Source organism: Ambystoma mexicanum, chromosome 1q (assembly GCF_040938575.1).
Source record: "Ambystoma mexicanum isolate Mex_15411 chromosome 1q, UKY_AmexF1_1, whole genome shotgun sequence".
Classification (NCBI taxonomy): Eukaryota; Metazoa; Chordata; class Amphibia; order Caudata; family Ambystomatidae; genus Ambystoma; species Ambystoma mexicanum.
In genome coordinates, this window is record NC_090922.1 from 1,141,341,226 (window position 1) to 1,141,413,314 (window position 72,089).

Below are 72,089 nucleotides of genomic sequence, written 5' to 3' on the forward strand. Positions count from 1 at the left end.
GGAGCATGGTTGTGCCGGCACCGTTGTTAACGGTGATGGCGCAATTACGAGTTATGCTCGCTGGTGCCACACCGGTCGGGAACCTGCGAGCAGAACTCATAATGCGGCGGGACAGTATGAACGGTGCCGGTGCCCTACCACCACCGTTCATACCGTCACCGCCAGGGTCCTAATGAGGCCAAATGAATTTTTGAAGCATTATGGCTCCCCTCAACCCATGACGTGTGCATGTGAGTGTATGGTGAAAGAGTGCACACAAATGTATGGGTGGCTGGTTATGCGTGTGTGTGTGTGTGTGTGTGTGTGTGTGTGTGTACAGTGAAAGTATGTACACTTAAATGTATGGGTGGCTGCCTGGGTGTGCCTGTATGCTAAAAAAGGGAAGAAAAAAAAACTGAAATCTAAAAAACACTAATCCGAGTCAATACTTCACATAAGTGACTGGACGTTAAATTTCTGAACTCTGGACGAGTGTAATTAAGGTTGAGAGTTCAATGAAACCCCCCGACGATGCCACTGATTGATACAAGGCTGGTGTCACATTAACAACACTTTAAACAAGACCTACTTTCCACATGGAGAAAAGTAATCAACCACACCCTTCACAAAAGAACCTACAACACAAGTACATGGAATACCCAGACCATTTACACTTAACACAAACCTAAGCACATGGGAAACATAAGTGTACAGCTGCTGTTATTCGTGGAGACATGTTGACGAGCTTGAAATATGCATAATATCTGCTTATCTTGCTTCAGCATCATTGTAGATACACCACCTGTATCCACAATGGCCAATTCACTGACACCGATTCGAATCAGGCCACCATTTGCTTGAATGAGGTATCACACCAGGTTAAATTGATCCTCGCATACATTCTTTGTTAAATGAATGGGTGCATTGCCATGTTATCCAATGTAAAATAATAGTTAAAACGTACTTGTAGGTTCATTTTTACTTGTTTGTGATTTTCACTGATGTGCACATTTTGGCTGTGTTTTCCTGACTTTCGTTTTTTGACATAATGTTATATTGTTAGTCGGGGTTTGGTAGACGATTTTCGTGGCTCTAACTTGCAATGCACACAGCCACGTGTTGTAGTGGTGTCCTTGAGTTGTTAGAGTTATTGAAAGAGGTTCCGCAGAGCACATTTTGAAATGGGGCAGAGGAGAGCCAGAGCTGTCAGAAGGGAGTGTCAAAGTCAGCTCCTTGAAAGAGCACACGCCTGTTCATGCCAAGGTCGCAGTGCGGACGACAGTTAGACTCGGATGAGTATTTTGGGTAACACTGCTGAGTGACCTTCACTTGCTAGTTCTTCTCTGGTACTTTTACCTCCTTCTTTCCTCTCCTCTCCAGGCTTACCTGCCCTCCTCTCTTCTGGATCCTTCCCATGCCCCCACAGTCTATTTTCTAAAGCCAACAGTAAAATGTACCAACTTGGTCCAGTGAAACTAGGGCACGTGGGTGCAACTGGCCATGGGGGTGTGGTGTCCGTGTATTCCTGAAGTCTGTGTATATCACCAGTCATATCATATGCACTTACTAAGTGTGTTTCCAAAATGCACATTTTGCAAATTATATGGGAGTTGTGTATTTCCACTGTGTGCATGGTGCAAATCACGGGAGGCGCGCCCCCTGCGTGTATATTTTGCAATGCATGCGTTGGGATCACATAACTAAGTAATGGGAGGGCATTAGCATTACACAGTGTCCCAAAGACTGTTTATTACGCAATGGGAATGATTCATCACAAAACGTTTTTTAATGGGTACAGGCCCAAATTCTTCTTGGCCCTTGAACATAGTATGTATGCAGTGGATGCACTTTACACATTTGGTTACGTTTCCTGTACCAATGACCTACTCAGTGTCCCTATATCTTTCTTTCCACAGTGTGATCTCTTTGAGCAATCCTTGCACAGTGAGGATTGCATAATTGCACTTTAGTTTCCCTCCCATGCACTTTGCATTGCGTGCCCTGAGGCAGGCCTTTGTGCACATTGTCTGCCTGTTCTTTGCACACTGCTCTGTCACACAAACTTTGCCTGCTGTGTTTCAAATCCAGGGACCTGTCTAATGCACATGCCCAGTGCCCTGCCTCTGCAGCACATCCACAAAGCCTGGTGGGAATTAATAGCACAGAAGCTCCCCCCAAACACCCTCAGTAGCTGGCTGGGGCACCAAGCCTAAATCACGTCATGTGTGTTTCATACCAGTTTCCTGCATGTTGTGCACTATGGATTGTGGGCAAACAGGCGTGGCACTGGCCCTTGGCCTGCCTGCCTCTAGGGTACAATGTGTTGAAGCAGCTGTCCTACTGTGTACATAGCACCTACTGCCATGCATACCCCACAACACAGAGTTATTAGTGGCCTGTGCATATGACTCCTACAAGCGTGCACACACAGGGTCACTAGGAACACCCCAGGACTCTGTTTACATCCCTTCATACCCAGACCCCATGCAAGCAGTCCCACACCTCTATGCATGTCTACTACCTCCCTTCACCCACAAGAGCACTTACATGTGTGCATGGCTCCTACATTCATACAGATCACTTGAGAGCTCTCTCTCATGCCTGTGAACATAGCACCTACCTCTATAAAGACACACGGCCATTGAGAGCGTTCTCAGGGGAGCACACATAGCGCTTACCTCCCTACTAACCCAGGGCTATTGAGAGTGCTCTCAGACGCCTACGCATAGCCCCCATCACCCTGTACACATGGTACTGTTGTATGAGTGCTCTCAGGGGCCTGTACACACAGCCTCTACCTCTGTGCAAACCCTGTGCTATTGATAGCACTCTCGGAAGCCTTTACACATAGCTCCTATCCCCTGCACACGTTAACCCATTGAGGGGACCCTCCGAATCATGTTCACATAGTTCCTATCTGTTTCCACACATTGGGGCACAGAAAGCATGTGCAGGGACAAGTGTACAGAGTTTTCATCTTCCCTCACAAAGCCAGTTAGAGTGAGAGCAAATAGCAGATTCAATGAAAATCTTCACAGAATGTGACTAGTGACTACCACACACCATGGGGGCCTACATCTGCCAGAGCCCAGGGCTAGGCTTGGAGAGGGGATCTGGGACAACCGTGCCATGGTCAGGGGCCCCAGAAGCACTAAGCAGTTGGCATTGATTTCACGGTGCCCATTTTCCCTAACAGCCTCAGCTCGTATTTGCCTACCTGTGCTTTGGCCCAACAAAGGACCCAAGCTACGAGTCAGTTAACACAGAACCAGAGGAAGGTCCGCGGGAAGACAACACCGGACTCATTCATGGCCTGGGGATTGACCCTAGCCCTTTTAAAGTGCCTAGAAATACCCGTCAGTTGGCACCATCTTGGAAGCAGGGGAGGGCAGGTGTTCCTTCTTCCTGTTAATTTCAATCTCCTACTCTTAATAATAGCAGGTTTCCTAACACCCTTTTGGTGCGGGACCGGGTGTCTCGTGGCCTGTCTAATGCACAGTGTGTTGGGCTCACGCGCTATGCTCGCTCTTTCAGCAAAACATTGGGCCAATTTGACAACATTTTCCAGGGCCTCTTTTGGTTCCCAGTCCGGCCCTGCTTGAAACTTCTTTTGTTTCACTAAATGACTGTATTGGCTGTTTTGTTTCAACTTGTCTTTACAAATTCTGCTAGAGATGGATGCTTATGTTGGACACTTTTATTTTCATTTGCTCTACTTCTGCGTTGTTTTCTACAGACTTGATTTTTGGTAGGCATTCTTTAGGGTCTGTTGAAAAAAATAAAGAAGGTATGGTTTGGGGTGTTCAGCAATTTATGTGTGCATGAGTGTTTGAGTAAGATGATAAAGATGTATGTAATGGTGTGTGATTGTGCATTGGGCAACTACAACTAGTAGGGATGGGTATTAATGTGTTACTAAACTGGGGTTCAGATGACAGAGTAAGCTAGTGGTGTTGAGAAGTACAAATAGTAAATCTAATGCTATATAATTAAAACAGTTGTTTGTTATATAACATCAAAATTCTAGCGGCTGAGTTGGGTAATTTGTGTGTCGAAAAATAGGTATTTGTGGGCCATTCGGGCTGTAAATCTGGCTGTAAATCGCTGTTTAAGAAATGGGGATTTTTGGACAGAAGGGTGAACAATCTCTATTTTTAGGCACAGAAATAGCATGAATTAACCTTACAGTGTGTTTCAGTAATAATACAAATATTATGGTGGCATTCAACTTACTTTCTTTCTAAAATGAGCAGGTTGCTTCTTAGTTGACCTTTGTACTTCAAATTCGGCTGCTTTTTTCAGGAGAATGGTCTTCATTGCAATTGTAAAAGAAACAAATTAGTAATTTTGTTTGTATATAACACTGTTTTTAATTTAGACATTGACTATATGCAGCCTATATATTTCATTTAAAAAATGTTACTTCAACATGATTTGAATATGTGTGTGTAAAAAGAAATATAATAGTATAAAGGTTTGTAAGTGACAGATGATTTTAGGAGATGGAAAAAAGACAGTAAGTTCATTTAACAGATTATACAAGCTATACATTATTTCTTGTAGAAGGTGCTTTCCAATGAAATGACACTTGTACTCAGAGAGATTCATAGTACATTTGCAGTGCTGATCTATGATGATGCAGTTAGATGTAGAGGTCTTCTATGTGATTGGTAGATGGTCATGTGACTTCTTAGCTACATCCAATGAGGGAATGGCACAGAGAGTGAAGTGGAAATGGTAGAAGGGCTGTCCATGTTACGATATGTCCGCGGATATGGCGGTAGTTCGCAGACATTGGGTGTTACATCCAGGGATTTTTGGGTTGGGAAGCCATGCAAATTAGAATGAGCATAGAAAGGGATTGGTCAGGAAAGTTTAGTGGATGTGTTGTGCCAGGAGAGAGTTTTTCAGATACTCTTTTTGCTGAGAGAAGAACAGCTATTGCTGTGTGTTTCAGAAAACAGATTGTTTGGATTTTGGGAGACTCGTGGATAAATTGGTTGAAGGTGCATGCAGAAAGCTGTGGAGTAGCTTGCTACCTCTCTATGCTACTTTGAAGACAGAGCAACATCCAGATATAATTATAATTAATTGTGGAGGGAACAGTTTAGGACATGTGTCTGGAATTTCTTTGCAATTTGCAATGAAAGAAGGACTTGGGAAGGTCATGGACATGTTTCCAAATTCTCAAGTAATTTTTTCACGGATTGCGCAGAGACAAATGTGGCTTTGTTCTTCTTCATTTGGCCCACAAATGGGGAAAGCAAGGCGCAATGTCAATAGGGCTTTTTGTGCCTTTCTAAGAGATTTTGGCTTGTCTGTCCTCTTTTCACATTGAAAACATTATGTTTCGTAGTACATACACTTTTCGCAAAGATTGAGTCCATCTAACTTATGCTGGCAATCAGATTTTTCTGAGAAATGTACAAAATGCATTGCAACCTTTTTTAGAATTACAGCATCCATTTTGTAGTAGGTATTGAGTATTTATAGTTTTTCAAACACAAACACCACCAAAAGGCTCTTTTCAGAGCCACCACTTCCTCCCAGAGAAAATTGCAATGGTTATTACAGGGCAGCACCCCAAAATTTTAGATGTCCGCGGACTTCTAAAAAATACAAAGGGCCCTGCTTCATTTATTTTCACTTCTATTTTTTAACTGTGAAAGGTGGCTCTGAAAAGAGCCTTATTTTTTTTTTTTTGTTGTTTTATATTTTTTTGTTTTTTTTATACAAGACACACTAGGAGAGGAGGGGGAAGTAGGGTAACGGGGGGACACCAACCACGGGGATAAGAAACGGCGCGCTGAGAGAGGAAGATGTAGAGTGGGTTTTATTTGGGTAGTGAACAGATCTTCTCATGCTCTGAGACAATAGTCTCAAAAGCACTTTGAAGTCGCTCCCCCCTGCAGTGAACTGTGTGGCAGTACATACCCACAACTGTGACCCTCGAAAGGTAAGGGTCATCAGCATTGTGTATGGCCTGAAAGGCAGCTTGAGGAATGCGCTACCCCACAGGAGTGTTCCTTGTGGTGACAGGATCAGAAACGGAGGATAAAGTAGAGGAAGTCAACCTGCTACGCTCCTCGCAAGGTACAACCCTGCGAATGGCCCCAGTGTGTAATTACCTTAGGTCTCGCTTCATTCTAGTGGTCCCAAAGCTGTACGAACCAAGCCTCCCGCGACTGAGTTCCATTGTGCACTCGTTGCAGGTGACTTGGTTCGCAACGAGCCTTAGGACCATTCCCACGAATGGTAAATAACCGCCTCACCCAAGACTCACGCCGAGTGCGGGTAGTAGGGAGTTCAACTACCTCATCCTCGTCATCCTCTTCTTCGTCCTCTGCATCCTCACTCCTGTTCCCCTCTTCAGGCCCTTGGGGAGGTGGTGGTGGTGGAGGGGGTGGGGGTGGTGTTGAGGCAGATGCAGCACCAGGTGGCAGCAGTGCAGTCATGTATGCCATCAGGTTCAAGATGGAAATCTGCAGGTGGCAGTAAAATTAGCTGTGCTCCGTAGAATAGCCAGAAATACAATGAGAATAAGCTCTAGGGCGTGGTGTTTTATAGGAGTGCTTGTAAACGGTTGGCGGATATGCGCGCTGTCCGCGGACAGATCGAACACAAAAAAAGGTTGAAAAAGTTTCAAAAAGTATGGAGAAACTCAGGATTAGTATGTGGGACTTGTTGTATGGTGAGTTGTTATTGAAAAATATTGTGGATTACTTGAAAATGTACTTTAAATTGTTCGGGGACACGAACAGTGTCCGCATTCAGAACACACAATCTGCATTGGCGCGGTCACATGATCGCTTCGCGAACATGTCCGCGAAGGGAGCGGCTGTCCGCAGGACACCAAATGCAGGAAATTGGTTTGCGCATGCATGTTGATGTTCTACGGACACTGTTCGGGTCCTGAAGTAATTAAAAGTTCATCACACGTCAAACGAACAGTTACGGACAGGCGTTTGTTCTTAGAACAGTTTCACCTTGCTTGAGAACAATACGGACAGACATAGCGTTCTCAGGACACCTACATTTTGTTTATTTACGAACATTTCAGGACACCGCATGCGTTCTTAGAACAGTTTCAACTTGCATGCAAATATTACAGAGAGGTATAGTGTTCTAAGGACACCTCTATTTCGTTTATTTACAAACATTATAGGGTACATGATGTGTTCTTAGAACAGTTTCAACCTGCCTACGAACAAAACGGACAGGCATACCGTTCTCAGGACACCCCTATTTTGTTTATTTACGAACATTTCAGGACACCGCATGTGTTCTTAGAACAGTTTCAACTTGCTAGCGAACAGTACGGACAGGTATAGTGTTCTTCAGGACCCCTCGATTTTTGTTTCCTTACAGACATTCCGGACACCCGCGCTGTCCGCGGACACCTAAATTGCTTTTTAATAAAAAAACATGAAATGAATTAGAACGCAATATAAAAATTGAACTTTATTTAACATGTATGATTAATTTATGACAGAGAAGGTGAGGCAGAAACAAAAACAGGAGAATTAGGGGTTTCAACAGGATTTGTATGAGGTGAAGAAGGGATGGAACTCATCAAAACGTTTTGGTTCATGGAGAGGGTTTGGGGATAATTGACTGGGATATGGTGAGGGGGGACAGGCACATGTGGGACAATAGTACGTGGTTTTATGTTTAAAATGATCTTCCACAAATGTTTTTAAATTATTAAAATTAGCCAACAATAGATCCATTTTTTCTTGTATGCTGTGAAGAGTCTTATCCATAACAGCTTTTTATGTAGTACTTTCTATTTTGGTATGCTCTGCACAAAAAATATATAAATGTTAAATGTATATAAGTGTGTACCATTAGATTCACTATCTTCTGACATTTCCTCATGTGGGAAATGCTCCTCTAGCCACTCCAGAGTACTAGACATTTCTGTGAGAAAAAAAACATAATATCATTTTTTTTTAAATCTAATACGGTTATAAATAAATGAGTAATATGCAGTACACTTATAATTTCATGTAAGGTATGTTCTAAGTGGTCTGTAGATCTGCTATTGTTCTTGGTTGTGGAGTGTCTGTGAGGTAATTATGTTGGAAGCCTATTTTTCTTCTTTTGGTATATTCCATTTTAGAACATATTGGGCCTCATTACGACCCAGGCGGTAAGTTACCGCCTGGGCCGTGACTTTACCACCATGGCGTAAACTACGTTTACGCCATGGTGGTTGGCGGACTTACCGCCCCATTCCGAGGTCGGCGGGGCGGTAAGTCCCCAATCCCCATTTACCCTTCCCCATTCCCATTTTTGCCCCATAGGGCATAATGGGAGTGGGGAAGGCGTTAATTACGCCACCGTAAATTACGGTGGCGTAATTAACTCCATGGTCCCTTAGCGCCATGGATTTTAACACCTGCTAAAAGCAGGTGTTAAAAGCGCCATGGCGCTAAGGGACCTCGTAATTGGCGGTAAGGGGTCGGCGCAGCTAACGCTGGCGTTAACCCCTTACCGCCAGGGTCGTAATGAGGCCCATTGTATTTAAATGAATGGTTAGTGTGTTACATATATGGGTTACACTTCTTCTGTATTACTACATATAATGTGTATGTGTGCTGGTTTGTGAATTTGTAAAATGATAATATGTTATGATATAACAATTAAACATACCTCCCCAGAGTTTTTGGGTAGTGGTGCTGTTGTCCGAACATGTCCGCGGACATTAAAAGAGTTCGTGGACATCAAACTCAGTAGAGGACGTTCAGTATGTTCAATTTGACATGTATTGTTGTTTGTATTGTTTATTTATTTATAGAGTGCACCTGGCTGTTAAGCAACTGGGCACTTGCAAAGAAATAAAAACTTAGGTTACAGGTACAAGAATATTATACAATTTCTTATATTACAGGATCATATATCGCGCATTTCTTATGGTACAAAGTCCAAGAATATTTACAATTTCTTATGTTACACGTTCATATGTCAGGCAGAACTTATATTACTATATATAGTACTATATATACTGATGACACATGGATTGCAATGTCACATGGCTCACAGGTAGGATATGTTTCATATATTTACACAATATTTGATGCAGTTGAGGCATTTAGCAGTCGTTAGTATGAAGCCATAATTTGACGTTAGCTTTGAACACATGAAAGGAAGGGGTAGCTCTAAGTGAGTCTGGGATAGAGTTCCAAAGATGAGCTGCTAGTACTGGAAAGCTGGACCCTCCAGTTCTTTTCAGTTTGAAGTTGGGGATTTTGATACTATTTGTGTGGGCCTTTCTGATGGGGCGTTCTGAGGTTTGCTTGGTGAATCTCTCTGTGAGATAAGCAGGTGCTTTGCTGTTCAGACAGTTATGTGTAATATTCAGAGTTTTGAGTTTAATACGGTCGTTGATGGCCAGCCAGTTGACAGCTCGTCTTTGGTCAGATATGCGCTGCCCTTTAGGGATTCCTAGTGCTGTTCTGAGGGCATTGTTCTGCAGGGTTTGGAGTTTGTTGGTGTTGTGTTTACTGGTGCCTAGGTACAGTGCATTACAGTAGTCTAATTTGGAGAGGATGAGGGCTCTTGCAATGGTGGTACAGCTGTCTGTGGATAGGTATGGTTTGCAAGCGTGGATAAGTTTGCAGGTGTAGCTGGTAGCAGAGGCTGTAACGTTAACTTGCTTGTCAAGGGTAAGAGCTGAATCTAGGTGGAATCCCAGGGATTTACTTCCTTGGCTACCTTGATTTTGATACCGTCAATAGTAATGAAGTTGTATGAGTCAGATAATTTGTTAAGCTTACTGGTAGACCCGATGATTAAGAGCTTGGTCTGTTCGTCGTTGAGACAAAGGCCATGTGTGGCCATCCAGGTTTGGATAATTTGGTAGATTTTATTTATGTGGCTAGTGTTATTGTCCTAGTCTCCCTTGATTGGGATAAGAATTTGGGAATCATCAGCGTAGTTGGTATATGAGACCCCTAGTTTGTCCAATATGTCAAAGACAGGCTTTGTAAAAATATTTTACAAATTGGGGGAAACACATGACCCTTGGGGGACGCCACAGGTGATGGGGACTGGATCTGCTGCTGATGTGGGTGAGAAGACTCTAATTGTTCTCTTATCCAGGAATGAGTTTATCCAGGCCGAGGCTTTTGTGGAGAAGTTGGCCGTTGATTTAAGGTGGTTACAAAGTAACTTATTATCTACCAGGTCGAAGGTGGCTGGTAGGTCTAAGAGTAGGAGAATAGAAATGTCTCCTCTGTCTTTACGTTCATCTAGTTGGTTTTTAAGATCAAGGAGAGCCGTTTCGGTTCCATGTCTCGGTCTAAATCCTGATTGTCTAGTCCCTAGTAAATTGTTAGTCTCCAGGTAAGATTGGATCTGTAAGTAAGCCGCTTTATCTAAGATTTTGAGGAGGAACGGGACAGTTGTTATGGGCCTATAGTTCATTGGGACATTAGGGTCCAGATTTGCTTTTTTTCTGGAGAGGTAGTATCCAGGCATCTTTGAGGTTGGTTGGCACAGAACATGATTTGAATGATGCATTGATACATGATGTGATGAAAGGGGCTAGTTCATGTACAGCCTCTTTAATAATTGGGGCGGGACAAGTCTCACCAAGGCATCGAGACGGTTTAAGAGACGTGATGATGTTCTTAGTTTTCGCAATGGAGATGGCTCTAAAACTGAATTGGTTAAGAGGTTTAGTTTGGTTGGCGGCATGTTCCCGAAGGATGGCTTCTTGCGTGGAGAGAGCAATGTTGTGGAGGAAGGATTTTTTGGCTGATATTTTGTCTTGTAACATTGTGATTTTGTTGCATAGGGCCTTTTGAATGTCTGTGCACCAGGCTTTGTCTTTGGTGCAAGAGTCTATGGGTGCAATTGGGGATTCTAATTCTCTCAGGATAGAGAAGATTTCCTTAGTGTTTGAATTCGCTTTTTTGATTCTGTCATTAAAGGTATCTTTTTTTGCCTGGTTGATTTGTTTTTTGTAGTTGTTGGTGAGGGTAGTGAGGAGGTTTTTGTTATGGGTAGAAGGGTTTTTTCTCCAGCGTGCTTCAGCATGTCGTTTCTCCTTGCGTAGGGCTTTTAGCGTAGGAGTGAACCAAGTATTAAGATGGGCAAAAGGTTTAGATTTGGTGAGCTTCAGCGGCGCAATGGCATCAATTGCTGAGTTAATGGTGTTGTACAGGTCAGCTAGGTCATTAGGGTTAGTGTTTGGTTGGATCAGTGGGAGGAGGTTTGGGAGTGTTATATTTTTTGCAGCGGGTGAGGGCAGGAGGAGCAAATAGTTTGGTGGATTTAGATTGGGGAGTGTCTGAGATGGTCAATGAGATCAAGTAGTGATCAGTCCATATGCATGGTTCGATGGCCGTTATGAGAGAAGCGCAGTTGATGTCTGCAACCCAGTCCAATGTGCGGCCTTTAGAATGCGTGGGGCTGTTATTCCGTATGGTGAGGCCTGCTTCCAAGATGGTGTTGGCTATGGTGGAGGCATTGGTGTCTTTGGGGTCATTGTAGCCTAAGTTGAAGTCGCCTAGTAGAATGATTTGTGTTCCCGGTTTGGCATTGGTGTTTAAGAGGGTGGTTACATCTTCTTCAAAGGTACCTAGTGGACCAGGGGGTCTGTAGATGAGGTGTACCATGATAGTACGTGAAGCGGACATTTCTAGTTTTAGGCAGAGTAGTTAAGCTGAAGGCATAGTGATTTTGTCTATTTCTTTTATGGTGAGGTTGGCTCTGCAGATCAGAGCTATGCCACCTCCTTTGGAGATTTCTCTATCTTTTCTGAAGATGGTGAATCTCGGGGGAACGGCTAGCTGAAGGGCAGGGCCAGCAGCTTTGTGTAGCCATGTTTCAGTGACTGCTAGGAAGTCGAGTTCGTTGCAGGTGATGATGTCTGCAATTTCAGAGGCGTGGGCTATTAGAGATCTAGCGTTGATGAGACCTCCCTTGAGGTTGTGTATTGTTTTAGAGTTGATGTTGCTGTGTACCTTGTTGTGCAAGTTTTTGGGAGATTTGGTACAGGGTGTTTGATTGTGACTGGGTTTCCTTAAGTGCGTGTTATGCCTGGTGTGTATTGGCTCCGTTTTAGGGAGGCCGTGAGGTGGGTGGGTGCATGGTGGTTTGGGTAGTCTAGTGCCTAGTCTGAGGTTTCTTAATTCTATAGGGCAGGCCTGATTAGGTTGGGCCTGGGTAAAGAGGGCAGGCTGTTGTTGTGGTAGATGTGTTTGCATCTTTCTGGTCAGATCCCTTTCTGTAGGAAGTTTATGCTATGGGGTTACCATGATAACTAAGGTGGTAAGTGTAGAGAGTATGGCTAAGTAGCATATTGGTGTGTTAGACATGGGGGATGTCATAGCGGTGTTAGTAGGTAGAGTGAGGTGGCAAGCGACCAAGGGGTCTATCGGGATACACTGGCACACGATCAGGGGGTCTCAAAATAGGTAGCAATATGCAGTGGCAAGCGACTAAGGGGTCTCAAATAGGTAGCAAATTGCAGTGGCAGGCAACCAAAGGGTCTCAAATAGGTAGCAATATGCAGTGGCAAGCGACCAAGGGGTCTCAAAATAGGTAGCAATATGCAGTTGCAAGCGACCAAGGGGTCTCGAATAGGTAGCAAAATGCAGTGGCAGGCAACCAAAGGGTCTCAGATAGGTAGTAATATGCAGTGGCAAGCGACCAAGGGGTCTCGAATAGGTAGCAAAATGCAGTGGCAGGCAACCAAAGGGTCTCAAATAGGTAGTAATATGCAGTGGAAAGTGACCAAGGGGTCTCGAATAGGTAGCAAAATGCAGTGGCAGGCAACCAAAGGGTCTCAAATAGGTAGCAAAATGCAGTGGCAGGCAACCAAAGGGTCTCAAATAGGTAGCAATATGCAGTGGCAAGCGACCAAGGGGTCTCAAAATAGGTAGCAATATGCAGTGGCAAGCGACTAAGGGGTCTCGAATAGGTAGCAAAATGCAGTGGCAGGCAACCAAAGGGTCTCAAATAGGTAGCAAGATGCAGTGACAAGCGACCAAGGGGTCTCAAAATAAGTAGCAATATGCAGTGGCAAGCGACCAAGGGGTCTCGAATAGGTAGCAAAATGCAGTGGCAGGCAACCAAAGGGTCTCAGATAGGTAGTAATATGCAGTGGCAAGCGACCAATGGGTCTTGAATAGGTAGCAAAATGCAGTGGCAGGGAACCAAAGGGTCTCGAATAGGTAGCAAAATGCAGTGGCAGGCAACCAAAGGGTCTCAAATAGGTAGCAAAATGCAGTGGCAGGCGACCAGAGGGTCTCAAATAGGTAGCAATATACAGTGGCAAGCGACCAAGGGGTCTCAAAATAGGTAGCAATATGCAGTGGCAAGCGACCAAGGGGTCTCGAATAGGTAGCAAAATGCAGTGGCAGGCAACCAAAGGGTCTCAAATAGGTAGCAATATGCAGTGGCAAGCGACCAAGGGGTCTCAAAATAGGTAGCAATATGCAGTGGCAAGCGACTAAGGGGTCTCCAATAGGTAGCAAAATGCAGTGGCAGGCAACCAAAGGGTCTCAAATAGGTAGCAAGATGCAGTGACAAGCGACCAAGGGGTCTCAAAATAAGTAGCAATATGCAGTGGCAAGCGACCAAGGGGTCTCGAATAGGTAGCAAAATGCAGTGGCAGGCAACCAAAGGGTCTCAAATAGGTAGCATATGCAGTGGCAAGCGACCAAGGGGTCTCAAAATAGGTAGCAATATGCAGTGGCAAGCGATCAAGGGGTCTCGAATAGGTAGCAAAATCCAGTGGCAGGCAACCAAAGGGTCTCAGATAGGTAGTAATATGCAGTGGCAAGCGACCAAGGGGTCTCAAATAGGTAGCAAAATGCAGTGGCAGGCAACCAAAGGGTCTCAATTAGGTAGCAAAATGCAGTGGCAGGCGACCAGAGGGTCTCACATAGGTAGCAATATACAGTGGCAAGCGACCAAGGGGTCTCAAAATAGGTAGCAATATGCAGTGGCAAGCGACCAAGGGGTCTCGAATAGGTAGCAAAATGCAGTGGCAGGCAACCAAAGGGTCTCAAATAGGTAGCAATATGCAGTGGCAGGCAACCAAAGGGTCTCAAATAGGTAGCAAAATGCAGTGGCAGGCGACCAGAGGGTCTCAAATAGGTAGCAATATACAGTGGCAAGCGACCAAGGGGTCTCAAAATAGGTAGCAATATGCAGTGGCAAGCGACCAAGGGGTCTCAAAAAGGTAGCAAAATGCAGTGGCAGGCAACCAAAGGGTCTCAAATAGGTAGCATATGCAGTGGCAAGCGACCAAGGGGTCTCAAAATAGGTAGCAATATGCAGTGGCAAGCGACCAAGGGGTCTCGAATAGGTTGCAAAATGCAGTGGCAGGCAACCAAAGGGTCTCAAATAGGTAGCAAATGCAGTGGCAAGCGACCAAGGGGTCTCAAAATAGGTAGCAATATGCAGTGGCAAGCGACCAAGGGGTCTCGAATAGGTAGCAAAATGCAGTGGCAGGCAACCAAAGGTTCTCAGATAGGTAGTAATATGCAGTGGCAAGCGACCAAGGGGTCTCGAATAGGTAGCAAAATGCAGTGGCAGGCAACCAAAGGGTCTCAAATAGGTAGTAATATGCAGTGGCAAGCGACCAAGGGGTCTCGAATAGGTAGCAAAATGCAGTGGAAGGCAACCAAAGGGTCTCAAATAGGTAGCAAAATGCAGTGGCAGGCAACCAAAAGGTCTCAAATAGGTAGCAATATGCAGTGGCAAGCGACCAAGGGGCCTCAAAATAGGTAGCAATATGCAGTGGCAAGCGACTAAGGGGTCTAGAATAGGTAGCAAAATGCAGAGGCAGGCAACCAAAGGGTCTCAAATAGGTAGCAATATGCAGTGGAAAGCGACCAAGGGGTCTCAAAATAGGTAGCAATATGCAGTGGCAAGCGACCAAGGGGTCTCGAATAGGTAGCAAAATGCAGTGGCCGGCAACCAAAGGGTCTCAGATAGGTAGTAATATGCAGTGGCAAGCGACCAAGGGGTCTCGAATAGGTAGCAAAATGCAGTGGCAGGCAACCAAAGGGTCTCAAATAGGTAGCAAAATGCAGTGGCAGGCAACCAAAGGGTCTCAAATAGGTAGCAAAATGCAGTGGCAGGCGACCAGAGGGTCTCAAATAGGTAGCAATATACAGTGGCAAGCGACCAGGGGGTCTCAAAATAGGTAGCAATATGCAGTGGCAAGCGACCAAGGGGTCTCAAATAGGTAGCAAAATGCAGTGGCAGGCAACCAAAGGGTCTCAAATAGGTAGCAATATGCAGTGGCAGGCAACCAAAGGGTCTCAAATAGGTAGCAAAATGCAGTGGCAGGCGACCAGAGGTTCTCAAATAGGTAGCAATATACAGTGGCAAGCGACTAAGGGGTCTCGAATAGGTAGCAAAATGCAGTGGCAGGCAACCAAAGGGTCTCAAATAGGTAGCATATGCAGTGGCAAGCGACCAAGGGGTCTCAAAATAGGTAGCAATATGCAGTGGCAAGCGATCAAGGGGTCTCGAATAGGTAGCAAAATCCAGTGGCAGGCAACCAAAGGGTCTCAGATAGGTAGTAATATGCAGTGGCAAGCGACCAAGGGGTCTCAAATAGGTAGCAAAATGCAGTGGCAGGCAACCAAAGGGTCTCAAATAGGTCGCAATATGCAGTGGCAAGCGACCAAGGGGTCTCGACTAGGTAGCAAAATGCAGTGGCAGGCAACCAAAGGGTCTCAAATAGGTAGCAAAATGCAGTGGCAGGCGACCAGAGGGTCTCGAATAGGTAGCAAAATGCAGTGGCAGGCGACCAGAGGGTCTCAAATAGGTAGCAAAATGCAGTGGCAGGAGACCAGAGGGTCTCAAGTAGGTAACAATATACGTATCTAAGAACAGTTTAACCTCAATGGATCAGCTAGAGTCTGATTTGGCAGACAAGGCCAGATATAGTGTTCAAACAAACATTAATGGGTCATTTATAATCAGGTAGGTATAGGCTACTAAAAACCTATGAAATTCAGTGAAAAAACTTTGTTAAAGGGACGTTATGGTTAAGTTGCGCTACTAAAAACCTATGAAATTCAGTGAAAAAACTTTGTTAAAGGGACGTTATGGTTAAATTGCGCTACTAAAAACCTATGAAATTCAGTGAAAAAACTGTGTTAAAGGGACGTAATGGTTAAGTTGTGCTACTAAAAACCTATGAAATTCAGTGAAAAAACTTAAAAACCTATGAAATTAAGTGAAAACACTTTGTTAAAGGGATGTTATGGTTCCAAGTAAAACCAAAAAAAACCTGAAATTCGCCAGTTATGGTAAGCTAAGCAACCATAACTCGCGCCACCACCGTGCACTGCTAAGACTAACACCAACGACATCAAAAATGACATCACAAATGTCATTGATGACATCACTGATGACATCACATGTGTATTTACTTTTCATAAAATATGTGTACAAGGGATTCTTATTATAATGTTGAGAAAAAAGTGTCAAGGATCATTGCAATAAATATCATACCCTAATTATTGCATTGAACAATGCATTGATATGCATTTTTTGCCAGTATAATATATAGCACTTATTGGTAGCATGCAAAGTACAGGATTTATAACAGAGCTATGCCTAGTTTGAAAATGCAGATATTCAGAATACACATAGAAAACTTAGTGTGCTGCCAGGTTCAAATAATGAAGTGCACCATGTATTTTGGATGCTTCATGAATGGAGACTACATTAGAATCCGACTAACATTATTAACATTGCTAAAATACTAATTCTAACTTCTCTAACATTAAAATCAGTCTTCTATGCAAAATGAGGTGAAATCCATGTTTTGGTGGCACTGCTGAGATTAATTTTTAAATGCACACAGGGGTTTTCTTCAGCTTGTGGAGAACAGAAAAAATGTAAACTGCAGGAAGCAAAGTGAAGCAGTAACTCTGGGCCTGACACTTTCATTGTTCTGAATATGAGGGATGGTACAGATCACATTCTTTTTAACCTGATTGAGAGAAAATGTTGGCAGACAAGCCACATCAATAAAGGGACAGGTAAAGGTTTTTTTGGAAAGTAGAAATGAAGAGAGCAGTTAGTTCATGCTTGGCTGAGGAGACAAACAGAGGTTCCAAGGGGTAGAGCGCTGGCTTTGGGATATAATTAGCTGGCGCTCCCCACACAAGCTTATGGAAGAGTTTCGCGCTGACACTGGGTCTACATGTGCGAACATAATGAGGTTGTGCGGGGGACATCAAAGAAATAACGACCTTGGTAAGATAAGTGTTAAGTGAGGACCAGATAAAATGCTGTATGTGTGACTAAGATTTATTGCAGTGTAGGGAAGTTAGGAAATCATTGCATGTTTATTTTTCTCTATATACTTTCAAAGCATTTGAAAATTGATTCATGTTTTCAAAAATACCTGCTTGTTCTGTTTTGTTCTCTTGTATAATAACATGGTAAGGTGACTTGTAAATGAGATACAATACAGAGAGTATACATAAAAACAAATGGGATTGTTGTGTCATTCACGCATCTGTGAAGTGTAAAGGGGGGCTCATAGTGCAGTAGTGAATTTACCAATTTGCTACTGTAAGTAAAATAGCTAGTAATTAACAGCTATAAAGCAGAGGTTTGTGTGCACTGTGATGAATGTTTCCTTCTTTGCATTCTGATGAGAAGGTGTCAAATCTGATTCATAGATTACTGGATGTACATAAGCCAGTAATGCTTAATGGCACATAGATTACTGGATGTACATAATTCAGTAACACCAGCCACAAACTGTATGTGGTGCTATGAATAAAATCATTGGGTTCTACTAAAGTGTATAAGTCTGGGGCTCTCTACAGACAACTAGAAGGTATTCTAATAGAAAGTAAAGGTTTGTTTTATGATGGGTTATAGTATAAAAAAGAAACCGTGCTCACCACTATACCACAGGAATAAAAGAATGCAGAACAAGATACCACTAACATTACCATAAATACAAGCTAAAAAGGTATGATCACTAAAATAGTGTGATACCAAACCCATTCTAAATGTAAGACTTATTTACCGCCAATATTTTTATGGTAAGAAAATACTGGCAAATCCCAAATACACCCCAAAAAGACGAAATCTCCTACAAATAATGGTGCGTTGGCCGGGAAAGTGACTGTAGAGCATCTATTGGGCGTGGTAAGTGTATTCTACACTACCATACGTGCATTAAAGGGAACCCATTTTATGAGAGCAGTGTGACACTGGAAGTGACTCTCAGAATGTCTCAAATGGAGGCCGCACTCCCAGAGCTGGTACAATATCTGGAGACAACATTATATGCACATGGGACATGATCCTCAAATAACGCCACAGAGTGGCATGACCGTATCTACGGGGAAGTGCAGAAAAAACCATTGGACAACATTTTTGCAGAAGGTAGCATAATTCAGGTCTGTCTTTTGAGATTATCAAATGCTGCTTGTAAACATGCAGAGAAAGATTGTCTGATACGGGTATGTGCCAAGACATGATTCATTTTAAATAGGTCTCTGCGAACGCAAGAAAATGATGCCGAGCTGATTAGCAGATTAAAAATTGAACTAGATGGTGCTAGTGAACAGGAGGAAAAATTAAGAGCAGAACTGGAAGTTTGTCAAAAGGACATGCAGTCAAAGTGAAAAGATCTCACCACTCAATTGTCCCAAAGAAAGAAACAGTTTGAGAATAGTGAGCAAGAATTAAAACACTTGTAAGGATTGGTCGATCATATTAGTTAGACAAGATAAAGATGAGGTTATTTTGGAAATGCAAATTTTACAAAAAGAACATTTTGAGAAAGAAAGTGATCTTCAAAATGCTGCACAAGAGATAGTTAACATGTTTCAAGAAAGAGAAAACGAGACAAAGAGTTCAATGAATGCCAAATGAAAATGAGTGATATGCAAAATGGGATTAATAAGATGGGTGATGAAAACAATTATTTGGGTAAGGAGGTGGATCAGCTCCTTAAAAAGTGCAAGGATTTGGAACAGCAAATATGCACTTCCAAGTCCCAGGACAAACGACAGGGCACCACATTCAATGGAATTGAGGTGAATTCTATTTCTACATGGAGAGATAGCGCCCCCGTGGCTGTGCCGGTGTCTGAACTTGGTTGTAGCGCCCTTGGGGGATTTGACACACCCATTGGGTGCCGCCACCAATCCCATATGCCTGAAACAAGGGATGAATCGCAAAGTAGTGCAATCCCAAGCATAGCAACAAGAAGCCCTATCCAAATTATGAAATGAATCAAGGCCCTGATCAAACCATTAAAAAAGGAGGGGAGTGCTGTATAGAGGACCACTTAGAGGCAGTGCACAATATATTTAAAGCACTCCAGATACCTAAGGAACAATACAGGCAATACTTTCACTTAACTCTGGACGCTCCCACAGCCAGTATTATTAGAGAATTAAAAGAATAGCAGAACAAGACATGGGCAGAGTTTGAAAAAGAGATTAGATGTCATTTTTCTCCATTCCAGCCATTACAGAAGGCAAAGAAAGTTGCATACACGATTACGGCTCGGCCAAATATGTCCCCTCGCCAGTTTTTGCAAGACTTAAAAAGAGCTTTTTCTCGCTTTGATGTATCTTTTGATCCCAATTCCAATTAATTTAAAACTGCCTATTTCTATGGGTTGCAGAAAGACATTATATCACAGTTAGTCCGCAAATTTGATGGTGACAAGTCCCTTGAGTGGATTGTGCACCAAAGTACAAAGCTATATGAAGTGCTATACTGTCAGGGTAGAGAGAGTGATAAAATGAAAGATACTAGACCAAAATCTAAATAATCCTCGGCAACAGTAATGGACATCATGTCAGCTAAAATGTCACTCGATTCCGCTCAAAGTCCAGGCAACAATATAAACCGAGATTGCCGCTCTCTGCACCGATGTTTCAGTCACATGATCCTAGTAATAGGGAGAGCTACATTAGCCCTAGGTACTTAGGAGATAGGCCCTAGGCAGGATATTGGCCTGATATGTCAGGTATGAACAATAATCAGAGGCAAAGCCAGGATCAAAGAAGTAATGGTCCCTACCAGGCATTGGGGACCCAGAGCAGATTTGACCCCAACACCATGATATATGATAATCAGGACAGATCCCCCGGTATGTGGATCGATTTACTGAAAATGGGAATCAGCATAGGGGACAATACTCACAAAATGAGAGACAGAACATGAGGCAGAGTAAAAATTATACCCCACGTCAATACAATCAATCACTGCCACCGGGGGACTACAACCAAAGGATAGGTGCACATAAATCAAGAGTTCAGAAACAACCCCAATAAAAATCACTCTCCTGAGAGATATCAGAATTGATTCAACCAGGGGGAAAACAACCAATATCGACTTAGTCCGCAGAGAGAAGATTCTAGAGAGATGGAAAGATTCCAGTGTCTCGAGGCCCAAGTGAAAATGTTGGCTGAACAAATAGGAAAACTCTGTACGGTTCAAAAACAGTCATCAAAGGAGGGGGCAGAAGGCCATAGTAGTGACCAGGTGGCTTCCGATAATAAGTGACTTAGGGCCTCATTACAGGGATGTCGGTGGACCAAGGTGCTTTTAGCACCTTGGTCCATGCCGGTAAAATACCGGCACCACCTTGGTGGAAAGGGGAATTACCGCCCTATTCCAAGGTTGGCAGGGCGGTAATTCCCCTTTCCCCCATTGCCCTTCCCCATTCCCATTTTTGCCCCATAGAACTCTATGGGAATGGGGAAGGCGCTAATTACGGTGCCGCAAATTGCGGTACCGTAATTAGCTCCCTGGTCCCTTTGCGGGTTGGTTTTTAACGCCGGCAAAAAGCAGGCATTAATTTCACCAACCCGCAAAGGGACCTCATAGTAAGGCGGTAAGGGTTTACCGGTACCGGTAAAATACTGGTACCGGTAAACCCTTACTGCCTACCGTGTAATGAAGCCCTAAATCTTCATGTTACCTGCAATGATAAAAAGACAAATTGCCCTGATCTGGTTTTTGCATGATGACTCTGAGCTGTTTAATGATTTAAAAACTGCAAATTGCAAATACATCCACAAAAGAGGTTTGGTTTAACCTGGAGTTAAATCAAACGATGGAAATGAATGAAAAAGGAAAATGAGAAAAACATGAAATTCCAAAAGAACAAAGAGACAGATTTAAGAAAGACAACTCCTGCACGGGTAACATAATTGATGAGGGAGTAGATGTGAATGTTAGAACGCTCTCCCTAGACAATCAAGACGCTAATAAAATACAGACAGGAAGAATAAGTATTCAAAAGGAGGGTACAGGTACACGTCAGTCACCTGAAGAATTTGTTGAGCCAAAGATTTTTGAGGAAGTTAAAAAGACTGGTACCATTCCAAATACCCACAAGGGCCCAGAATTAGAAAAGACAAATTATCAGGTGATGTTTATACGCATATCCAGTTGGAGAATTGTAGTGTGAACTCTGATGATCCCCGGATGGAAGGGCAAACAGTGGTCACACTCCAAAGGACCTCTGAATATGGGGAAATGAGTAAGATTTCTCAAAAGGAAATGGACAGAAAGGAGGGAAAAATATCCTTTCATTTACCAATGTGCTTAGCCAAAAGTCTGAGAAAAGTGAATCCTGAAACCAGTAAGAATTCACGCTATTTGTGTGTGTTAGAGGAAGTTGAAGACACATATTATGCTCCCATTACTGTAGAAGAGAAATGCAATGTTCCTCATGGACAAACTGACAGCCATGGTAAACAATGAATCGAGCACTACCAGGCAAATTGGTATGGGGTTTACCAGGCATGGGGGTGGGAGGCTCACTGACATTACGTGGACAACACGGGGTGGGGGGGGCGATGGAGCCCAGAGAGAACCACTCAAGAACAATGGGGTAGCCCATGGCCCGGGAGACAGCGGATCTGTCTAAGCCAGCATTTAAGGGAACACACAGCATGGCTCCAAAGCACTGAACTTCGAGTATGGATGACGACTCCTGCAATTGGTTTTAAGATGGGACTCTGATCTAGGGGAAGGGGTGGAGTTAGAGAGGGGGGTGAGGGGGGAGGGGGGAAGGAGACTACGGGGGTTTGATGGTGATGTTAATGTGATATTCATACTGGTCCCAGTGTTGTCATTGTTTCTTTTTCTGAAAAATTACCAATAAAACCAAAGTTTAAAAAAAAAAAAAAAGAAGAGAAATGCAATACATTTGCAAAGATTGACACAGGCGCACAGGCCGCATATCAATGAAGGGAGGTCTCCACAGAATCAGACCACACTGAGGCAGAGTGAAGGTCCAGTATATAACTTTAACGGTGATGAGGTGCATATTGTGGGTGTTACGAAGGTTGACATAAAGATAGGAAAACACAGAATGAAACCCAAAGTGTTGATCACATCAGTTTGTGAAATTCCATTTTTGATGGGGACAGATTGCCTGAAAAGATTGTCTCCTCTCATAGATGGGTAAGTGGGGTACTGTGGTCTGTAACCAAAAACACATTAGGACCTAAGAAAATAAAGTCACACAACAGCAGTATACATGAATGCCATACTGTTGCCAAATCAAATGATGCTGTGGAGGTGTACCTACAGAACAGCTGTGTGCCTAGTGTCACTGTTATTTTGATATGTCAGGATAAAATGCAAAGTGAACAAGAAAAACAATCTGTGCAGATTTATTTGGATCCTAGGAAGAAATGGCAAACTGAAATAGAGGAGCACACATTGTGCTTCTGTGCTTCTATTTAAAAGAGAAGAAATGCAAAGAGAACACTATTCCTAAAGCAGACGTGGAAAAACACATCACTACCCTTGCTGAAACACACATGGAAGATGAGCAGTCATGGATTCACATTGGTATGAATGACCATTCTAAAATGATAAAACCACTTTGGTGCTTGAACAGGAAAGGTGTTTTATTAATGCAAAATTACTGCAGAAAATAATAGAAAGGGAGGAGATCCCAAAATTTAGAATTAAAAACCAATATATCTCTGGTTTGGACAATCCAGACTTTGAAAATCGAATTGCAGAAAGGTGCATGCTAAAGATTAACATTGGACAAAAAACCATCTACCACAATGTGTGGATACTAAGTGGAACACAAAATGATTTTTATCTGGGCAATGATATCATGCCCAGAATGTGCATGGTATTAGATTTTCTTAACCAAAAAATATGGTCCTGACTTGGTGGGACTGTGCCCGAATTTGAAGACAAGAAAAAGGCTTATTATTGTGCACAATTGGTCACATATGCAATTGAATTACAGGTGCATTAACCAAGCAGGTTGCTATAACACTAAAGTGCAAGAATGGACATTAAATGAAAGATTCTGATGCATGTGTGCTTGAATGAATCCATGAAACAGCAAGCAGGGCATGTGTCACCCCGGTGCAGCACCCTATCAGATTCTGAAGATTCCACCCTGCAGAAATCCTGGAGATGTGACAAAAAAGAAAGTGGAGAGGGGCGCACTCCAGTTCCCTGCACAGTAAACCTTCTTAGCCACTGGTGTTCTCCTCCTACCAGTTTCTGTGCTCTTCACATCGTCAGGGAGGCAGTCTTAACTTGCAGCTCACAGCAAGTGCAGGTGTTGACAATCAATGATGATTCTGCTGCAAGGACATCTGGTAGCTGTAGTCATCATGTTTGCAAGGAACAAGCTCACACCCAATCCCATAGTGGGGAAAGCACGGTAGTCGCCTACAGTGAGGCACTCCAAAGCAGGGCATGTGTCACCCCACGCAGCACCCTATCAGATTTTGAAGATTCATTGGGCCTCATAACACGGATGGCAGAGAACCATGGCGCCAAGGTTGGCGGGCGGTAATTCCCCCTTCCACCTTTGCCCTTCCCCATTCCCATTTTTGCCCCATAGGGCATAATGGGAATGGGGAAGGCGCTAATTGCGGTACCGCAAATTGCGGTACCGTAATTAGCTACCTGGGTCCCTTTGCGGGTTGGTTTTTAACACCTGCAAAAAGCAGGCTTTAAATCCCCCAACCCGCAAAGGGACCTCGTAGTAAGGCGGTAAGGGTTTACCGGTACCGGTATTTTATAGGTACCGGTAAATCCTTACTGCCATCCGTGTAATGAGGCCCATTATCTTTTTAACCATGGATTGTGTTATTATTTCTAATGTTTGAAGAACATTTTCATTGATTTAACCTTAACTCTTTTGTAAAAATAGTTTTCACATAGTATTCTTAAGTAGTGAATGTAGGTGCATGCAACAAATGATTAGCTTGTAATAAAGGACCAAAATCAGACTCACTCTAAAACAGAATGCTCACAAATTGCAAAAAATATATGGCTTCCTTACAAGTAGGGAGGTAAATCTGATTGTAATTCTGCCTGACGGAATTGCTGTTTCTGCAGTGATGTTCGGTGGAATTCGACCCTAACAGGAGTGGAGGGGTGTGCTCACCAACCATCAGGCTGGTAATTCCTGTCAAACTAGGGTCCACACCCGCATAGCCAACAACAGTAGGGAGACAGCATCCACTGGAGGAGAGACATTGGAGGCGCTCCAACTCACACCTTGGGAGGAGACAGTAGTCAGCATTTTGCACATGGTGAGCCTGGAGAGTGTAGGATCAGCAGAGGTTGTTGCCAGCAGCCAGGAAGACCCTGGTGAATACATGTGTAAGCCATGGTCTCATTTCTCACCAACCCCAATGGAATGTCTACTGATACACTTGCAATCACCCTCCATTGGAATGTACATCTGGAAGCATGGCAGATGTTAACCCCCAAAAACACCCGCCACAGGGAATGAGAAGGCCCTTCATGTAGGGCACGTATCAGAAACATACAACAGCAAGTATCATGGTTTGACAATAAATCACATAGTACATCACCAACCACTGTTGGCAGTATGCACTGCACCCATGCATACATACACAACACATGTCGGCCACAGAGCTGCCACCCACACAATTTTTTGCACATATAAAACAGCTACTGGTGGCCTGGCTCCACATAGAAGGGAAACAGATGAGTAGCAGCAAATCCTTTATGCACAGCTTGTTCCACCAGCTTTTTTGCACTCCCGCTATGATGGGTCGAAGTGCCCCCTCAGGTTTAGGATGATTAATTTCAAATTCAAAATGTACTCAGGTCTGCATGGACACTGATGAGCTTGCACAACCGTGAAGTCCATAAGACCACTTACTAGCAAAGGAAGACATTACTAACAGTTAATAATTACAACCAATTATCACGCCAGTTACCTGTGACACCACCTGTGATTTTAACAAGGCCCTTTTGGGACAGGTACAGCTTGCTCAACGAGTATACATCATACCTGATTGCTAGACTGCATGAAATCACACCAAAATCATTTCTCGACGGACAATCATGATGCGATCTATGTCTCCAAACAGGCACATTAGACAGCCAAGTGGCTTTGGAAGAGTGAAGCACATCTACCAATCCTGCTCCTGTAACTCCAGCAACTGACAATATGATCCCAGAACATGCTGCAAGGCCCAGTGTTCCAGGCACCAGGAAGCCAAATACCTACAAAGATGTCTCCAAGACCTCACAGTTTGAGGCCCCTCTGGGGTCACAAGCACACCTGCAACAGTTATTTCTCCAACATCAGCCATAGGAGAGCCTGCAGGAACACCTCTCACCTATCCACCTCTCACCACTGTTGCCATTGAGTCTGTGGTGCAAGCCAGCTACCCGGCCTCCAACACCAGCAAGGCTGTTGGGCTGGCCCCTGCACAAACACCTTAAATGACCACATTGCAGCACCTGTGTCACTACCACTGCATCTCCCTCCGTGAGCCACATGTCCATAAACTCCTCTGTCCTTCCCAGCATCTTGTCTGTTCACACCAATCCCTCTTCTTATCATCTCACTGAGCCCCACACTTGCACCATACAGAAGACACTGACTTCCCTCCAGAGGATGAATATACAGATTGAACACAGGCTTCTGATAGTGTACATCTTAGTCTGCATTGTTTTATTTTTATAATGGTATGTTTATTGTTTAGTAAATTATATGAATTTACAATACTGACATGTCGCTTGTATTTGTTAATTGATATTATTGTACATGTAAACTATACGACTTGAATGCTTATGTGTATTTTGTTATTGTAGATGTATGTTTGAAAATATTCTTTGTTTTTTAGTCCGATTTGTGTAGGAATTAAATTTGTTATTATGTAATGATTTTGTATTACAAACATATTTTACACTTTCTTAAACATTTATTATAACTGTACATTCAATGTACATTTGAATGATTTGACATTTTATATAATTACATGTTTTTATGTATGGTAATATTGTATGCTTTTAATTGTGTTGGTAAGTTAAGGTTACCATGATATTTGATTTAAATATTTTGTTATTTCATTAATACAGTTTATTATAGTGGTACCTTAACTTTATTATTTCTAATGTTTCTAGACTTTAATTTTTGTTGGTATAACCTTAACTGTTTGCAAAAAAAGGTTTAAAATTATTTGAACTTTTATTTTATGGTTACATAATTATTGAATGAATACTACAGTGTACTGTATAAATGTGTGTTTGGCATTGAATCATGTTACATAACAGCATGTGGTGTAAGCATATATGTAGTAAGTGCATGTGTTTTATGTTTCTGTGTTGTAAGACTGAGTGTCATGTGTGGTGTACCAGCATGTCTTTTAGGAGTGTGTGTCATAGCAGCATGTGTCATATGAGTGTGTCATTATATTGTGTGTCATAAGAGTGTGTGCGATAAGAGCGTGTGTGGTAGGAGCTTGTGTCCTAAGTGCATGGACCTTGGTGCATATATCCTAGGTGAAAGTGAGAGAACGTGTTGCATGTCGATATGTTATGTGCAATAGACACTTATGTAGTAGGTGTGAGTGGTGTAGGAAGCATGTATCATAGCAATCTGTGTTGTAGGAGTGCCTTTTATAGCAGCGTTTTTCATAGGAGCACATGTTCTTGGAGCATGTGTCATAGGAGTGTGTGTCATAAGTGTGTGTGTGTTAGCCGTGTGTGTCATAGAAGCATATTTCATAGGAGCATGTGTCATAGGAGCATGTGTTGAAGGAGAATGTGTAGTAGGTGCTTGCGCCCTTGGTGCATGTGAGAGCATGTGTCATACATCCACATGGTATGTGTAGTATGCACACATGTAGTAGGTGTATGTGTTGTAAGAGTGTGTTTTAGTAGCATGGTTTGCAGGATCGAATGTCATAAAAGTGCATGTCATAGGAGCATGTGTCATAGGAGCATGTATGTGTAGAAGAAGCATGTGTAGTAGCTGCACGTGTCATGTGAGCACATGTTGTAGGAGTGTGTGTCATAAGAATGTGTTTTAAGAGTGTGTTCTGAGTGTGTGTCATAAAAGTGTGCGGTTGTAGCATGTGTGATTAGAGCATATGTCATATGTCCACACATTATTTGAAGTAGATGGGTATGCAGTAGCGTAGTATACAAATATGTTTTATATAGTATGTTGTTAGGGAGAAGTCTCCAGAATGGCTAATGTCCCTTACCTACTTAGTCCCTCAGCAGCTTTGCTGGATTTCTAGGATTTTTTTTTCACCTGGTAAGAGTGTGAGCCTTTTTTCCCATGCTAACATGTCTTTTGCTTTGTGTGTTTAACCTTTTTGTGTTCATAGACTGTGGAGCTTCACCTAATCCATAGGCATCATCTTTTTCTGTGTGTTACACAGCACCTTTAGTGCAGTGACACAGAGTTGTCTTTTTCAGACTTCCCACTTTTAAATTCAATTTTCTGGGACTGACAATTGTCTCCCAGGACATGTAAAGTTGCCATTGACTTTATTACTCTTTTTAAAAGCACAGACCCAGTACAAACTATCTTACATAGAGTACTGGAAAGGGTCAATAGTTATCCATTTTTGTCTGTCTCTCGTGGAACAATATTTCATTCCCCTTTCTTTGAGATTTGACTACCCTATTTTTTCTTCTGTGGTCTATGTAAATAGCCTTGGTACTGTTTTAGGCTATGTTAGTTGCCTCAAACTTAAATCCGGTGGACCCCATTTACTTTTATTTGGTTCCGGCTGGATTTATTCACCATTTCTTTTGTAAAGGTCTTTCTCGTCTTTTACTCTGCGCACCAAACCATGTTTGGTTCCTATGCTTACCGTCCTTTGGCGAGCTTCTGCACAGAAGCCCTCCTTAGGCACCTGAATGTCTGAGGGGGACAGAATGTGAGGGAGGGGTTTGAGACTTCCTGCACAGGGTCTCCTTGGAGACCCATGTTGCATTCTGTATGGTTGGCTGTGGTGACTGTCCAGCCAGGACAGCCACCCGGCTGTGTGATTGACAGCCAGGCTGTGTGAATGGGAGAAAACTGCAAAAAACGCCGGTCTCTGTGACTTGGAAGGCAGAGTTGCCACTGGATCGAGAGAACCGGAGAAAAACGGAAAGAAGAGGACCCCTACCATGACTGACCCTCCCGGAGAAGCCCTGCTGCGGGTCCGAATCTCCAGACTTCGACGACAGAGTAGATATGCAAGGAATCTTCTTCCCTCGAGCTGGTGGGACCAACTAGTTTGTCATACACCAAGCAAGGCCTCCCTCCCCTGGTCAAATTTTCTGTGCACAGCTGCAGTGAACCAGATAGCCAGGGGGACCGGAGCCTGTTTGTGTTTTAAGGAGTGCACCTTTTATGCATTGCTTTGCTCTGATGCTCATTTCTTCTCTGGGCAGTGCAGGACCCTCCAGTCTTCCTATTTTATGTCAGTCTGACAGTCGCTTCAGGAACCGTGAGCCTGTGGGATCTGCCAGGGACTTCTGCCTCAGCTACAGCCTTCTTCTTCATTTAAGGTACTGTTCTAACCCGGTTGTTTGTTCCGTCCAAGAGTGGTGAAAGTGTTTGTCCTTCTCTACTCTTTTAAATAACTTTTCCTTCAACCAACTTCATTTCAAACTCTTGGCAAAGACTTAACTGCAAACTACTCTGAACTGTGTGATCCTCTGCAAGAACTCTGAACCATTAACATTGGCCAGGCCTATTGATTTGAATCCTCATTGTAGCAAGCCTTTTCTAGATTGCTCTGCCTTCTTACGTGTTGATGATGTTTAATTGTGTATAACTTTGCCTTCCCTCCCTATGAAATTGATGGAGTGCCATTTTGCTCACACTTCATTTTGACCCTAACTTGTCCAGAATTGATGGGTGTTGTGTAGTATGTGATTTTCTGCTGCTTTATTTAGTGAGCTGTTTTACAAATGAATGTGTAATTAAATGTATATTCTGTTACTCAGAAACCTTGAGTCAGTGTTTGTTGGAACCATAGTCATTGCTGTCCTTTGTGTAACTATTGATACTGCTCACTTTACTCTTGAGATAAGTCTGGCTGCTCAGCTATCACTGTCACTTTACTGTGTAGTACAGGCTTGTACCGAAGGTGAATAAGCATTGTTACTTGTAGTCTTAATTGTGTGTGGTGTTTCCAAGGGTACTGCATATGATTCTGCCTAACACTGTTGTACAGCGGTGAGAATCAATATTAGTGATTACACTTAGAGTGCTGCTATTACCTTGGATCAACTAACCACAAGGCTAAACATCACTAAAAAGCAAATTTTAATCATGTCCGTTATGGAAAGCTACAGTCAGGAGACCCTCCTTGGTTACACTGTGGATTATCTGAAAAATCTGTGTAGAGAAAGGAATCTTTCAGTTAAAGGCAACAAGTCAGAATTAATTAAAAGGTTGTTAGAGAAACAAAGTCTGGAGAGTGGGTCTGAAATACCTGACCCTCCAGCCAATGTGGAAAATTATGGGAATGATAATGTGTCTGTTATTATGGATGAGTAAGAAGAGGCAGACATGTCCCACAATGTCGGCCTTACTGCTCCTCTACCTGCTCAGCAACCACAACCTTTTGCACTGGGACACCATCAAATCCTACACTCAGTCATGAATTCATTTTTCTAAAAAAGATGAGGCTTGAATTGGAATTCAAACGTATTAATGCTCAAACTGAATAAAAGTATCAAGAACTAAAGCTCAGAGAAATGGAGTTGTGTCATGCCTTAGAAATGAAAAAGTTGTCTATTGAAAATACTTCTTCTCACCAGAGTCTTCTAGGTCTTCCAGTCCTAAGAAACTCTGTATGCCTAAAGAAATTGTGGTAATGTATGAGGCTAAGGTTGATATTTTGGATTGGTTGGCAATGTTTGAGTATAACTATGGGATTCAAGACATTACAGGGAATCAGTTGTTTCCTTGGCTCTTCTCTAGGCTACCCACTGTTGCATCTGATGGTGTGATGGAGTTGGGAGAGGTGGATAGGGTGGATTATGAGTGTGTGAAGCTAGCTTTAATTTCTGGATTTGGGAAGACCCCTTCCCAGTTCCTTAAGAGGTTTAGGACCCTGAAAAAGCATGATGGTACCCCTTGGGCTACCTGGGTGTGTGAATGTTTGAAAAACTTTGATGGTTTGGTTAAGGGTTACAGAGTTAGCACTTATGAAGGTATGAGAAATCTTGTTATGTTGGAGTCAATTTATGATGCCAGCAATCCTGAGCTCAGATAGCACTTGGCTGATTCTAAGGAGATAGATCTGAATAAGTTAGCTAATGCTGCTGACTTGTGGTTTGCCAACAGTGCTACTCACAGGATTCTGGGGCAACTTAGAAGAAGGATGAGGAAAAACATGCACAGATAAATAACAAGGATAATTCTAATACCTCCAATCCAGAAGAGGCCCCCAAACATATCCAAGGTAAGCCACATGGGAAACGAAATAGGGCTAGTGAATCCTCTGGTGCCCAACCAGTGGGAGGTGAGAAGAAACCCCCATTCCAGAGAGCATTTGGTAAATGCTATGTTTGTGGGTCAACTGACCATGTGAAAGGAGATCCCAAGTGCAAGGGTAAACCTGCAGGGATCAGTACTGCCTCCTTAGCTTTCTCCCCAGAGGAAGAAGTGCAAATGGCTAGTGCCCACTTTCTACTATTTGCTGACGCACCCTTGGGTCTTCAGGCAACTGTATCCTTGGAGTCCATGGATCTGGGTAAGAAACATAATATGGATGTCCACAACTCCATTCTAGAAAACTCTAGGGGGTATTATATGGACAGTGTTCTTCTCAATGGCCAGGATACTCCTGCCAGTAGAGACACTGGGCCAGCAGAACAGTCGTGGATGAAAGCTTTTTGAGGCTTGAGGATGTTGCTAAGGCACCCAAAGGTCCCACTAAATTCTGGAGGCCCTGTGTAGTTGGTTCCAATTCTGCCAGCTCTCATTCAGCGCAATAATATGACAGTGAGGATTCCTGTCAGTGTCCAGAATGAGGTGCCTGGGAGAGTCCTGTTGGGGAATGATTTAAAAGCTGTAAGAGTAGTATCCAGTACCCCAGGTCTCCAGTGAGAGAAAACAGAACCAAACCAAAATGGCTAGAGAGGAAACCTTAAGAGACCACTCTGGGCCTGTGGGAACCTCTACAGAGAACCCCTCTAAAAGCCCTGGTGTTATTTGTATTTTTTGTATTTTTATATTTATTTGTATAGCGCACCAGGCCCACGGGCATCCAGGTGCATCATTTAGGTTACAGGCATAATACAGGGTACATACAACAGAATACATAGGGAAGGGCATAAAGGAAATTTAGGTTAATAGTGCATTTTAGGATAAAATACAGGTACTATACATATTAACAATCTGGAGGCAAAGCTAGCAGGTGGCGCAGGTGTAGCGGAGTGACGGTGGGCGCTAGTAATCAGGCTGGTCTTGGGCTGACAGCCAGGCTTTGGCTTTGCTCGTGATGTCCAGGAAGGACGGATCCGCTCTGAGTGGATTGGGTAAAGAGTTCCATAGTTTTGCAGCCATGACTGGGAAGCTGCTCCTGCCTGATCTCTGGAGGTTGAAGCGGGAGATGGAGAGGCAGTTGGTTTGAACACTTCTAAGTGGTCTTGAGGAAGTGTGTAAAGAAAATCTACTAGCCAGGTAGCTAGGTGCTTGGTGCGAGAGGCTTTTGTGCGTTAGCGACAGCGCTTTAAGAGAAACTCTTTGGGGACTGAAAGCCAACGGAGACACCGTGTAGAGTCTGAGATGTGGAGGTTCCTTGGGATGTTTAGTGCCACTCTGATGGCATTATTTTGAATTATCTGTAGTTTGTTAATGTTGCATTGGTTAGTACCGATATAGAGGGCGGTGCAATAGTCAATTTTAGACAGGACCAAGGTCCTGGATAATGTAGTGCAATTGGCTGGTGATAGGAACGGACGACATGCCGTTATGAGCTTGCATGTATATGATGCAGCAAAGGAGACAGCGTTAATTTGTCTAGAGAGTGATAAGGTGGCGTCGAGGTGGATACCAAGTGATTTTGTATCTTTGGCCACTTTGATGGTATTGCCATCAATTATGAAGGATTTGAAGGACGGGTCTAACTTGCTAAGTCTTTGTTGAGAGCCTAGGATGAGAATCTCTGTCTTTTCATTGTTCAAACACAGTTCATGCTGTGCCATCCAAGCCTGGATGACTAGGTAAATGGAGTTGATGGCTAGAGTGTCAGTTTTGTGGTCACCTGTGATAGGGATGAGTATCTGGGTGTCATCCGCCTAATTGGTATATGTGACACCCAGATAGTCCAGAATGTCAAATAGAGGTTTTGTAAACACATTATAAAGTGTGGGGGAAACACACAATCCTTGTGGTACCCCACAGGTGACTGGCGCGGGATCAGCAGTGGCAGAAGGGGAAAAGACTCTCATGGATCTATTTTCCAAGAAAGAGGTGATCCAAGCCGTAGCTTTGTCTGAGAAGAGGTGGCAGTTTTAAGGTGACGGCAGAGGATTTGGTGATTTACTAAAGCGAAGGCTGCAGAAAGATCAAAAAGGAGTAAAAGGGCAAGCTTGCCCTTATCTTTTAGGTCTTCGATCTGAGTTTTAAGATCTAAGAGGGCAGTTACTGCACCATACCGTGGGCAGAAACCTGATTGTCTCAGTCCCAGAAGATTATTAGTTTCCAGGTAATCTCGGATCTACAAGTATGCTGCACGATCAATCATTTTTAAGAGGAAGGGGACTCTGATGAAGGGTCTGTAGTTAGTGGGTATGTTAGCATCCAAGGTGGGTTTTTTGAGAAGGGGAATGGATCAGGCATCCTTTAGGTTGTCAGGGACGATCCCAGAGCTGAATAATGAATTTATGAGTGCGGCAATGAAAGGAGCTAGACTTTGGGAGGACTCCTTAATAATGGCAGCAGGACATCATATACCTTCACAATGTAGTTCTGCCAGTGTCCACGCTCGACATTTACATAGTATTATCTTTGATGTGTATTTGTGGGTTAGGTTTGTTAATACAGACGATCCTAGGACAACAAGTCAAACTTGGTGCAAGGTCGCATTACCTAGCCTTAACAGTCGGCCCTCGGACAGTCTAACCATTAACAAGGCTCAAAGGTCGGGAAGGCTCGGTTGCAAGTTAAACACAGTCCATCATTTTAGAACAGAGAATTCACATACAAACAGAAATCAAAATGGCGGATTATTCTAAAATGGCGGGGAAGTCGATCCAAAATCGAAATTTTGCAACGCGGTTTTCTTCACAGAGCGACTAGGCTTAGGCCAATATAAATCAGAAGGAGGCACGATATGATTTCCCGTTTAACAAACCCTCCTTTTGGCCTAAGCCAAGCGCTAAACTACAACTAATCACTCCACGTCTATGTGTCCACAAAACCTGAATCACAATCATCAGAAATATCAATCGCCATAAGGTCTGTAACAGAAATTTCTTTAGACACAAATTAATTGGTCATTCTTTCCAGTGCGCGTATCTTTTGTCCTAATGATCCCATAGTCTGCACACAACATCCCCCTAACATTGAACATATGGCAGGAAGACATTGTATACAGCAACAGTAAAACAACAGAACACCCAGAATAATTAGTAAGACTGAAAGTATCTTCCATCCCCAAGATCGTAAGAAGTCCGAGAACCAAGCGCTAAGATCCCAATTTCCCTCGGGAATGTGCACTTCTGAACTAAGGACGTGCAGATTTTGTAGAGCCTCAAAGATAGTTGGGGTGGAATCTGGTACGAAAACGCAACAAGCCGACCCCACTAATTTGCATACTATACCAAGCTCAGCCAGGATGATGTCTAACGCCATCCGATTCTGTAGTCCCACTATCCTTATTGCTTTCTGTTCTAGAGTCATGTTATAGAGTATGTCAATGGTCCGGTTGATGGTTCTCTCCAATACTCTAGCTAATCTCCTAATATCCTTGGAATTTAGTATTTGCCCTCAGAAAGGTACAAAGGATTTCGCTACATCACCCAGAACTTGCAACAGAGTATTGCCATTCTCATCCCACCTTCGACTAGCCCTAGAGATTTCTGTGGTACTAGCTATAAATACCCCTGGTAACAGGATCCCTAAATAACAGGTTCCCTGCCAATCCCTGGGTAGCCATGGGAAAGCTTCATTACCGCAAACGAAGTAGACAGGTTCGCCTACATACAAAGGTTTGTCCTCACTGGTCAAGTTTGCAACATTGGTGCAACCCTTGAAATCAACCATTGACTGAGTACCATTCCTCTGTATGGAGAAAGAAACTGAGTCGGGCTGTGGTTAACAGTACAGGAAAGTGGCGTGGCATCCCTATTGCCTATAGGAGCCATCTTGAAGGAGATCAGAGATTGAAAAGGTCGAGACAGTTTATCAGAAGGCCTAATGGAAGCTTGCTTCTATTTGCAAAAAGTGAACATCCTAGGTGCGTTAGAACTCGTCTCTCAAACTCGTTCAAATTCGCTCCATCAAAGTTCCCCGAGATGCTATCATTCCATCGGCCAAAGAATAGTGCCCTTATAGAAGCACAACATGCAGTAGTCAGAGGCAAAGGATGAATTTACCAGCCCAACCCGTTGTCTCCATGTTGCGGTAAATGAGAGCAGACCCAACAATTAGACCTGTTCAAAATGTCATGTGTTGCATTCATTATAAGCAGTAATGTGTTATTGTGGTAACTCTGTCTGTGTTGAGAGTCTCTAGGAGATAGAGTGTGCAGACGCACGAAAGGTGTAGATACAGCAGGTACATTTTCAATAGGCAAAAATGCTTCGAACGGGCGTATTTCTTCCATGTACCAAAATCCTAAAGCAATTACTATTGTGAAACTGGTTAACATGATTACAAGAAAGCAATATGTTTTAAAAGACCATGGGGCCTCATTACGACCCGGGTGGTAAGGGATTACTGGTACCAGTAAGGGCACCGGTGCTGGTAATCTCTTACCGACCTATTCCGAGGTCCCTTTTCGGGTCCTCCCTTAATGCCTGGTTTTACCAGGCGTTAAGGACAGGACCCGCGAAGGGACTTTGGAGCTAATAACGATATCGCAATTAGCGGTACTGTTATTAGCACCTTCCCCATTCCCATTGAGCCCTATAGGCACTCAAATGGGGAAGGGCCCTGGTGAATGGTGAATTACCGCCCCTGCCAACCTTGGAATGGGGCGGTAATAGCTCCATTCACCTGGGCGGAGTCGGTATGGGTTTGGAGGCAGCCATGGCTCTAATAGCGCCATGGTTACCTCCAAACTCGTAATCACCCCCCATGTATTTGATTGTCCATCGTCTTTACTGGCCACATAGTCACTTATTTGTTCCGTACGGGTATAGGCGATAGCAGGCATTGTTCACTTGAAACGATAAGTGCCGTAGTTCATTTGCTGGTGATCTCCAGATTACTTGTTTTCTTAGCCTTTCCCTATCCCCAGCCAACAACTTTCCTTTGTATGCAAAAGATAGGGCAAAGGACAAGCCTTATGATGATTTTCCTGTTGGCACAGCCGAACCGTGCAGTAAGTCTAGCTCTGTGGATGCAGATTGTACCTTGTGACTCCTGGTACAGTGTGATCTGTGAACAACGTGTCGTTGCTTCCTGGTGGAAGTGATGAATTTGCAGCAGAACCAGACGGTTATGCAAAAGTATCTGTGGGAGAGTGTGGAGATAAAGCAACTGTTTCCCCAGGCCCTGCGGGCTCAGGGAGTGTCTCAGACGCACTCTCAGTACTGCTCAATGATGAGGGATTGTTGGGGGAAGAGCAGGTAGGTTTCCCTGTATCTCCTTTATCGTGTGGCAAAGGGAAGGGTATCCTCTTGACATGCTACAAGTGTATCCAGTGCCTCTTGCCTTCCACCCGAATCGCCGTCTGTATGGCCAAGAGAACCTTGTGTGGCCCTCTCCACCGCAGTGTGACACAGGATGCGCGTTCAAATGCTTTGATGAGCACCCACTCCCCAGGTCGGATACTATGACTTGGCCCCTCGTACTTTGCTGGAAGGGCTTCTCGCGCCTGTTGGTAAATCAAATACAGATTTTTAGTTAACCGGTCACAGTAATCAGAAAGAAGTACATGCTCAATGTTCCTCAGGGCCCGGGGTTTTGGGAGGTTGCAAATGTTAGCTGGCCTACCCATGACAACTTCATATGGGGAGAGCCCAGTCTTAGTCTGTGGGGTGGTGCACATTAACAGTAACACTATCGGTAAGGCGTCCGGCCATTTCAATTTGGTGCCTGCACACATCTTAGCGAGTTTGTTCTTCAAAATTCCCTTGTGTCTCTCTACCAATCCAGCACTCTGAGCTTGTCTAGCTGAATTGAACCGTTTATCGATCTGTAATCCTGTGCATATCTGCAGAATTACAGCAGAAATAAAATGTGGACCATTGTCCGACCAGATGACACTTGGCAAACCAAACCTAGAAAAATATTTCTTAAGCTGTCTTCGAGATGTTATCGTTCACCCAGACATTTTCTAACATGGGTGGGCCCATGAGCCATTGTAACCATCATAGTAATGTACGCATCTGGCAGCATCCATTTTCCCTCTTACTTATCCACCCAGCACCCATCATCATCCAACCTCGCCAAAGCCTCAGCCCATTGCTTAGTTTCTTCTAAAGTGGCATCGGCTTGGCTATTCTTTACAGATTCAATACCTTCATCTATGGTACAAACATTTTTGGCTTCCCTTGTAGTGTACATATCTGTATAGAGATCATTAGCAGTTTGTTTGGCTATCTGGTCAGCAAAAGTGTTCCCTTTTCCTACATCATTTATGATTTTCTGATGCTCTGCGCAATTCATGATTGCTAACTGGGTGGGAAGTGCAAGCACTGAAAGTAACCGCACTATGAAGGAACCATATTGAATCTTTGTTACATGTGAGGTCAAAAATCATTGTTCTGCCCAAAGTCTGCCGAAGTTGTGAACTACCCCAAAAGCATACTGACTATCAGTATATATGTTTACTCTAAGCCCTTCAGAAAGTTCACAAGCTCGAGTCAATGCAATAATCTCTGCAGCCTGCGCGGAGTTATGCAAAATTCTTTTGTTTTCCACAATCGTGCTAGTGTGGTGATGGCATAAGCAGCCGTGGATGTACCATCCGTAGGTTTGAATCAAGAGCCATTGCAAAACAGCTCCACTTGTGGGTCGTTCTAAGGTGTATCTTTCAGGTCAATCCGGCCTTTAGCCTCTTGTTCTGTGGTGTAAAGGCAGTCGTGTGCTATTTTGTCACTGCAAGCAGTACCTTGCGGGAAAGGTAATAGTTCAGCCGGATTCAATACACAACACCTCTTTAATTTAATATGCGGTGCAAACAAGATCAATTCATATCTCGTTAACCCTGCGGAGGTGAGGTGTTGTGTTTGTGTTCTATTTAACAGAACATCTACAGTGTGAGGTACCAACAAGGTTAAAGCATGGCCTAGGACGATACCTTCACTCTGCTTTACAGATGCAGCAGCAGCGACAGCTCTCAAACATTTTGGCAAAGCACATGCGACAGGATCAAGGGCGGAAGAACAGTAACTGCACAGCCTATTCTTCCCTCCACGTTCCTGCGTTAATACAGCCAAAGCACGTCCATCATGTTCATGCACATACAACTCGAAGGCCTTTTCATAATTTTGTGTGCCCAAAACTGGTGCGGAACACAGTGCAGTCTTGAGCAGATCAAACGCTTTCTGGTGTTCCAAGTTCCACGGCAATGGCAAAGAAATGCCCTACTTTGTCAAAGCCAACATTGGTTTAATCACTAGTGAGAACTTTGGGATCCACTGCCTACAGTAAGAAGCCATTCCTATCAAGGCTCTGACTTCCTTCTGTGTATTTGGGACAGACATTCTAGAAATGATTTTAATACATTCAGGCATCAACCTTCTTCCCTTCTTTGACAGGAGATAGCCTGAATAGACGACCTTCTGTCGATAATATTGAAACTTTTTCAGTGAAGCTTTATGTCCATGCTTTGCTAGGTGAATAAAGAACAACACAGTGCCCTCCGTACAGGCACTTTCTGGATCAGCAGCTAAAAGAAGATCATCTATGTATTGAAGCAATGTACAAGTGGTAGGCAACTCGAGTGTGTCAAGCTGCTCTTTCAAAGCCCTACTATCAATGCTCAGACTTTCTGTGAATCCTTGTGGTGCACGGGTGAATGTAAATGAGCGTCCCCTAGGGTGAACGCGAACAGGTATCTGCTATCCTTGTGTATAGGAATAGTAAATAATGCATTCTTAAGATCTACAACACTAAAATGAGTAGCAGAAGCTGGGATCATAGTTAATATTGTCGATACATCAGGCACAATAGGAAATTGTGGAGCAACAATCTTATTGATAGTGCATAAATCAATGATAAAATGAAAAGGAATTGCATTATCTCCTTTCTTATACACAGGCAAAATCAGACTACTGCACAAACTACCTGCAATTTCTTCAGTTACCCCACAGTAAACAAAATCGGAAACTATACACTTCAAAGCTTACTCACCATCAACCGGGATCTTATACTGAGGAATACGTGGCAACTTTACTCCAGGTTTCAAAATGTTTTTAACAGGCTCAATTTGTAAAACACCGACATCATTGTCATCAATCGCCCATAAACACTCCGGAACATCACTAAATTCGGGCGGTAAAGGTCTAGTCAGGAATTGTGAGGCAGAAAGCTGCTGTGGTGAAATCATCAAACGCAGTCCATCCGAAGAACAATGAATTACCGCATTTAATTCCTTCAACAGATTCAACCCCAACAAATTCTCTCCACAGTTCGATGTCAAAAGAAACGTACAGTGATCCGTGAATGGACCCAGTGTAATCGGTACCGGCGAAGAAACTGGACTAACCACTGGTGTACCAGAAAACCCTAAAGAAACATTGGTTTGCCCTGACAGTGGAATGTTTGGAACCCGTGAATGGTCAAAGGAACACTTCTGCGCTCCTGTATCTATCAAGAATAGATGTTTCCCACTATCATTTCAACATAGGGACCTTTCTGATTAACGGGAATAGGCGTTGGTTTCAAACCCTGCTTCGGGCAATCCTAGTGAAACAATATATCATCAAAGGGAAGGTCTTCAGAGAGATATGCAGTAGAAGGATGATCAAAAATGTTTCTATTATCCACACTCGGTGACTGACGGTCTTGTGAAAAAGGCTGTGAATTCTGAGAAAGCTAACTTCTAGCCTGTCCAGGGCGGTCTCTGGATCGTCTACCCATAGTACCAAATGTGTTATTCGACCTCTGCTGGAGGATTGGGCATTGTGCTCGCCAATGACCCTCTTGTCTGCAATAAGCACATTGGTTCGCATGCACAGGATCCAACAGCACAGTACCCTGTGGAACATACTGGTCTCCCTTTCTCTTTTCGATCCTCTCTTTTTCATTATTGACTAGGTTTTCATAATACTGAGCCATTTGCAATACTTCAGACTGAGACTTAGCTTGCCAAGAACTCTCAGAAGTCATAATTTGGGACTGGATGTCAGGTAACAATCCACGCACAAATTTGTCTACAAATAGTCATTTTCCAGATTCTGTGCTCAAATCTTGTCCACTGAAATCCGAAAACAGTTGTTCAAACCGATTAAAGAATTTGGTCGCACCCTCAGACTTCCCTTGGACACAAGCAGTAGGTTTGTCCCTTCTCTCAGGAATTAAGGCTTTCAGTTTTGTCACTATTCTATCAGGCAAAGTCAGTATTACCTATGTGTAACGCTCACCTGATTCTCGCAGAGGCGCCGGTCTTGACTGGGCGACTACCGTATCTTCAAAGGTGATGTGTAGCACCCGGTTGGCTCTTTGGGCTGGACCTCTGTGCACTGTATGCCTGACGTGTAGAGTAAGATGTCTGCAGATAGAAAATATGGGGTTAATGAACTGGGGTTATTGGGGTGTCCCTATCTCTTTCCTCTTCTCCTCTCCTGTAGACCCCAAAGGTTAACGCTCTCACCTTAGGTAAGTGAATGCCGAGCTCTCCATCTGCCTCGGGGCAGGGTGCTGTAGCCAATTTCTTCACTGGATAGGTAGCGCAGGCCTCTTGACTTCAGAGGACTGCTGTCCGTCGTTTACTGCATGAACGGTAAGTTTCGAGTCATTCAAATGTCTTTTTAAAGTCTTTAGTAATGATGTCTCTTGTTTTGCAGGGTTCCGGCGATGGCGGATGACGGGCTGAAGTGAGTTGAAGATGGAGCCCGTGTGATGAATAGAAGCGCCTGGAAGCACGTGAGTAAGCGCTTGTTGCCTGCTTCACGATGCGCTCTAACTGTCTTTTTATTTTGCAGGTAGGAGTTCGGAGCGGCTGCAGGGTGCCGGAATACCCACTGGATTAGATGTGGAAAGGAGTAATGGCACGTGAGTATTAAAGTTCCCCAATGTCTTTAAACGCACCTTGTTTTGTCTTTCAGATGCGGATGCAGCGCCGAAGGCCTCCGGAGCGTGCGAAGAGTTGGTAAGCTTTTGTCTTTCAGATGCCAGAATGCAGTATGAAGACCTCCGGAGCGCACGAAGAGTAGGTAAGCCTTTGCCTTTCCGATGCCGGAATTCTAACCTGTTCTTTATTGTCTTTATAGGTGTTGCTGAAGACTGGATTCAGGATGGTAAGCCTTTGCCTTTCAGATGCCGGAATGCTAACCTGTTCTTTCTTGTCTTTATAGGTGTTGCTGAAGACTGGATTCAGGATGGTAAGCCTTTTTCCTTAGGCCCAGGACTGGATCCAGAAGACACGATGAGCGTCCTGCTGCAGAGGGTGCAGAATAACGCAAAGCAAGATTCATCCACCGGGTGTGGTTTATATAGCCTCCTGTAGTGCTTAGGTGTCTCCTTCCACAGCCACGCCTAAGTAAGAAAAGAGTTCCTGGTAAGAAAAGAGTTCCTGCCTTCCAGAAGAGTTCCCGTGTTCTAAATCTAGGGAGTGGCTCCAGCCCCACCCAACAGGAAAAGTAGTTCCAAACAGAAGAGGATCAGAGGCTCAACTGGCAGGCAAGTAAGCAGCATGGTCTGCTGCAGGTAAGTCCACCCAAGCATTATGAGCCCGGCGCTTCCAGCGCTGGGACTGGGCATATTTATGAGCCTGGTGCCACTGGCGCCAGGACTGGGTCCAAAAGGCCCCAATTGGGACTGGTTGGCACTCGGAACCTGGGTTATGGATCTGCTTCCAAGGGAGTTGGGAAAACCCTGACCTTTTGGAAGCAAAGATCATGACAGTACCCCCCCTCAAGGCCCCTCCCAAACCGGGCTTCTCCGGGGGTTTTGGCTTGTCAGGAAATGTTCGGTGAAATCTTTTGATTAGGCGAGGAGCATGGACATATTCAGCAGGTTCCCAGGATCTCTCTTGGGGGCCGTAGCCTTTCCAGTCAATTAGGTAGAATAGTTTAGATTTGGAGATCTTGGAGTCCAGAATGCTTTTGACTTCAAACTCGAGTTCTCCATCCACTAGGATAGGTTTTGGAGATTTGGTTAGTCGGGTTTGAGGTTGCACGGGTTTTAATAGAGAGACGTGGAAGACCGGATGTATCTTCATGTGCGGGGGCAAGTCCAACTTGACCGCTACTGGGTTTACTATGGTAGTGATGGAATAGGGACCAAGGTATCTTGGGTTGAATGTGCGTGGCCCTTTTAGAGATAGATATTTGGTGGATAACCAGACTTGATCCCCTACTTGATAGTGAGGGGCTTCCTTCCGATGTTGATCTGCTCCTTTCTTGTATTGTTCTTTAGCCCTTTGAAGGTGAGAAACAGCTTCCTTAAAGGCTTGGGTGATTGTAGAATGCAGGTAGTCTACTGCTGGTGTTTCAAGATCTTGGAGGGGATCCAACTCTGAGGTTCGAGGGTGACTGCCGTACAAAAGAAAAAACGGGGTTTTCCCAGTTCCCGAGTGGACAGAGTTATTGTAGGCATACTCGGCTATCCAAAGGATATCTTTCCAAGTTTTTTCAGTTTGTTGCAGCATGCAGCGTAAATACTGTTCCAGAGTTTGATTGGTCCTCTCGGTTTGTCCGTCGGTCTGAGGGTGGTGACTGGTCGATAGTCTCACATCAATTTGAGCCGACCGACAGCAACTTCGCCAAAAATGAGAAATAAATTGACTACCTCGATCCGAAATTAGAACTGAAGGAAAACCGTGCAGTCGGACGATGTTTTCGAGAAATTCTCGGGCCAGAGTTGCTGCTGTTGGCAAGCCTTTGAGCGGAATGAAATGCGCCATCTTGGAGAATAAGTCCACGATTACTAGAATCGTATTGTATCCGGAGCATGGAGGTAGATCGGTGATGAAGTCCATAGAAAGCGTATGCCAAGGGCGAGGTGGGATGTCAATAGGGCGTAAGAGGCCTGCTGGTCTCTCCTTTTGACTCTTGTTTTGGGCGCATACTCCACAGGACATTATAAAGTCTCTGATATCTTTTTTCCAAGACGGCCACCAGAAGTAGCGCTTGATCTTTTCTGAGGTCTTGGCTATACCGGGATGACCTTCCATTAAAGAGTCGTGATAACAAGAGATTACTTTTTTCTGTAAATCTGTGCTGGGTAGGTATAATCGTTCTTGGAAATACAATAAGTTGTCCTTTACTGCAAAGTCCTTTCCCTGCAGATGCCAATTCTGTATATCTGCTGGAGTTACAAGTTGCCTGGCTTTATCCTTAACTTCCTCTATGGATTCTGTGGCGATTACACCCAGAATTCTTTGTTCGGGAATGATTGGTACAGGTTTAGGGTTGATCAAGTGTTCTTCCACTCCCATCCGAGAAAGGGCATCGGCTTTACCGTTCTTTGTACCTGGTCCATAGGTAATTATGAAGTCAAACTCGGCAAAGAATAATGCCCAACGGAGTTGTCTAGAGGATTGGGCTTTTGCGGTTTTCAAATATTGCAGGTTTCGGTGATCCGTAATCACAGTAACGGTGTGTCGGGCCCCCAGCAGATAATGCCGCCAAGCCTTAAAGGCAGACTTGATAGCCAGAAGTTCCTTGTCAGTAATCGTGTAATTGACTTCAGGAGGCGAGAATTTGCGGGACCAAAATGCCACGGGATGCAACTGATTGGTTACCGGGTCCTTTTGTGATAGAACTGCCCCCATGGCAAGGCTTGAAGCATCAGTTTCCACGATGTAGGGGAGTTCGAGGCGAGGGTGTTTTAAGATTGGTGCAGAGATAAATTTAGTCTTCAAATCCTGGAAAGCTTGTTCCGCCTCGGTAGACCATTCAAAACGTTTGTTTTTCTTTAACAAGGCAGTGATGGGCTGGACTATTCGAGAGAACTCGGGGATAAACCTGCGGTAAAAGTTAGCGAAGCCTAACATGCTTTGCACACCTTTTACGGAGGATGGTGATGGCCATTTGAGAACTGCATCGACCTTCTTTGAATCCATACGCACCCCGCCAGGTGATAATATGAATCCCAAGAATTCAACTTCAGTCACGTTGAAAACACATTTTTCCAACTTAGCGAAAAGTTTGTGTTGACGCAATCTTTCGAGGACCATTTTCACGTGTTTCCGATGTTCAGATTCCGATGAAGAATAAACGAGGATGTCGTCAATGTAAACAACAACACATACATCTATGAGCTCTCTGAGGACATCGTTCATAAAATATTGAAAGGCGGCCGGGGCATTGCAAAGTCCGAAGGGCATGACCTGATATTCAAATAGCCCATACTTGGTGCGGAAGGCTGTCTTCCATTCATCGCCCTCTTTTACTCGTACCAAGTGGTAAGCTCCTCTAATGTATGCATGCTTTTCTGACTTGGTCCAGGAGTTCAGGGATCAAAGGTAACGGATATCTATTCTTAACGGTGATCTGGTTCAGGGAGCGATAATCGATACAAGTTCTAAGGTCTCCTTCCTTTTTTGGAACGAAGAACAAAGCTGAAGAAGCAGGGGACTTGGAAGGACGAATAAACCCATTTGCCAGGTATTGATCCAGGTATTGTCGAAGGTGAAGGTTCTCAGGCTCGGTGAGGGCATAAATTCTACTACAAGGAGGAGTAGATCCAGGTATCAGGTCTATCTGGCAGTCATAAGACCTATGAGGAGGTAGAGAGTTAGCCTGATCCTTCCGGAAAACATCTTGGTATTCTAGGTATTCGGGAGGTAACTGGGGAGTCTCTGAAGAAATTGCGGCCAGTGCAACACCAGGTGGAGGGTGACAAGTAGAGACACATTCTGGAAACTGGACCGTTCTTGCCCGCCAATCGATCAAAGGATTGTGTTTCTCTAACCAAGGTATTCCTAGAATAATCTGAAACTGAGGGGCCTTGATCACATCGAACACGATCTTCTCATGGTGTCCATCTTGACTTACTAGCGTCACTTCTTGAGTGGTATGCGTTACTGGCCCGGAGGCTATCTCCGTACCATCCACCGTAGTAATGACGTCCTTTACAGCCTTGGGACAAAGAGTTAGATTCATCCTCAAAACCATTTCATGATCCACATAATTGCCGATGGCACCGCTGTCGACGTAAGCTTCAATTGCATGTAATCGATCCGGATTATCAGGGCTAATGAGGACCATAGGTATCACGAAATGCGAGGTCACGGAACTGGTTTTTACGCTCGGCAAGAGGACCTCTATTCTTATCGGGCGAGGTCGTTTCCCTGCTCAGAGTTTGTAACTTTGGTAACTGCAGCTCCTACTGCCTTCTTGGCAGGTTTCACCGGACAGTCTCGAAGAAAGTGCCCTGAGTTTCCGCAATATAGGCATAATTGCAACTGTTTCCTCCTTTCCCGCTCCCGTTGTGTTAGAGGACCTTTCAGACCCCCTATTTGCATGGATTCCCCGGAGTCTACTCCTTTGGAAGGAGTTGGCGGTTTGGAAAATACTCGAGCATCAAACTTGGAACGATCGGCCTTCCTGTTCTGCAGCCTGTGATCTATTTGAACGACCAAGTCTATGTAATCCGAACAGTCTTGTGGGGGATTCACTACTTGGGCTAAAACGTCTTTGAGCTCTCCACGTAGACCTCTATAAAACAGCGTAATCCTTTTGTCCTCAGGCCATTGAGTTTCCACTATTAGTCTATTGAAAGATGCAATATAAGCCAAAAGGTCTTGATTACCCTGTCGCAACGAAAGAAGCTCATTGTCCAAGGCCTGTCCCTGTGAATGTCTTGCGAACAGTTTTTCCATAATAAGTTGAAAGGCTTGAAAATCATGGAGAACCGGATCATCTTGATGAACTAGAGGGATCGACCAGTCTGCCGCATTGCCACTAAGGTACGAAAGTACAAAAGCTACTTTAGCTTGATCAGTTGGAAAGGCTGCTGGCCGGCATAAGAAGTGCAACCGGCACTGATTGATAAATACTGAAAACCTCTTTGGGTCACCAGAAAATCGCTCGGGCGGAGCCAGAGGTACATTCCCAGGTAGGTGGATCTGCACTGGATTCATAGAGGATGTTGAAGGAAGATTTGCCCCTGATGCCGGTAACGGGGTCTGTCCGGCTTGTGACTGTAGCACTTGTCTAGCAAGATTGTCTGTTCTCTCCTTGGAAATAATTAGTTCCCTTCTTAGAGCATTCGTTTCCTGACGAGTTGCATGCACTTCTGCCCTTAGTTCCCCAAGTAACCGGGCTAGGGGGTCAGTATCCGAGGTTTCCATAGCGCCTGGGCGAGAGTTTTGCGGTAGGCTTTGCGTTCTGTAACGCTCACCTGATTCTCGCAGAGGCGCCGGTCTTGACTGGGCGACTACCGTATCTTCAAAGGTGATGTGTAGCACCCGGTTGGCTCTTTGGGCTGGACCTCTGTGCACTGTATGCCTGACGTGTAGAGTAAGATGTCTGCAGATAGAAAATATGGGGTTAATGAACTGGGGTTATTGGGGTGTCCCTATCTCTTTCCTCTTCTCCTCTCCTGTAGACCCCAAAGGTTAACGCTCTCACCTTAGGTAAGTGAATGCCGAGCTCTCCATCTGCCTCGGGGCAGGGTGCTGTAGCCAATTTCTTCACTGGATAGGTAGCGCAGGCCTCTTGACTTCAGAGGACTGCTGTCCGTCGTTTACTGCACGAACGGTAAGTTTCGAGTCATTCAAATGTCTTTTTAAAGTCTTTAGTAATGATGTCTCTTGTTTTGCAGGGTTCCGGCGATGGCGGATGACGGGCTGAAGTGAGTTGAAGATGGAGCCCGTGTGATGAATAGAAGCGCCTGGAAGCACGTGAGTAAGCGCTTGTTGCCTGCTTCACGATGCGCTCTAACTGTCTTTTTATTTTGCAGGTAGTAGTTCGGAGCGGCTGCAGGGTGCCGGAATACCCACTGGATTAGATGTGGAAAGGAGTAATGGCACGTGAGTATTAAAGTTCCCCAATGTCTTTAAACGCACCTTGTTTTGTCTTTCAGATGCGGATGCAGCGCCGAAGGCCTCCGGAGCGTGCGAAGAGTTGGTAAGCTTTTGTCTTTCAGATGCCAGAATGCAGTATGAAGACCTCCGGAGCGCACGAAGAGTAGGTAAGCCTTTGCCTTTCCGATGCCGGAATGCTAACCTGTTCTTTATTGTCTTTATAGGTGTTGCTGAAGACTGGATTCAGGATGGTAAGCCTTTGCCTTTCAGATGCCGGAATGCTAACCTGTTCTTTCTTGTCTTTATAGGTGTTGCTGAAGACTGGATTCAGGATGGTAAGCCTTTTTCCTTAGGCCCAGGACTGGATGCAGAAGACACGATGAGCGTCCTGCTGCAGAGGGTGCAGAATAACGCAAAGCAAGATTCATCCACCGGGTGTGGTTTAAATAGCCTCCTGTAGTGCTTAGGTGTCTCCTTCCACAGCCACGCCTAAGTAAGAAAAGAGTTCCTGGTAAGAAAAGAGTTCCTGCCTTCCAGAAGAGGTCCAGTGTTCTAAATCTAGGGAGTGGCTCCAGCCCCACCCAACAGGAAAAGTAGTTCCAAACAGAAGAGGATCAGAGGCTCAACTGGCAGGCAAGTAAGCAGCATGGTCTGCTGCAGGTAAGTCCACCCAAGCATTATGAGCCCGGCGCTTCCAGCGCTGGGACTGGGCATATTTATGAGCCTGGTGCCACTGGCGCCAGGACTGGGTCCAAAAGGCCCCAATTGGGACTGGTTGGCACTCGGAACCTGGGTTATGGATCTGCTTCCAAGGGAGTTGGGAAAACCCTGACCTTTTGGAAGCAAAGATCATGACACTATGGCAGACTCTCGCCAGCTGGTCTACCTCTATCTTGTCTAACCATATTATCCCATGTGTCCCCTGACCCTGCTGCATCATCTACTGTCCTAATCTGTTTCCACAAATCAGTGGGTAGGAGCACGGGAAAAAACAAATCTATATCGCCCAGAGTAAATACTGACGACTGCAAGACAGATTTAATCTCTTTATAGAACCCTGTTGGCTTCTATACTCAAAAACCCTCTCAACGTGCTCATATACTTTCTCAGCAGTATCTATTGAATATGCTAAAACATTCAAATCCCTCAACCTTTGTGGAAGATCTACATCATTCAGTCTGTTCCACATTACAGATCAATGAATTCAGAGTCCTTGGATAAAAACATTTTTCTCTGGAAAACTTTCTAGATTAAAGAGCGTGGCAAACACATCAGATTGTTCACCCTTTTCCATGTACTGTCTAGCTCATGTAGTTAAATCACGCTTTCTCGCTTTAGACACAGTACTGCGAGTTACGATTTTTGATTTCGCTCCCTTATCAACTACAAGCGGAACAGAACCACTTGGAAGAGAAAGAGTAGAAGAATCTTGTACAATCGGTAACACAGGTACTATCACTGGTATGGAAGACAAATCTACCAGACCCGTAACAATAGGAAAAGGCGGAGGTACAGGTGGAGGAGCAGCGATAGGAGGAATAACAATAACCGCAGGAAGAGGAGCAATAGGAGGAACGATAGGAGGAGCAGGAATTACTACGGGAGGAGGAACGACAGCAGGAAGAGGTAAAGCAACAGGAATAGGAACATACGGTGGTGGCGCAGTGGCACCAGGCCTTTGTTCATTTAGAAGCTTATCAATAAATTCATCAGACACATGAAAATCTTTAGACAAATATATTTTCTGAATGCCACGTTGAAAAGGCCTATCCATATTTCTAACTGACTCTGATTGTTTGTTTTGATCATACAATAATGCTTTCTCTGCATTGGACATGGGTCGGCGTGCATGTTTCTCTCTACTTTTAAGTTGCTGCATAGCTTCTTTCTTCCAATTTTGTAATACATCAAATGCTGCAGGTCTCGCTTTTCTCTTCAACAATATAGACTCTAAATATTATATATGAGGAATCTCAAAGCTACCATTGATTGGCCACTGAAGTTCGGAAGCCTGTCTAGTTTGTCTGTGCCAAATATCATTAAACACTACACTACCAATGTCGTGCTTTGAGTATTATAGTACAAGCCGGCGACCCCTTCTGTGGTGCCGGATGGCCAAATTCCAAAGATTGTCTGTCTCTGCGGAATAATGCCCTGAAACAGGCAGACAATTTCTCAGGCATATCAGATTCCTGGTGTTACCTGGTTAATAATTGTGCTCGCGAGTACAATGCGCCAAATCAAATTATCAGGATACTTAAGAATCGGGTCACGACTCACCTGATCAAAGAACTAAAGGAGGTCTGATAGAATTACAAAGGACAACAAAAGACCCTCATGGTTGGTGATTTCAGCAAAACTGCCCGCCTCAATATATGGACCCTCGTCAAGATGCCGTCTCGGACCGCAGGCTCACCATCCAGGGATCGTGTCATGCAATACTGTTGAGGTATCCAGTCTCATCCAAGAAGGGGCCCCCTTTCTCACCGTTGGATCCCGGTCCGATAGCCACGTCAACACTTCAACAAGATGGTATCAATCTTGAGGGTCCCTATTCGGGTGCCATCTGTAAAAACAAGGAAATATCGAGGCTGAGTACCCCAAAAGGAAATACACCAAACACAGGCTATAAAGATTCACAGATCTTTAATACTGCGCAGTTACAAAGAAACTCAGATCTGATACAGATAGCTATTTGGCTCTCGACACCCCGCAATGAGTACCAGCCCATCAGAGTGAGGAAGGAGAGTGCTGGACATCTAAACATCTACATTTTTATACATTTCCTACAATATTGTCCAGCCCCTCTACAGGTTAATAATCTGTGGTCTAGAGTTTGTGCCGAGTTCACATATAGCTCATACAATAATATGCACATGGATTACATAGGTTTGTGTTTCCAACAAGTTACAATAGTGAAGTGTATTCCTGGATTTAGCAGTGAGCCTTAGTACATATCCCTTCACAATGTTGTTCTGCCCGTGTCCACGCTCTACATTTACATAGTATTGTCCTCGATGTGTATTCGTGGTTTAGGTTTGTTAATACATACGGTCCTAGTGTGAAATCAAAAAGAAGATATCGAGGCTGAGTACCCCAAAAGGAAATACACCAAACACGGGTTACAAAGAAAGATACAGAGATCTTTATTCTATACTGAACAGTTTCAAAGGACAAAGCAACAGCTAGCTTTTCGGCCCTCAGTACAACACAGCGAACTCCAGCCCTGTTTGGTGTGCTCAGTGAGTGGGACGGTACATTAGAATAGTCGCACCTTTTATACAGTCCAAAACATGATGTTCAGCCCACCTGCAAGTTAAGAGATCACTAGGGTTTGTGCCGAGTTCATGCATCTATACATTTAGGGTTTACCATTAATACATTCACCAACAAGTTACAATGGCAACAGTGTGTCTTCGGATTTCTCGTTTAGCCTTTCCCAACATCTTTATACAATGCAGTTAAACAAGTGTTCACATTCAGTATTTGAATATAATATGTTTAACATATGCTCGCGGATTAGTTTCGTTGGCATTGGTAATCCTCTATGCACAGGTCAACGAAGGACAAGGTCTCAGTTCATGACCCCAACATGTGGCCTGCAGGCGAATTACATATTAGTTTGTACACAGAGGTCAAGACGGCCATGTTACATTCGAAATGACACTGTCCAACATTTTGGAACACAGAGTGACTTTAGAGAGAGAATCTAAAATGGCATGTGAACCTAAAATGGCGGCTTAAACTGATCTAGGTCAAGACCTTGTAACGCAGATTCCTTCGCAAAGCGGCTTAGCTTAGGCCAATATACATATATTCATACTGTATAGGAGGCACAATATGATTTTCCGTTCGACACTAGGACAACAAGTCAAATTTGGTGCAAGGTCGCATTACCTAGCCTAAACAGTCGGCCCTCGGACAGTCCAACCATTGACAAGGCTCAAAGGTGGGGAAGGCTCAGTTGCAAGTTAAACACAGTCCACCATTTTAGAACAGAGAATTCACATACGAGCAGAAATCAAAATGGCGGATGATTCCAAAATGGCAGCAAAGTCGATCCAAAATTGGAACTTTACAACGTGGTTTTCTTAGCAGAGCGACTAGGCTTAGGCCAATATAAATCAGAAGGAGGCACGATATGATTTCCCGTTTAACAGATGGTTTGAAGTTATTAATGGTGTGCTCAACTTCAGTAGTGAATAAGGATGAGAACAAGAATTGTTTCAGGGTATCGTGAGTAGTGTTAGCACTGACCGTAAGGATTTTATGCTGCACACTAGTCTGCAGGCTGTTTTTTTGTCACTGATTTTAGTTTGGAGGGTGGTGATTTTACCGAGGAGGGCCTTCTGAATGTTAATACACCAGGTACTGTCTTTGGAGCAAGTGTCAGGGGAGTGGCAGGAGACTCCAGTTCCTTTAGGATTCTAAATAACTCCTTGGTGTTTGATTGAGCTAGTTCGATGAGTTTGTTATACTCATCTCTATTGGCATGGTGTATGGCCTCTTTATAATTTAGAGTAGCTAGAGTAACGCTAGCTTTGTTTGTTTCAGTAGGGTTACTTTTCCAGCGTGATTATAATCTAAGTTTGTTATTATGTAATGATTTTGTATTGCAAACATATTTTACACTTTCTTAAACATTTATTGTAGCTGTGCATTCAATGTACATTTGAATGATTTGACATTTTATATAATTACATGTTTTTATGTATGGTAATATTGTATGCTTTTAATTGTGTGGGTAAGTTAAGGTCACCATGATAGTTGATTTAAATATTTTGTAATTTCATTAATACAGTTTATTATAGTGGTACCTTAACTTTATTATTTCTGATTTTTATAGACTAAGTTTTTGTTGGTATAACCTTAACTGTTTACAAAAAAAGTTTTCAAATGATTTCAACTTTTATTTTATGGTTACATGATTATTGAATGAATACTACACTGTACTGTATAAATGTGTGTTTGGCATAAGAGCATGTTGCATAACAGCATGTGCTGTAAGCATATATGTAGTAAGTGCATGTGTTTTATGTTTCTGTGTTGTAAGACTGAGTGTTGTAAGACTGTGTGTCATGTGTGGTGTACCAGCATGTCTTTTAGGAGTGTGTGTCATAGCAGCATGTGTCATATGAGTGTGTCATTATATTGTGTGTCATAAGAGTGTGCGATAAGAGCGTGTGTGGTAGGAGCTTGTGTCCTAGGTGCATGTGCCTTGGTGCATATATCCTAGGTGAAAGTGAGAGAACGTGTTGCATGTCGATATGTTATGTGCAGGAGACACATATGTAGTAGGTGTGAATGGTGTAGGAAACATGTTTCATAGCAATCTGTGTTGTAGGAGTGCTTGTTATAGCAGCGTGTGTCATAGGAGCACATGTCCTTGGAGCATGTGTCATAGCAGTGTGTTTTATCACAGTGTGTGTGTTAGCCGTGTGTGTCATAGAAGCATATTTCATAGGGGCATGTGTCATAGGAGCATGTGTTGAAGGAGAATGTGAAGTAGGTGCTTGTGCCCTTGGTGCATGTGAGGGCGTGTGTCATACATCCATATGGCATATGCAGTATGCACACATGTAGTAGGTGTATGTGTTGTTAGAGTGCATGCCGTAATACCATGTGTTGTGGGATCAAATGTCCCAAAAGTGCATGTCATAGGAGCATGTGTCATAGAAGCAGTTATGTGTAGTAGAAGCATGTGTAGTAGCTGCACGTGTCATGTGAGCACATGTTGTAGGCATGTGTGTCCTAAGAATGTGTTGAAAGTGTGCATCATACGAGTGTATGTTGTAAAAGTGTGTGGTTGGAGCATGTGTGGTTAGACCATGCGTCAAATGTCCACATGTTATTTGAAGTAGATGGGTGTGCAGTAGCGTATTATAGGAATATGTTTTATAGGAGCATCTGTTGTAGGAGTATGTGTCACAGCAACTGGTGTCATTGGAGCACAACCTAGGTGAAAGTGAGAGCATGTGTTGCATGTCCACATGGTATGTGGAGTAGGCACATATATAGTAGGTGTGAGTGTTGTAGGAACATGTATCATAGCAATGTGTGGTGTAGGAGTGCTTGTTATAGAAGTGTGTGGCATAGGAGCACATGTTCTTGGAGCATGTGTCATAGTAGTGTGTGTTATGACAGTGTGTTGGATCATAATCAGGGTATGATGAATTTTACTTCATGGTTTAATCTGAAGTGTTATTTTGAACATGTTTTTAACACACATAAACACTTCTTGGAATCCACTTTTTCAGCGTGGGAACTGATTGTAATTTAGGTACCATTTAATGAGTGACCTCAACGTAAAGTTCTTCCAAAAGTGCCCTCATGATGTATGTGGGCATCTGTCCTTAGGATTGGGGTGTGCGGATCTTCTGCCCATTGAGGGGTAGGGCTGGAAGCTTGTGTCTCAGAGGAGCTTGGGGCCACATTTCAAAGAGGAACTGTTTTCATGGGTCGTTAGACCTTATTTATTTTTCTGACCTTCGTAAGAAGTGTGTGGTCCCCAAGTCATGGATCACTTGATGATTGTTAAAACAAGGATTTAAAAGAAAGCACTTCTTTCACAGCAAGATGTTGTATAATCTTGTTTATGGGGTATCCCTGGTTGGGTATCCCTGGTTGATTTATTGGGCCATCCTAGATTTAAAAAAATGGTCGACTGGTTTCAATGGTTATAAGTTATCATCTTCTTCAGGACCGTAATTTGGTACTTGTCTTAATGAGATCAAGGATTTGGATGGATCAGGGAAGCCGTCGCCCCGTCTACCTAAGAGAAAGGAAACCAAAGTAGGTTTTTTATACTCATGAGGTCATTGTTAGTTATTTAGTCAATCATAATAATGAGATATTTGTATTTGTTTACTGAATTAAATTACATAAAAGATTATATCTAAACAGTCTTCTTTCTTTTTCTTTTTCTTGGCACCCCGTTGCGGGTTATTACCCCATAAACAAAATTATACAACATCTTGCTGTGAAAGAAGCTCTTTCTTTTAAATCCTTGTTTTAACAATCATCAAGTGATCCATGACGTGGGGACCTAATCCATAGGCATCATCTGTTTACTGTGTGTTACACAGCACCTTTAGTGCAGTGACACAGGGTTGTCTTTTTCAGACTTTCCACTTTTAAACTCCATTTTCTGGGACTGACAACTGTCTCCCAGAACATGTAAAGTTGCCATTTATTTTATTACTCTTTTTAAAAGCACAGACCCAGTACAAACTATCTTACATAGAGTACTGGAAATGGTTAATAGTTATCCCTGTTTGTCTGTCTCTCATGGAACAATATTTCGTTCCGCTTTCTTTAAGATTTGGCTGGTGGCAGTGGTATCTACCCTATTTTTCCTACTGCGGTATATGTAAATAGCCTTGGTACTGTTTTAGGCTACGTTAGTCACCTCAAACTTACATCCGGTGGACCCCATTTACTTTTATTTAGTTCAGGCTGGATTTATTCATCATTTCTTTTTGTACATGTGTTTCTCGTGTTTTACTCTGCGCGCCAAGCCAGGTTTGGTTCCTTCTGCACAGAAGCCCTCCATAGGCGCCTGAATGTCTGAGGGGGACCGGATGTGAGGGAGGGGTTTGAGACTTCCTGCACAGGGTCTCCTTGGAGACCCATGTCACACTATGTATGATTGGCTGTGGTGACTGTCCCGCCAATGGATGAATGGGGGAAAACTGCATAAAAAGCTGGTCTCTGGCACGTGGAAGGCAGAGTTGCCACTGGATTGAGAGAACCGAAGAAAAACTGAAAGAAGAGGACCACTACCACGACTGACCCTCCCGGAGAAGCCCTGCTGTGGGTCCGAATCTCCAAACTTCGACGACAGAGAAGATCTGCAAGGAATCTTCTTCCCTTGAGCTGGTGGGACCAACCAGTTCGTTGAACACCAAGCAAGGCCTCCCTCCCATTGTCGAATTTGCTGTGCACAGCTTCATTGATCCTAATAGCTAGGGGGACCGGACCCTGTTTGGGTTTTAAGGAGTGCACCTTTTCTGCGTTGCTTTGTTCTGCTGCTCTTTACTTCCCTGGGCAGTGCAGGACCCCCAGTCTTCCTATTTTGTGTCAGTCCGACAGTTGCTTCAGGAACCGTGAGCCTCCAGGATCTGCCACGGACTTCTGCCTCAGCTACAGCCTTCTTCTTCATTTAAGGTACTGTTCTAACCCGGTTGTCTGTTCTGTCCAACCGCGTTGAAAGTGTTTGAAATCTTTCACCAACCCGAGGGCTTGTCCTTCTCTACTCTTTTAAATAACTTTTCCTTCAACCAACTTCATTTCAAACTCTTGGCAAAGACTTAACCGCAAACTACTCTGAACTGTGTGATCCTCTGCAAAAACTCTGAACCATTAACATTGGCCTTGGTCTATTGATTTTAATCCTCATTGGAGCAACCCTTTTATAGATTGCCCTGCCTACTTACTTGTTGGTGCTGTTTAATTTTGTATAACCTTGCCTTTCCCTCCCTATGAAATTGCTGGAGTGCCATTTTGCTCACACTTCAATTTGAGCCTAACTTGCCCAGAATTGATTGGGTGTTGTGTAGTATATTAAGAGTGTGATTTTCTGCTACTTTATTTAGTGAACTGTTTTACAAATGAATGTGGAAATAAATGTATATTCTGTTACTCAGAAACCTTGAATCAGTGTTTGTTTGAACCATAGTCATTGCTGTCATTTGTGTAACTATTGATACTGCTCACTTTACTCTTGAGATAAGTCTGGCTGCTCAGCCATCGATATCACTTTACTGTTTAGTACAGGCTTGTACCAAAGGTGAATGTGTGTGTGTCATTAGAGTCTCTGTCATAAGAGTGTGTCATCAGAGTGTCTGTCGTAAGAGTGTGTGCCACAAGAGTGTGCGTGATAGGAGCATGTGTGGTAGGAGCATGAGTTGTATGTGCCTGTTTCTTAGGTGCACGTGAGAGCATGTGTGGTATGTCCACATGTTATGTGCAGTAAGTGAGCAGGTCAAAGCAACATGTATGATAGCATTCCATAAAAATCCTTTGGTTATAAGCCTGCATGTTATTTTATTGTGATTTATATGGCACACCGCTGCCATGTTCATGGTCTCCAGGTGCCCTGATTGATCTCAAAAGTAAGGGGGTTGTGAGGGGTTAGAGGGAAAAGCACAAGAGAGCATTGAAGTGCTGTTGGTAGCTTCAGTTTGGAAAAACCAGCCACTGTATGCTGGTATGTTTTAGTTGGTCAATGTGTGGTGCTTGATGGATGGGTGTGTAGGGTCGTTTACGTGCATATGGTTTAGTGTCCTGCTGTGTGTTCTACACCTTAGAAAGACATACAATTTAGATGGCGCACAAAATGAAAGTATAAAGGCATGACCCGTTGCTTTTATGCTTTCATTTTGATCTCCATGATACCCTTATTCAAAACATTCAAAAAGAGATCCCACCAACTTCAGGAATAATATTTGAAATAAACCCAAACTAGTAACACATTTATAGTAAAAGGCATAACGATAAAAACTGTATTGGAACAGAACATTTTTTTAAATTAATCATTGTTTGGCCAAGTTCACAGTGAGATGGTAGGGAAAGCATGTTCAAGGTGCAGATGTATGTGTCGCTTATAGCTCAAGAGTAACCGTTTGAAAAGCAGGAGATTGGGAACATATTTTGTGTATAATAATAACAGGGTCTGATGCATAATATTGTGGTACAAGATGCCCTAACATATTAACAGAGATGCACAGCCTCTCATGTAGGATACACATAAACCTGGCAGAAGGGTTTGTTTCACTTCAGTAAAGAGAACATTATGTTTCACTGGCTGGCCTCTAATGGAAGCTTTTGACTGTCAGGTTCGAGGTTTATTGGGAAGAAGGGTTTGTCAGTCAAACAATATCCCCATTCTATATTTCTGTGCATGTTTGTGAAAGTTCAAACATCAGTGATCACCCTGATTTTCTTTTCTTGGAAGACGGGGTATCCCTGGCTTCAGGAAACTGCGAGATTACATAATTGTTAGATTGCACATACCGAATTTTCTCCTGACTTGCGTAGTTGCTTAATGGCGTCCCTCCTCACAATGGGCTGCTTCTTCAATCGTTATACGTTGCATTGAACCTTGCTATCAGACGTGATATGAGGCAGCTACATCTCAGATAGGCGTACAGATGTCCTCTGGTAAACAGGTTTACCCACAATCGGGGATTGACATCACTTGTGAGCAGGAAACTGAGAATATTTTTACTGAAAAGGCTCCTGCTCTCCGAAGGTGTACCTACTGAGGTAAGGTCATATTGATTAAGTAAAGTTGGTGGTTCAAAGAGAAACAAATGGCTTTGGTCTACATGTGTACTTGAAGTGGATGTGGTGTAGTTTTGTACAGGTTCTTTGGGATTTGGTGTAGGATGTAATTGGAGAAAATATGTTATGGATGTTTGACATGATACCAAATACAATAGCAGGATAGTGTTATCACATCCCCACTTAGCAGAATGAAGATTTAAATATTGTATTACCTTCCAGAAAAAAAGTGCATTCTTCAAATAGCCTAAAACACATCTCAAAAACATTTCAGTACATTTTGGGAGCATGCGTGGAACCAGGAGGAAATCATACAACTGAAGTGATGAAATCTGCTACAAAATTGCTTCATGGGGATGCAACTTGGTACTGGGGCAAATACTGCAAACAAGGGGTTTCTTTTGTCAGTGGTGCTGACGGGATGGTGCAAACTGTCTATGAAATTCAGAGGGGCAATGCCAAGAGAAAAAAGGTGAACTGGGTTTCAGTATCCTTCGTGCTGGGTATTAAGTGCGTTATAAATAACCCATTACAATTGCAATGCCAACCTAAACCTTTTCCTTCCATTCCTCTCATTTGCCATTTCTCCTTTCTCCATTACCAAAATATTTCTCCCAAAGCTGAGATGCAACAGGAGAAATGCTGATGTCAGATAGGGTTCCATCAAAGAGAACAGCAGAGGAGATAAAGTTGCAAATCACATAATTGGCTGGGTATCAAAATACATTGAACAATTGTAAGGGCCAAAGACATTGAGGGGAGATGGAGGTAGGTTGGGAGAATATAGGCATCTTTCTTTACATATACAATAAAGGGTATGCACTGATAGAAAACGTATTTGATCAGCAATATATAGGGATTCAGAGATAGTACATCACATTCAAATGCCATCTATGACTGGGTGGAAATCAGCCATAAAATGGAAAACCAAAAATAGAATGGAAGTGGGAGTACGCCACAGATATGGCAGGGAATCATGGGTTTATGGAACCTGGAGAAAAACAAGGCTGCAGAACCTTGAAGACAAGTGATAGAGTGCAGATGTATTCCTTTGGGAGCTTATGGTGCCACACAATCATGGGAATAGTTTAGAGTCTCCAAATGGGTCAAATAAAGTGAATCAGGGTTGATGGATTGTCTCTACAGATCAATAGGTGGCCCTGAATGTAAAGAGGTTCTTTGGGCGAAAATGAGGGTGTTACCAGAGAATCTAAAATATGGATCTTAACATCACTGCCATGAAGAGGTCCCCTTTCCTGACAGAGCTCATTAATAGCACTGGTCTTTTTGCCCCTCACTGAGCTCAAGCACAGTTACACTGTGCAAAAATAAAATGAAAATGCCTGGCAGGATTTCTAATGCTGAATGCAGTCTTTTAATTGGCTGTAGGCATATTATATATCAAATCCAACCACTGCCAACCAGTTTATCGAAATGACTACTGCTCAGCACGTGTAGAGGGAGCAGTTGTGGATAGACTGCATACTCAGCCACATACTAATTCTAAACCAGTAGTGATTCCAATCATAAAGACTGGAATGCATCCTTTGCTTCTTTTGATAAGGTGGGCTACTTAGGGAGGCTAAATCTTCACAGCGGTTGTGAGCTGATAATCGGATCAGCCCAAATAGCATTTTCACAATGGCTCCAAAATAACAATGCCTCATCAATGTCCTAAAAAACACTGCAATACAGAACTTTGATGTGAAAAGGCTTTCTGGGTTGATATGATATGATATGATATTTTATTTGTATCGCGCTCGTACACAAGTGTTTCAGAGCGCGACAAGGCAAGGGAGGGGAACAAGGGAGAACACAGCACAACATAAAAACTATCTTACTAGGCCAAAAAGTAAGTGTGGGTGTTCAGGCACAAGGCTTTGAAGCAATACCAATTGTTCAGAGCTACATGTTTTGAAGATATAGAAGGTGGACTAAAGGTCACTATGTTTTTTTTAAAATGTGTCAGTGGTATATGGCCTCTTCAAAATACCTCAAGTCTCGTATTTGAGTGTTCAACAGCATTGAGCTGGCATCCAAGTACATTTGATGTAGTAAAGTTGAAGCCAAGATGTTCACATTGGAGAGCGAGTGTTGAGTAGGATTGACGTTCAGGCCCTCACTGGATCTAGTCTGCATTAGAGATGATCACATTGATGAAATGCAATGGCTCAGGATGACAGTCGAATCAGCAGCAAAATGATGCCTTTTCTGGGTTTAGTCAGTGTCCAAAATAGGTGAGTCGAAGGCTTCCAGCAGGTCACGTTGGTTCTCTAATTAGTTGTTTCCACATAGATCAGCAGCTTAAAATGGATTAAGCACAGTTGAGCTGATTTGCAAACATCTCAATGTGATGGATGAAAAAGGGTCAACACTTCTTCTGGACTTCTGGGTTTGTGTGATCCCGAATCCAAGATCTCCTGGGCAAAGTCTTTTCTTTGTTGCTGCCCATCCACTTCAAGGTGTGGGCTGGCACCGTCATGGGGTCCTTCATCTCCATTGAACAGGTTCATGGTTCCAGTTCAACACCCAGTAGATGGGCCTTGGTCCACAACGTTCACCCCCACTGCTCCCTTAGGATGGTTAAGGAGCAGATTTTGCCTCGGATGCCTTCTGTCTTCACCTTCCAGAAATAAGACTTTAGAATAGGATATATTACCAACAGAGGTCATCTTGTCTTAAGTCTTAAGAGTTCAAAGTTGAATCAAAGAAGGGATGGGGTTTCTCCTCTTTATAAAGGAAAATGTCACAGGAGATTGTCCAAATCAAGAGGTCCAACCTAGGTTGTTTGAGCAATTGCAAATTGTCTTTTGGCATGTTACCCAAACTGCATTGTCCTGCAGTGAATTGGGAGGACAGGAAGTTGTAGAGATCCCTTGCAGAAACCAAGATGGTGGAGCCCCTCGTTCTGCCTCCCTCTCTCCTCTGGCTACTCTAAGTTCACCCCTTATCATGTTTGCTAACTTCAAAGGCGCTCCAGTGTTCAAAGCCCTGGTGTAAGTGTGGAAGAGGAAGGGTTTCTTGGAGGAAGGGGTTGCCCTTCCTGTAGGAGGATCAACAGGTAGCTTCCTGGTATTTTCCCACATTGCAGTTGTGGATACATACAGGCCAGGCGGCTAAAATACATGTTCCTGTCACAGAGGATCCCTGTTAACAAAGCTGACACTATTACGAAATCAAATTTCAGGGGCTGTATAATTTTGTGGCCCTAGCGGCCACCGTTCCACAACCAGGCATGACTTTCATTTAAAGTGTTAATGCTACAGGTTAACTTGGTTACGCAATTATTATAATTTGTTAGAGATACAGACAGTTAGAAATACACTTCTGCTTGATGTCATTTTGTGTTCCAGCAGCTATCAGACAAGCAAATAGGGCCTTTGAACCTGTCATGTGCTACTGCCGGGCTGGTGCTAAGGGTGATAGCAGACCATATTAGCAAATGCATATATATTCGCACTATAATTTAGGCCTAGAGTACATCCCATTCAGAAACACAATTGCCCCCATTATTTGAATTAGAACAAATCAAAAAAGCTCAGGCTGTTCTACCGTCAACCACTTTCTCACACCTGGCAATACAATAATTAGGAAAAAATGTGTTCTGTGGATATTGAGTAGTAGGGAATAGATGGATATGCAATCAAGCCCCAAAGAAGGAATTGTCAACCCCTAGATGAGTAAGGGAGGCTGTTCAAAATGCATTGATAATGGAACTGGAAATTTGGCATAATCCATTGCAACATTTTTATGCAGCGCAGGGTAGGCGGCAGGTTAAAATCAGGCAACCTTATGATGAGGGGAATCTCTCAGATGGGGGCACTCTAACCACCAAAGCCCTTTACTCCCTAAGCCCCATAAGCATATGGTTTATCCCTTCGTGCTCTCTGTATAGAACCAAGAAGGGTCCACCACTTCCTGCTCAACTCGTTCCTCTACAGTGCCTTAAGTGGCACTACAAATCGAGCTGGGGCTCATCGAGGGGGCGTGGCCTAACAACGGGGGTCTTCATGGCCCGTTAGGCCACGCCCCCTTGACGAGCCCCGGCTCAATGGGCTACTGGCACCCCTGCCAGGCAGCCTTTTGTAGAGATTAGCACCCTCTCCTCTATAGAGCAGAGGGCGCTGATCTCTGCATTTATTTTGTATAGGCTTGCCTGGCAGGGGACAGTGCCTCGCCTATTCAGCCTTAATGGTGGCGCTGTCCCTCGCCAGCTGGGGAGGGGCAGCGTCACCATTAACGCTGAAAGGGTGAGGCCACTGGAAGCAGAGGCCTTTTTCCTAAAGACTGAAACTCCCGCGAATCCGCGGGAGCTTCAGTATTTAGAATGCAAGGCCTCTGCTTCCAGCGGCCTCACGTTTTTCCATAATGGTGGCTCCGGCCCACGTGCATCACTTGATTAAAGGGATGCCTCGCGGGTGCGGCGCCACCATTATGGCTAAAAGGCGAGAGCTTCAGGCTGTAGAAAAAAATGCCTTTTCGTATAGTGGCCGGGGCTGCCAGGGGAGATTAGTGGGCGCCGGCAGGGCCCCGCCTCAAAACGAAATTTCGGAACCTGCCGGGGCCCAGCCCCGGCAGGCCCCGGACCACTTAAAGCCCTGTTCTTCTATAATGTGGGATGAAACTAGGCCCTTGGGCTGGGCCGTTGCAGATGGTGCTGTACAATGCATCACTTAGCGGTTTGTATTCCCGTGCAGCATACATTGATGTCAACGAATATAAATTCAAAGTCAAGAGCGGCTAGCATGAACCAGAAGACAAGTGCATGGAGTTGTGCAGTGTAATGAACATTGTGACTCCGAAAGACAGGACTTCACATCGAAAAAATGCATGAAACTAAGCAGAAAAAGTGACTTTTGTTGTTGTTGCACTTTGGAAGACATGCATATTTTAACACATATTTCTCTTTGAAAGACATTACAAGAATGCTCTTTGTGAGCATCTCTTTCCCCTACACTTGCTAAAGGACTTCAAAGAACATTTTGAGTTCTTTGAAATATAGCCCCGAGGCTGCCCCAGCCCTGAACCAGCAGTGCCTCCAACCCGAGCATTCAGAAATAAAAACCATGGTCTCTACAGTAGAATATCAAGATCAAAGTGGAATTATAATTTGACCAGTCAAGGTTTTCCAATTTTACCTTGATTTTATGGATACTTGACAATATCTCGAAGGGATGCAAAACTGCAAAAGAGTGCTCTAATTCCCCAGTATACATATTATTAAACATGACCACTACAAAATATATCCAGGTACATTTCGGTTAATACAAGCGGCTGTCTTTAACCTGGTGTGTCAGCCAGGCCTGTGGTGTGTTTTTAAACATTGCTGGAAATGGAACTATGTATCCCCATTAATGACTTAATACAAATGCTTTAAATATAGGACAGAGGTTAGGCCTGCATTCAGTAATCACTGTGACTTGTTTCATGCCAATCACCGAAGGACTACATGCAATTATGCATTTATTGCAGCAACAGTAATATCCTCATGACAAGAACTTAAGAAATCGTCATGTTGTAATGGGAAAATACTGTTACTGCATGTACATGACACAGCAAGTGGTACAGTGGTCATTTTGGAAAACACAATCATTCCAGAGCTGCGCAATTGCAGCAGCCAGCTAGCCATATGTTCCACTCTGGGTGATGTTGGAATGTAGTCTTGTGATGTGATGTCACTGGCCAGGAGTGCTTGTTGTCAGAATGGAAGTCAGATCTGTAGTGTCCAGAAACATAATTACAACAAACGCTACTAGTCGCACAATGCAGATGAAATACTGTATAAATGCATTCATCCTTGCACAGGAAGGTTCTACTTACAAAAATAATGAGAATCATTTGACATATATGCCAGGCCAAAAATAAAATAGCTTGTTCAAACCAATATATAGGAGCTGGGAAAGTACTTTGCAACGCCTACTACTCAACGTCTTTTGAAGACCTCTGTGGCATGTATTGTTCCTGGTGTATCCGAAGAAGCAAGAAGACCATGGCCAGACATTGGTGTTGTCTTCCAATGATCACCTGCACCACCAACAAGTCAACATGCCCCCCCATGAAGCTACTACAATGTTCACCACCTGTGCATCCATCACATCTTCCCCCATTCGTTGATCCACCATCATCACTGTGGTCACTCCTCCCTTCACCACTGCCTCTGTCCCAAAATAAATCCTAACTTCAGCAGCAACAGCCGGGGAAATGGCCAGCAACTAAGTTATATGTGCAAATCCTGTGGAAGACATGAGCCTAGGGTTGTCCAGTCACATACACCGCTTGACTGAACCTCCTTCATTACCAACCCATTTGACAGTCTCTGATGTGATGATGGGACACCTGCTGACTAGGTAGGTTGTACCAGTGGGAGGGATGTGGGGATGAAGTAGGCTGATGTGTCCTGACTGATCTGTGTAGGTAGGACTCCCCAGAATCTACCTACGTTTATACTTAGGCTAGACTCCAAAAATCTCTAAGGATGATATTGGGGCTTATTTGGGAGCTGCTGCTGGTTCTAGGTACCCCACTAATGCCTCCACACCACCACCTGCAAGCACCGGATGGAAAGGGCCAGTTTACTTAAAACTGGACCTCCTGTGACAGGAGACAGTGGAGGGGGTCGCCACCCACAAAATGGAAGAGATGTGCAATACCTGCACGTGTCTAGGGCAGGTGAAACAGAAGGCAAATTGGTACATCTCTAAGCATTGCTGTATGTGAGATGTTACTTTTCCAGATAATGAGGGATGACTTAGCCTATTCTCTAGCCTCATGCAGATGATGAACAGCACCCTAGTGCTGATAGCTTCCCAAAATCACTCTACGCCCACACCAGCAGCCTCCGCCACTTTGTGGATCCAGCCCTGCCTCGTAGGTCATTTAAGACTTCCCAACTCCCCCTCCCATTTAACCTAGCTGAGATAAAAGTGTTTGGAGACGTTTGCTAGTTTGGTAGTGTTCCATGGCGATGTTAGTGTGTGGGTACTGGCTGAGTAGAGTTGGCAGTTAGTTAGGTGGGTGAATAGAGTTGGGGATTACAGGGGCATGTGTGCAGTTTTTGGAATTAGGGGAGGAGGTGTGTATGTGTGCTGTGGATAAGGGAAGAAAGTGTGTAGATTTGATGATTAGTGCAGGAAAACTGTACTTAAAGACTCAGGAATGTGTGTTTTGAGGACCTGTGTGTTCCGCAACCCAAATGATGTGGGTGAATTTGAGGATTAGGTGAGAGTAGTGTTTGGGGGTTAGGAGATTAGGCGTTCACAGTTGGGTTTGACGGAGGGGATGTGTGGGAGGATTAGCGGGTGTTTGTTTTGGGGATTAGAGGAAAACATGCAGGATTTTGGAAAAAGGATGTGAATATTTACATATTCCATTTTAATAAACGCCCGATTAGTGTATTTCCACAAAAAGATGATGTTGGGGTGGCATTGTGATAAATATATTTTTTGTGTGTGTGCTCATTAGAACAGAAGTGTTCAAAGAGAAACGTAACTTAATTGCTAACTTGTACCTACTGCTGGCTGACCACGTATTTAGCCCAATATGATTTATGACTAATCACTGCACACTCCCTGCTGTTAGAAACAAATCCATTACAGGTTGCCACACGATATCTCCTCTGCACCACTATAAGAACATTACCACAGACACACCAGTTGGATGTTGCAAATACCTATCAAGGTCACAAATCACTACTTCTACCAAGAACATGCTCACATTCTTTGTTCCTGCACACAATGCACATATTAACTAAGCCACACACACACACAACAATGTAAATTCTCTCCTATCAGAAATCAAACATAAAAATACTACACTTGATCAACAACCTTATATATCAGAGTCCCAACTAATGCATGCTCAAATTATCGGCACTTGAGACACCCACTGGACACAGGTACCTCTAGGGTTCTCGATACAAACCACTTTTAAACATACGCATACCCAGTACTTGGGTGCATCAGAAATGCACACATCAACCCAACAACAAAGCCATCTTGTATATTACTTTTTTCCCCACTAACCAAACCCAGGTCCCTCTCTTCCAGATGCAAAAGAGCACGAGATCATCCAAATGCAGTGTATCATGGTATACACTCAACATAACCTAACTCAAGATTCTGGTGCACAATCCTTCCAATCAGTGATTCATCCTGGCCTCAGGGGCACTCCTACTCCTGGTCACTGTCTGAGACCTGTTTCTTCCGATAAGGCACTTGATTGTTATGCTTTGCAACATGTGACGCAGGGTGACCATCTCTGTACCTTTCTCAAAGCTCTACTGTGGTACACTGACTATATGATGCACGCACTAGAATTGGAAATTCAGTTCTCCAAATGCCTGCTGCAGGAGTGAATGTGTCTCCATATGTGCCAATATGTAGTTATCAATTTGGCTCATTTCATCATCATTGAAAGCAATGATGACATGCAGCAGGAGTGGATATAAAGTCTAATCTGCAGTGTTCAAATATGTTATTTATTGTATGTATTGTATATGTTATTGTTTAAAGCATGGACCTAGCTTGAGAGCAGCGGAGCACTATACAGGATGTGGCTAGCCAGCATTTTGTCTTTCATCACATCACAGTACTGTGAATCACAGTCTGGGCATTAGTCTGTACATCAATTGGGATTAGTCCTTGGACAGATTGTGTTGAAAAAAACACATTTTGAGAGATTTGTGAAGTTGGAGAATTGTGGAGGCATTTGGAGCCAATACTGAGATCAAGTTCTAAAGAGTTGATGTGTGACAAGAGAAGGATTATTTAGGGTCCTCTCATTGGTGAGTTGATATTTAAGACGGTCGGTAGCTTATCAATCTGAGGAGCATGTGCCATCAAATATGTGGAGATTGGCTGCCAGGTATGCTGGTGTGGTGCTTGTGACTGCTTTGTAGATAATACATACACATTTGAACAGTATCCTTGCCTGGAGAGAAAGCCAATGTAGTTTACATAGGACACAGGGAGATTCAGTCAACTTTCAATGTACCTGTTAAATGGCGTGTTGCAGTGTGGTGGACTGCTTTTAGGGGAGCCAAGTGAGTTGCTGGAAACCCCTCAGGAGGGGATTTCCCCAATGTGAGATCACAAGGGCCTGCACTAAGGTCTGCAACACCTGAAGAGGGATGAAGGGCTTGATTTGGCAAAGGGTGGAGATTTGGAGTCAGGCCATTTGGGCATTCCTGGCTAAGTCTTTCCGAAAGAACTTACTGATGCCTATGATGAAGCCTAAGGATTCTGCTGAACCCAAGAGTTGTGTATCACATCCTTATAGGCTAATACCATTGAGCTACTGTTGAAGAATTTGTTTTTAGTGTGTGGACCGATAAGGGCAAATTCGTTCTTGGATGGGTTAAGTTTTAGGTAGGCAGTCACCATATAGGACTGTATAATGGCTGCTAATCTCAGCGGTTACTGATGTCTTGTGGGCTTTTAATCTCAGGTACAATGGGTATCAGCCACATATTAATGGTTGGCTATATTGGGATTTTTAAGGAGCGTGTCCAGAGGATCCATGTAAAGGTTGAAAATAATTGCTAAAATGATGGGGTATTGAATGACTCTATAGGAGAGTGGTAGCAGTAAGAACACAACTTGTTCATCTGGCAGCTTTCTGTCTGCCAATGAGGTGTGGGTAAACCAATTCAGGACAGTGCCAGAGAATCCCATCCTGTTGGTGAGGAGGGAGAAGACGATATGATGGTTGATGGTGTCACATACAGATGAGCGCTCAAGGAAGATGAGGAGGCAAGAGTCACCCATATTCATGATTTGGAGGGCATCACCTAACACCCGAATGGTGTGGAACCCCGACTGATGATCATGGAGTAGGTTTAGTTGTTAAATTTAGGCACATAGGTGTGTAGCGATTACTTTTCCAAAATTTAAGCAAAAAACATGAGGTTTGTAATGAGCCATTAGTTGGCCAGGTCAACTGGGTCTAGTGACGATTTCTTCAAAAGAAGTTGTATGAGACCAGTCATGAAAGTGTTAGGGACATAGCTTTCTTTGAGCGAGGCATTAATAATGCTGATGAGTGTGTTGAGTGCCGGGCCCATCAAATGTTTAATGGTGGAGGCTGGGATGGTATTGTCAGAGTAGGTAGTAGATTTGAGGGAAGCAATTGGGTTTTGGAGGTCTGGGGGAGAGAGGAGAGAGAATTGGGATGGTCCAGAGGGGCAGTGTGCATGCTGGAGTGCAGGGGGGATACTGCTGTGGGAGGTTAATTTGGTTATCTGTCAGACTTTTACTATATTTTCAATAAGAATAAGTACGGAGTTGTTGAAGGCAGGTACCTGTTATTCTCACACTAGAAAGAATACAACCCTCTAGGGAAAAAAGTCCAAGAGATTGCTTGCAATGATAACAAGTTTTCATTATACAAATAGTATAGGGATCAACAGAGGACTTTGCTGCTCATGAAGGTTCTGGCTGAATTATCATCATCGGTAAGTTATAAGAGTCCACAATGTCACTAACGATGCCATCCCTAGGGTCTAAACCTGCACAGCTGATTGGTAATACAGAATACATGGTCCTGATCCATAGGGAATGCCAGGCTATGATTGGTTCTCATCTCCGCCGTCTGTATTTTCCCCATGTGGGTTAGCTGAGCTCATCTCTTGAGGGACTGAAGGTCAGGCGCTTCACATGTTGCTGTTCCAAGCCTACTCTTGTGAGCGAATGCTACTGATACCTCATTATGGCATGCACCTGGGAGGCTTATGAACTGTCACCATGGGGAGGGAAGAAATAAAATCATGCTGACCCACACATTCTGTGCTCTGGCTGTATCGCAGTCCTTGCACCCAAGGCCTCCACTCTTGTTTTAACCTATAATGTATCCCTTCCTGTAACTCGTACTGCAAAGGGTGTATTTATGGGACGAGGTGACATGGGGGGGTCATTACAAGGTTGGAGGTAGCCATGATAGGCCTGTGCCGTTAACCCCTTACCACCGCATTACGAGGTCCTTTAGCGGGTCCCGCTAAGGCCGACTGGTTTTACCAGGCACCCTTAGTGGGAGCCGCTAAAGGACCAGCATGCTAATAACGGCCCCGTTATTAATGGGCCCGTTATTAGCATGCTCCCCCTTCCCATTGAGCCCTATGGGGGCTCAAATGGGAATGGGGAGGTACCGGGTCCGGTTTCCTAGAATGAGGAATTACCAGGTCCTCCAAGATTGGAATGGCCCGGTAATTCCTCATTCGAGGAACCCAGACCCGGACCCGAGTTTTGAGGCAGCCATGGCTACCTCCAAACTCGTAATTAGGCCCATGGTGTCATATTACAAAATGGACGTTAACAATGCTGGCCACAATAACTGTCAATTACTGACAGTTGTAATGTAATGGCCATTGCAAAAGGTGAAAATATTGCCTGCCAGTAAAACCTATTTTGTCAGATTAGAATTTGTATTTTAAATGCCAATAACACAAAGGCCAGATTTGGCTTAAATATAAACTGTGCAGAATTGCATTACCACTGGCAATTCCCATTATGGAATTAAATGCAGTCAACATTTGCCTAGTATTACTGTGCAAAATAAGAACACTTTAACCTAAGCTAAATTTAAGTATACTTAAAAATGCTAGCACCCACAAATAGCTGCTGCAGTCTTGCCAACAGTAAACACACGTTACTATGTAGCACTGGTTTGGGCATTAGAAGCCACATGCCAGGGTAAAGTAAAGATCTGATGGTTTGGCTGTATTTTAACACTGGTGGTAATTGCTCCTTAAAGTTTTTTTTATCCCGGTAGCAGTTTTATAGCTGTTGGTAAAGTGTCAAACTATCAACTACATGAGGCAAGCAGCCATATGTAATTTCAGTACCACAGTCACGTTATTTTCTAGCAGAGCGATAATGGCAGCGGAGCAGTCATTTTCCACCAGGGATATATTTTATGTATGTTATGTAATCAGCATTGGGATCCCACCTTGCAGATCTGGGGAAACACCAGACCCACTTTGACTAAGGAACTAATTAGCCATTTGGTGCCCAGAGACTATCATCTCAAAAGCCCTTGGCTTAGGCACGTGAAAACGCTGCTGGCTGATGCAGGGGTGGGTTATTGTTTTCCTGCACGAGTTCTGCTATTTTATGAGATTAGACATTCTGTGAGAACAAGTGGGCTTCAGTTTCTTATGGCCAGAAGAGCACCTGCAGAGTTTATGAAGCCTGCTAACATGGCACATTCATTGATTACTTTCCATGGCCTCCAAGAATATCTGAGCTGGGACAACCATTTGTCTCAGCGTTTTCCTGTTTCAAGGGCTCGTTTCAACTGCATACACCTGAGAGGTGTGAGGTCGGCTTGGTCTAAAGGGAGGACGGACCAGTTTTGTCTAATTTGTAAGGTACCCAAAGAAGATAAGTTCTATCCCACCTTTTCACTAATTAGGGAACAAACATTAAAACCCATTTTGTAGTTCCGTGGACCGCGATGCTAAGAGCCCGTTTTACAGTATTTGTTATGGTTTGATTCTGTCCAGGTGGGGAAGCTGTTCTGATGTTTTTGAAGCGGGCTCTTTCATTAAGAGATTTTTTTTTAAGGTTTGACTGTTAATGATTTTAGAGTTTTTTTTTTAAAGTCTATGTGATGGCTTCACTTGTTTGATGTTTTTATGGATATTGCAATTTTATTTTGCTTTGTTTTTATGGTATTCTGCGACTTACCGAAATAAACTTATTTTAATTTGAAATGCGTTTATTTATTCCCGGTAGCAGTTGCATAACCGTTGGGAAAGTTTCAAACAATCAGTTTGCAAGTATTATTTTGTATCCCTATTTTGTGTCCCTTGTGACGCCACCAGTAATATGCAATTTCAGTACCACCAGCCACGGTATTTCTTAGCCGAGCGATAATGGCAGTGGAACAGTCAATTTCCACTAGTGATATATTTTACGTAATCGGCATTGGGATCCCGCCTTGCATTCAGAACAATGGTAAGAACCGGCATTTTATCGTGGAATGCATGACGGCCTTAACTCACTATATGTTACTAAGTAAAAAGCAGTAAGAAGCAAGAAAACTATTTTGAGTCTATCGGGCTAGGACCAGTATTATTCCTGTAACTAAAGCATATCTATAAAAAAATGCTCTGAAGGATTTATAGCAGACAAACAAAACCTGTTTTATTGCAGACCCTGCCCATTAAATAGCCTCCATATACTTTATAAAACACCTCACAAATAGTCTAAGGACATGTGTCAGTGGACCCAAATGCATACACCTATTTTAAGAATGTTTGGCAGTGCAACAATACATGTGAGTCATGCTGAGGGGGCAACCCCCAAGCAGCCACAACTAAGCACAGGCCCTGCCCACTTCAGCCTGTGCTGGACCACCAGGCATGGCGATGCTCATAATGATCATGCTGCAGCAGGGGCATGCTTCGTACTTCACTAGGTGAAAAATATAGGTATGTGTTTTAATTGAACCTTAAATCTTTCCCCTAGCCTAAACACAAGGGAGATATGCCTGGCCCAAGGCACCCCCATGTAAAAGACATCTCTGTGTGTAATATCATGCACAGTGATGATACCTTAAAAAAGGTGTTCTCGCTTTCTCTGTCAAAATATGCCAGTATCCCTGTGTATGAACATACTCTTGTTAGGTTTGCTTTCATTACAAGTAAACATCTCATGCCACAGGAGGATAACATGTTATTGCTGGCTGCACAAATGCCCCCCCCACCACTATGCTGACTTCGACTTTAGCCTTACCACCAGTAAAAATGCAATGTGTTGGAAAGTAAACATGAGTGCTGTTGCGCATCTACAAGATGGCTGCTGCCTGAGAAGGCTCCGACCAACGACCCTGAAATCCTGATAAAATCCTTTTCTCCCAGCTTTTGCCTAAATGAAAGTGTACCTATGCACAGCGGAGGATCTACCGTACACCCGGTGTAATTATCACAGTGTAGGATGACCTGGAGGATATGGGAATGCTGATGTTCATGCCAAAGTCCTCAGCCTGATATTGCGCTGATATAAGGGGACAGTGTTTCGTGGTGAAAAGGGAGATGTGCAAACAAAGTTGCAGGTGTGGAGTACTGTGGATGTGCCTGGAGGCTGTGCTTCTCACCAGAAGGGAGATGTGAATGCTGGCTGGTGGAGCAGGAGATGCAGAGCGAAGAGTGGGTGCTTCCACCCGCTTTGATCGTCTTCACACTGCAGAGCTGCAGCCAGCATCCTGAGCACTCAATGGCACTGTGGCTCTGCGGCAAGGCGCTTGATGACCCACAACCACACTGGGGGAATGGTGTGTAAAAGGTTGAAGCCTGGATATGGTATACAACTGCTCCTTCTCCCAGGCTGCAGAGAGCGGTACTGGGACCGCCCTGTGAAGATTCAGAAGATTCAGCTGGTTATTGCAGGACAGGCTATACTGGGTGTCCTGATGCTGTGATTATGGTGGGCCTGTTGCATTGGGAAATGCCTTCTGATGGCATAGGGTGTGTTCCTGGTGGACCCACACTTTGCTCCCCTGTCATTGTGATTGAATCTGAACTATTCCTACTGATACACTACTGTGGGTGAAATATCCTGCATGGGAAACTGGGCTGAGGAGTATAACTGAAGCAAACGAACACATCAGGAGGGCATTTCGTTAGTCAAAGGTACAGTGGTGCCAGTGTAATTGCTACAAAGGTGTCAGTGTGCCGATGTTACAGTTATGGTAAAACCGAAAAAACAATAAAAATGTTTACAATTTGCTAAAGCAGGGCAGTCTACACTGGCGAAGGAAACATGTTCTGGTCCTGCACAGCTGGATGGCGCCACTCTGAATGACACCTTAATGGCACTGAAAGCCAGCATTGATAATTTTGGTACAATGATCAACGCCTTTTCCTGAAAAGTGGATATCTCTGCGGAACAAATTGAGAAGCTATGAGATTATATGATATGGCATTTATAACACGCCTTTACACAAGTGTTTCAAGGCGCAACGAGGCAAGGGAGGGGAACAAAAGGAGGACAGACAACGATCCTACTAGGCCAGATGTCATTCAAATCTCACAAGTGCAGGGAAGGAGGGAGAGGGAAAGTACGTGGGGGGGATAGGGGAAAGTGCAGTACAAGGATCATAGAATAAATAAGATAATAAAACGGCCAGCTGGTGGCAAGAGCGGGGTAAGTGCAGACATAAGTGCTGGTAGGGGGACTGTAGGGATGCAGAAAACAGTCCAGGGGGTTGCCAGGGAGGCAGCGCAGGTGTGCAGCTGACAGGGCCTGGGCCCAAGATCAGAGAGGGTGGGCCAGGTGACCA